The following is a 62,355-nucleotide window of genomic DNA, read 5'->3' on the forward strand; positions in this document are numbered from 1 at the left end:
CTGGCTCTAGGATGGGTGCGTATGAGGCTGGGAGGGGGAAAAATCACAGTATACTCACTACAAAAAAACTACATAGATATATACACTAGATGTCGCCTTGTATACGGCAGTACATTGAAACGAATGCGTCAACTGAGCCGCCATCTTGGTACGGGGAACCCCCTCCTCTTAATGCATTAGCGTCAATGTAGGCAAAGAAATAAAATCATCATAAATCGTCATGAATGCGATTTTCTAGTTTTTTTTAGTCGTTCCAAAAGGCCAGATATGTATTTATCATTAAGTCCAGAGAAAATTTAAGGTTTTGATATTAAGATAATCTACTTTTTCACAATATAATGCATAGTGCTAATAGGTCTAAGTTTATCAGTTACATTCTTCCACTTGAGTAAACTTCAAATGAACAATCACTACTTACCTTATAGCCTACTGCATGCAACACTGCTACAATGGTGTGACTATACATGTTAATTTAAACATTTAAATTGTATTGGTTTATTAAATATGATACACAAAGCAATTTGCAGGTGGAAGCAAATCACACATTTGAGAGGGACATAATGTGAAAGTTAGATAGTTGAGGTGCCAAAGACTGTTCAATCTCTTATTTATTCCTGTCCTGCAATACTTTTGCCACATTAAATAAGTAAAGTCACATAAACCAAAAAACCCACAAAGTTGGCTGAATTGCCAACCTAACTGTTCAGTGTCCCTGCAACAACACGACCTTACAGAGTTTCTTCCTGACACTTTTGCTCTGCAGTTGCAGAGTATGAACATTTGAGACGTGGTGTTTTCTCAATTTATGAAAGGCACAGACAACCAGTGACATTAAGCTAAAGTGATGGTTGTCTATGCCATCTTGAGTCTCAACAACATGATCACGAAGACCAAATATGTCCTCAGAGCCTTCTTCTGCTTTCACGACTCTGTTTAATAGAGACACTGGGCACTGACAGGATGCTGAGTTGATGTTAGAGGCCCGTCGGATGCAGTGCTCAGCCAAGCGAATCACTTTAACGGTACCAAAAACACAAATATCATATCAATACAATAAAAACAAAACAAATATAAACAGCAAGCCATATTTTAATTTTTTTACTAACATAAAATAAAAAAATCCACACCCTTTTCAGACATAACTCTGCTCCCCTCACAGACTGCTCTCCCTGCTCCCCTCAGGAAGACGTCTCCGCAGCATCCGATCCCGCACCAGTCGACTAAGGGATAGCTTTTTCCCTCAGGCCATCAGACTAATTAACAGCCATAACTAACACAGCATACAGCATACTCCCACAATATTCAACAGTTCAACACCGGACTATACACACATACACACACGCACACACGCACACTGCATTCGTACTGCATCAATACACACGGGACTACACACACACTGCATTTAATTTAAAATAACAATCTATCTGACAATAAGCTATCGGTACCACAGGACATTTCTGTATCTGTACAGTCCGTTGCACCTTAACATGTTACATATATATTACATGTATATAATACTTATATATATTATTTATATTTATACTTATACATACATATATGTATGGTTATATATATGTCTAGTAGTACACTGTGTGTACTGACTATGTATGAGCACATTGCATCCTTTCCACATTTTCCACATTTGCACATTCCAATGGTACTTACATTCCATGCATTTGAGGTAAAGGAGCACCGTACAAAGATGGCGGCGGTTTTGACGCATTTTTAGGACCCCAAGGCGACATCTAGTGTATATATCTATGAAAAAAATAGACTACACCACTGCACGCAAGGTCGCTCGCTCCCCCTCCCTCTCTGCCGTGCGCGCTACAAGGTTTTGGGCCCAGTCTCTGTCACGCATGCGTGCTCTTGCTCGCTCTAGGTGACTCCTGGAACATCCAGGACACTTGGGATGTCTGCGTTTACAGCTGTTGAGACTTTTCTAAAAAATAAATAAATAAATAAATAAATAAATAAAAATATTTAATAAAGTCCAATATGTTTAGTATGTTCTATGCTCTAAAATATGTTCTAATAGATTAACATAATTGGAATGTTTTCTGGGAGCGTCCTAGGCTATTCCGTGCTGATGGCCTGCACCCCAGCAGAGTTGGAGCGGAGATCCTCTCGGACCACATCTCCAGGGCGCTGAACACCTTCTGACTGGTAAACTACTCTTTAAATTTAAATCTTAATAGCCATCCTTCACCTCAGCACATTGACACAGAAAATGCACACATAGCTCACCCTATAGAAACTGTGTCTGTTCCCCGAGCAGTGAGATCCAAAAGTAAATACACGAGAAGTCCTCGAAATAATCTTACTGTAATTAGACCAGAAAAATGCCAAAGAAACAAACAAAAACAGTTCTTAAAGTTTGGACTTCTGAACATTAGATCTCTTGCACCCAAAGCACTTATTGTAAATGAAATGATCTTAGATAATAGCCTTACTGCACTCTGCCTCACCGAAACGTGGATTAAACCAAATGAATACATCAGTCTAAACAAGTCTACACCATCAGGATATATCTATAAGCACGAACCTCGTCTGACTGGTCGTGGAGGTGGTGTCACCACTATCCTTAGTGATTACCTCACTGTTACCCAGAGAACACAGCATAGATTTAGTTCTTTTGAAGTGCTCGTCCTTAATGTTACACTATCGCACGTGCACACGAAGAAATCCCTTATGTCTCTTGCTCTAGCGACCCTGTACAGACCCCCAGGGCCCTACACAGTTTTTCTTAGAGAATTCACAGATTTTCTCTCAGACCTATTAGTTAACTTTGACAAAGCATTAATTGTAGGAGACTTTAACATTCATGTTGACGACACAAACGACGCTTTAGGACTCACATTTATGGACTTACTAAACTCACTTGGGCTCAAACAAAACATCACTAGTGCAACTCATCGACGTAACCACACACTAGATTTAATAATATCACACAGAATAGAAGTCACTGATATAGATATCATACCCCAAAGTGATGACATCACAGACCATTTCCTTATAATGTACACACTACCTATAGAACAGACTAACTGTGTCTCACCACGTTATCGACTCGGTAGAACCATTATTTCGACCACCAAAGACAGATTCACAAATAACCTGCCTGATCTGTCTGGACTTCTTAATGTACCCTCAAACTCAAACGACCTAGATGCAATGACTAACAGCATAGACGCTATACTCACTAGCACATTAGACACTGTTGCCCCAGTCAGATTACAGAAGGTTAGAGATAAAACACTTGCACCATGGTATAATAGTCACACTCACACCCTCAAGAGAGAAACCCGTAACCTCGAACGGAAATGGAGAAAAACTAAATTAGAGGTGTTTAGAATTGCGTATAAGGACAGTATGTCCAGCTATAGACCGGCTCTAAAAGCTGCTAGGGCTGAGCACCTGAGCAAACTCATAGAAAATAACCAGAACAATCCCAGGTTTTTATTTAGCACAGTGGCTAGTTTAACAAAAAATCAGAAATCTGAACACACTATTCCATCACATTTCAGTAGTGAGGACTTTATGAGATTCTTCACTGATAAAATCGAAAGTATCAGGAATAAAATAGGTGACGCCCAACATATGAGAGCAACCAGTGACACAATCTCACCTAAGGCTTTACACAGCTTTACAAGTACAGGACAGGAAGAGTTAGATAAACTTATTACTACAGCTAAATCAACAACATGTTCACTAGACCCCATCCCAACTAAATTACTGAAAGAAGTGTTACATAAAGCTGGTGAGCCTCTTCTTAATATCATTAACTCCTCGTTATCTTTAGGTTACGTCCCGAAGTCTTTTAAGTTGGCAGTTATTAGGCCACTCATCAAAAAACCTAACTTAGACCCTAATGAACTATCAAATTACAGACCTATCTCACACCTCCCGTTTATGTCTAAAATACTTGAAAAGGTTGTGTCTGTTCAACTGAGCTCCTTCTTACAGGAGAGCAACATCCTTGAAGAGTTTCAGTCAGGTTTCAGGCCCCATCATAGCACAGAAACTGCACTTGTTAAAGTTACAAACGACTTGTTCTTAGCTTCGGACCAAGACTGTATGTCACTATTAGTTCTACTTGACCTTAGTGCTGCATTCGACACTATAGATCACAACATTCTTCTAGATCGCTTACAATATTACACAGGTATTCATGGTCAGGCTTTAAGCTGGTTTAGATCCTACCTGTCTGACCGATACCATTTTGTAGAATTAAATGGTGAATCCTCCAGTTTACTACCAGTTAATTATGGGGTCCCTCAAGGATCAGTTCTAGGACCTCTGCTTTTCTCTATATACATGCTTCCATTAGGGAACATTATTAGAAGACATGGGATTAGTTTCCATTGTTATGCTGATGACACACAGTTATATATCTCATCAAAACCAGATGAAATAGCCACAGTGTCCAAATTAACTCAGTGCCTTAGAGAGATAAAAGACTGGATGAGCTGCAACTTTCTATTGTTAAACTCCGATAAGACTGAAATACTACTCATAGGTCCAAAAACCAGTGCACATAAACTCTCACAACTTAACTCCCATTTAGAGGGATGTACTATTACAAGTAGCTCGACAGTGAAAGACCTCGGTGTTATACTAGACAGTAACTTGTCTTTTAAAAATCATATCGCCCATACTACCAAAACAGCCTTCTTCCACCTTAGAAACATTGCCAAGCTGAGAAACATCCTGTCTGTATCTGATGCTGAGAAGCTAGTTCATGCGTTCATGACCTCTAGACTGGACTATTGCAATGCATTACTAGGTGGTTGTCCTGCATCTTTAATAAATAGGTTACAGTTAGTCCAAAATGCAGCTGCCAGAGTTCTCACTAGGACAAGAAAGTATGACCATATAACCCCAATTTTATCATCTCTACACTGGCTACCTGTTAGGTATAGAATTGACTACAAACTGCTGCTACTTACGTACAAGGCTCTTAATGGTTTAGCTCCCATGTATCTAACTAGTCTTCTAACACGTTACAATCCTTCACGCTCTCTGAGATCACAAAACTCAGGGCTTTTGGTAGTTCCCAGAATATCTAAGTCTACTAAAGGTGGTAGAGTGTTTTCTTATCTAGCTCCCAAACTTTGGAATAGTCTTCCTGATAGTGTTCGGGGCTCAGACACACTTTCCCAGTTTAAATGTAGATTAAAAACTCATCTCTTCAGTCAGGCGTACACATAATACATCCCATAATATCATGCACCAGTACATCAGTCCATTTTTATGAACGGCAGATATGTTAATCCCTTTCCACTGCTTTTCTCTTTGTACCCATCCCGAGGCATCCAGACACTGTACCAGCTCCCATCGTCCTCTGTGGGACGAAGCCTTTGGACATCCACTGAGCCGAGGCCGACTCTAAGAATCCTGAGACATCTCCAGTTAGACTCTGTGGTACTCAGAAGATCAGAAGTCCTTGAAACCTCACACCAATACAACATTTGTTTGACTGTATATTACAATCACACCCCCAGTGTCACCCATATGAGGATGGGTTCCCCCTTGAGTCCGGTTCCTCTCAAGGTTTCTTCCTTTACCAATTTAAGGGAGTTTTTCCTTGCCACTGCTGCCTGAGTCATCTCAGACTTGCTCATAGGGGAATAAATACATACACACTGTGAACTATATACATCTAATAATAATCTAGAATTTTTATTCTGTTAATTCTTATTTCTTTTATTATTCGTTATTTCCTTTATCATTAATTATGTTTACCTTCTGCTCTATGTTTATGTTCTGTAAAGCTGCTTTGAGACAATGTCTATTGTTAAAAGCGCTATACAAATAAACTTGAATTGAATTGAATTGAATAATAGACAGTTACGGTCCATTTGTATTCATATGAACACCTGTACATATGATCATATTTGCACATTTATAATCATGTGGAAACAGCACAATGTATGAAATCTTGCAGATACAGATGAAGACCCAGTTGTTGTTGAGATCAGAATCTAGGAAAAGTGTGATCTCTATGACTTTAACTGCATCTCGGTTGTTGATGGCGTGAGATTGTCTTGCATCATTATGTTTTTGTGCACCATTCTGTGAAAACTGTTGTTTGTGTAATCCCCGTGTCTGAAAAACTCAACCAGTCTATCTGACTTCAAAAAAACATGTCACGGTTAAAGTCAGAGAGATTACACTGAACAGACACTGAACCAAATGTATCAGCCTAAACAGCATATTGGATAGTGGCTTCACAGTTTTACTTGTTATGCTGTAATCTCACATATGCAAATAGCAAGAAGCATGGTAGACAAGTTATTCAAATAAGATTCACATCATACTATGCATCATATTTTTATTAATTTTATGAACATTACTGCTTCTGAGATGTTCATTATTTTTTTTATATTAAATACCCGCAACAAGCCAACCTTTGAGTGTTCAACCTACCAGCTGGAGATATTCACACTCCTGTATGGGTGTGACCCTACCTTGTGGTTTACACAGGAAGCATTGCATACCAGTGTACCATTTTTACTCTTAGTTTGAGCAATGCTTATGATGGAGCTGATGTTTGTGAGCACATGATATTACTCTGAAATAACTGAAGAAGAATTACAAACAATGTACAGAATCCTAAAGGCAAATGGGGTTTTCTTGTATGTATAATTACATTTGGAGAACTAATATGGTTAAATGTATAAAATGTTACTGGAAACAAAATGCTTTATTTCAATGAACAACATTTATTCTTACAGACACATTTTTTATGATACTATGATGATGGGATAAAAAGTAAACAATATGCAATGTTATCCAAAAACACATTTGTTGACATAAAATAGTGAGCTTTAAAAGAAAATTAACTAAAGCGAATAGACAAATTTAGCTAGAATGCTTTAGTACAAGCTACAATTTAAATCTCAGAGGCCCTTAAAAGTGCATGTCAATCAAATAATATTAATGGAATTGACATGATTAATACCTTAAATACCATAAAATACCTTAAAAATTACCTTAAAATGATAATACTGGAAAATAAATGTCATATAATTAGTTCCATAACTTATATAGGCAGACTGGAGAATGAGCTGAAAAATATGCAAATGCTACAAAAAGACATTAAACCCACTGTTTAAATATTAGCTGTAAAAGCATTGTAAAAAAAATAAAAAAATCCACCAACAATGAGGAAGGATAGCTCACTCTACAAATGTGGAATTTCATTAGAAATATCACGAGTATGCTTGCTTCCTCTTCATACTTTAAGAAAGTAAATACCGAACAAAAACACAAGAAGTTAAACCACTTTCATATACAAACATATACAAACTATGAGTTCGAATTGACCCGACTAATAGATAGTTTAGCATCTGCTTTACCAATAGAACCAGTACGAGCTGAATGAAAACTTTCTCTGCGGCCTTCACTCATTTCACTCATATCCACTATGCTGAGGTTTTGCAGCTTCAACATCTGTCTCATCTTTCGACGGAAATCCTTCGAGGCTAAATAATAGATGAATGGATCCAGGCAGCTGTTGATGCAGCTAAGTGACAGGGACAGCTTATAGTACATGTAGAGAGATTTCTTATAGTACAGCTTTGTGACTGTGTGGGCTAAGAGTAGTATGTTGTTGGGTGCAAAACAGACAATAAATACAAACATTACAATAAAAGCAAGGCGCACAGCACGCCCTTTCTGGTTGCTATTGGAATTTTTGATAAGAACACAGATGATCCTTATGTAGCTGTACACAGTTATGATGAAGGGACAGAGGAACAGAACAAAAAACATGGCAAACAGGAAGGCTGTCCAGTGTGCGAGTGATGGAAGCATGTCCTTCTTTAGGATGTCAAAGCAGGTGGTGATGTTGAGCTCAGGCACGTAGAATGTCAAATCCGTCTTCTCCAGTGGGCTGAGAACTGTTAGGACTATGGCCCACATAATGATGCATGCAATAATTGCATACCTTGTTTTCACATTTGCCCGTTTGAAGCGCATCGGCTTCACAATACCCATGTAGCGTTCAACGCTTATAGCAGTCATTGTCAAAATGGAACAATACATGTTAACAAAGAAGGTGACTGTTAGTACGTTGCACATGCTTGAGCCCAGAGTCCAGTTGTAGCCTTGCAATTGGTACATGATTTGGAAAGGGAGTGCTAAGCCAAGTGCCAGGTCAGTAATGGTGAGATTGATCATAAAGATGATAGAAGGGGTCTTTGGGTAGGTGCGGAACAACAGCAGCCACATGGAAAGGCCATTCCCACAGACGTTCACCAGGGTCACAATGACATAGATGGCTGACATAATGTCGCTAGCCCATTTGGTTTGAAGTATAGACAGGGTGTTATTGTCTATCTTGCCACTTTGATTCATGTTTGAGGTTTAGTTTTACCCCTGCACAGAGAGACAAAAGAGTGATGTGACTTTTTACCTCATTGCAAACTACTTGAGAACATCCTCCATATAGTCTCTGAAAATGTATTTTTATGCTGCCAGGCATTGCCAATATATAACTAATGTAGTTCATCAGTTAGCTAAATAATACACATCTCATGCCTGCATTTGTTTTATTGTATAAAGCCTTATAAAGTGTAATCTTTTATCACAAAAAAATCAGTGTTTTACAGCTTCCTTCATGCACATAGTTCACACTTCCAGCAGCTGCAGCAAGTAGCAGTGCTGAGAAGTATAAATACAGGATGTGCAGAAGTCTTTGGTTGAAATTCTCACGATATGAGGTTATGCTTAATCTCACAAAGCAACTTGCTCATGCATACAGATAATGTGGAAAAAGGTACTTGGGTGCTTATCTGTCAGTCTATGCATCAATATCTGATTATTATATTACTCATGTTTTTTATTGAATGAGAAATGTTCTTGAATTTGCTTCTGCACTGATTTTTTGTTGTTTTTTGCACTGATTTTTTTCACAGTATTGTTTGAGGTTTCATGTTTGTTGGTTGTCAATCTGCTCATAAAGCATATGACTGGTCTATATCCTCTAGCACCTTACTGTGATATATGATATAATTATCATTCAAATATTCTTTTGCCTTGGATGATTTAATTGATTGTTAGTTATTTCCAAATACAGACAAGAGATGTTATGGGTTTCTATGGAGGTATGAGTCTACATACAATCCATACACTGTGACATAGAGTGGAGTCCAAACATCTGAGACCACAGTGAAAAATCTGTGTTGTCTTGAAACAAACAGAAAGTTATAGAATTTAGAAAATTTCAAAACAAACAAACAAACAAACAAAAAAGGTAATGTGCAAAATCACTATTCAATATTCAAAATGTTTCCAGGTCACTATTTAAATGTAAATATATTTATATTTTAAAACAATAGTACAATTAGAGAGTTAGTTTACAATAGTGCTCTGAGATCTTTGTACCCCATTGTATATATTTGTACAGTTGAAAAAATTATAAGTAAAATGTATATATTATAAGAAAAATCTAATTTAGATATAATATATAAATACTAAATGTTTTATATATTTAATATTACCGTAATAGTATTTAGACTTGCTTTTTGTGTTTACAGTGGTTCTGAGGGAAGACCAAAATGACTTTGTGTTTTGTTTAAAAAGATAAAGGCCTCCGCATCTCCGAGATCACATTTCTTTCAAGTATGAAAGGAGAACCACAAAACAAAAAGAAGCTAGGGCATTGTTTTCCATGCAGTTGTTATGGTTTACAAAGCATGCTATCATCTCCAGCACAATTCGCATATCAAACCCCCTTTTACTCATTCTATGCTTCAGTATAACCTAAAAAAATCACAAAAGACATTACACACTTGACGCCATAGCAAATTCTTTACGATTTTTCATTAATCCTTGTCAAATAAACATTTAAACTTTGCAAGGTGTCTTCTTGTTTGTGGTTAAAAGTGGTAACCATTGCACTTACCCAACTAAGCACATGTAGACTTCCACGTGTGTTATAAGCCGTTAGTGTGCTAAATGACTGTTACATTCAGGAAACAACTTGTTCTAAGATCTGTGTCTGTTAGAGGAGAGGGGAAGTGCGTCAATTCAGACTTCTCACATTCACACAGAAACAAAGATTTCTGCATGAAATGCTCACCAGTACAGCAAAGCCCAAACAGTTTATTTTACTGGAACTATTTTATAATCCATGCATCATATGGGGCAACGTAGATGGCACATGCAAAGAAGAATCTTTTATTTTTATTTTATTTGATTTTTTGTCTTTTAACACAAAGTCCTCAAGAAAATTAAATTCACTTTCATTTTATTGCAGCACTTGATGACAAATTATGATGCTGATGTAAAGATTCTTTTAAAAGTATATAAAGCGTGAGTGAGGATGTGGGAAAGGAAGACATGCCAAATGCACACACCAGACTTTTCACCATCAACACTTGGCTTTGAGACATCATCTGCTCATCTGTTATTTCTACTTCTATCTTATTTTCTTTTTCAAGTTTGACTTTGTAAAACTTGTTTCTGCATTGCATGTGTATCTTACAATGTGGTAAGAAATAGAGAAAAAAAACGGTGGCATTTTTTACATGTACAGCATAAATTACTGCATGTGATTTATCTAGTGTTAGAATTAAATCTTCAGTAGTGTGTTGGGTTTGCCTCCATGTCCTCGACCCACTGTATAACCATTGACTAGAAACTTTCATAGTGGCTGGATGTTTGTTCTCACTATAGAGGAACTTCCTTTGAAGACTTGTCAGTGTGTCATGTCAGTTTTGTAGCACCAATCTGTCTATATATTTATCAGAAATGTTAGTCCAGTATTCACCAGCAGGTTTTGAAAATATTTCTGTGTTTCTAGCCATGAAAGAATGAAAGAATCCACGCTGTGGCTGGAATTAAGTTAGATCATTCTTGGTAGTAGCTGTTACATTTTTTTTTTTTTTGCAAACATCTTTAACATAATGAAACTTCAAGACAATGACTTTGATTAGTCTATAGGAAAGCTATGCTAGTGGATGTAACATTGTCTGTACTACAGTACATAGCTGATGTGTTGGGCATCAGACTGATGAATATTCTTTGTTTATGATCAGAATACTATCTTTAACATTCACAGCATTTCTTGACAAGTAGTCTTATCCAATAATCCTACTCCACGTAGGTCCTCTCCATAAAGTTGAAAGAGTGCTATGTATCTGTAAGATTTATCTGTATAAGTCGAGACCAGTTGTCAAATCAATAGGAGGTAAAATGTGACATACATAATCATGAAAGTACCTGCTCAAACAAAGTACACAGCATGGAAACCCTTGTTTGTAAAGCAGTGTGTAATAGGTGAACACTGAAGAAAAAACAGCTTCATCGCATGGTTATGCTAAAATGTTCCTCTGTACAGTTTTCATTTATTATGCCATTTTAAAATACATGCATGATTTTACAGTATTGGACTGTTGGATCAGATCAAATTTCTTTACTTCATCAAAACTAAAATATTTATGTGAAGCAGAAGTGACAGCAGATACTTGTTTATATCTATCATGAGAGTTTATGCAGAATATGGTTCCTGTAATGAAAATTCAACCATCTGTTATCCCCAGGTGATCTGTTATGGCCTGTATTGACATAAATAGCAGCAGTAGTGTGGTGCTAAACTACTATACTTAAGTTCAATAAATATGTCTAGTGGCAAATCTATTAGATTACTCATGATGTTGTGGTCAGTTATGGTGCTGCTGTGTATTAGCTGTTTTTGGATTTACTGTGGACTTAATGTACTATGGTGAGTAAAGGGAATTTCCAATTCGTAATCAAAACTAGTTTCACACACTGTTGTGTTAACTGTTAAGCATGTGCTTTGGTAAATCAGTTAACGTTTTTAATTGTTCCCAACTGTGTTTCACAGTATGCAGTTGGTTGAGAGTTGACTCAGGCCTGATGCAAGATCAGACAGGAAGTAATATGCACCACCCAACACTATTGCAAATTCATAATGTGCTATTTTTAATAACTGGCATCTTTCTGACCTTAAATACTAATAAAATAGATGTATTATTATACCTCTATATAGGAAAAAGGTTTAATGTTTGATGTTTGGGTGAGCTCTGTATTCCAAAAGTAAAAACATGCTAACTGACAGTTGGTTTATTGTTGTAAATGCTTCATGACTGTTCATGAATTTTCTGTGTCACAGTTCATGTTATTAGAATATCGTTCTAAACAAATAGATTTCCTGTTCTCCAATGTGGCATTTTATTGTAGACAAGCAATATTAATTAAGCCACCAAAATGCATTGTAATATAAATATGTATGTGAAAAAGGCTCATTTTCATGGTCCTTTTGAATGAGTGCAAAAGAAAGCATGTCACAGAAGCTTGGATAACACAACTGCCATCAATTATACAACCACATTAAAAACTATGATTGATGTTTTGATGACATTTTACATAGATTTAAGTCAAATTTAAGTTAGTCATTCTACATAGCTTTTAATGAAAGCCAACATGTGTACATCGTGTCTGGCTGGTGAAATGACGCTTATTCATTACAATAAATATTATTAGCTAAGCTCAATTTAGCAGTACCACAAAAGGACAAAAAGCCATATAAAAGATCAGGAATGATTATGTTAGAATTATTATCTAAAATGAAGAGGTACATGCTGAATTATTACATTTATTAATTGCTTTATACATCCAGGATAAAAGAAGTAATGTGCATATGCACATTTTTTATTGGTTTCTCTTATGAACCTACTCTGCAGTCGCACAACAGTAACATATATTTGATATATTAAAAATATGCATTTCACAACATTTGCTTATGATTTTTACAGTAAAATCTGTACACTATCTGTACTACACTATCCATAAACTCTCTCGTGTAACAGAATCTATAGGATTCACTACAAAAGGCATATAGAAATCTGATCTCTATAAATGAACAGGCGTTTGATTATTAGAGTGGGGATCAACAAAAAACAACTGATAAGTGCCTGTGTTGTGAAAATGTAAAAAAATGTGAATCCAATGAGGCAGTGTTCAATGACATGAAACTCAAACATACAGAGGAATCTATAAACATTAAAATAATCTGTGATTTTAACATACTGCTGACACAGTGCATGGAAATATGGTCAGAGCACTTTGAGACTGAAGAGGTTTATTGTCAAGACATGCTACAATGCCTCTTCCCTTGGGCTGAAGAATGATGATTCTGTCACCCATCTGCACTCTTCTCAGACCCTGTTCCTATGGTCAGCTCATAGCAGGGTTCGGTGCTTGGCTCCGGAGAGAGCTGGCTGAAGTCAAAGCCTTTATTCCCAGATCCCATGTGCTTACGGTTCCGGGCTCCTGGCTGGTACAGCTGCATGGCTGGTCGGTCCTGTTCCCAAGACAATATTGAGACACAGAAAACAAGAGCCAGGGACTGACATTTTATTTCTCTGTGACTGCAGTAAGCCCTTCATAAAGCCCTAGTTTACCAGAATAGAAATACTCTCTGGCTCTGATCAGTGTCCTACAAATGTATTTAAACTTTAGAATAGCACACTATATATGTTTTGACAGCAAAAGCTCTATAATATTCTTAGCTATATAATCAATTGAACTGAATCTCTAGAGATTAAAAATGGTCGGTTTTTGGTCTTGGACTTGATTCAAAATCGGATTGCTAGTTGTCAAACACTTTATCACTAACATGTTGTGGCATTTACTGTCAACAACGAGGCCTAGCATGGTATGGTGTGGGGCCTCCCAGCGTACATCAGAGTGGTATCCCCTCCCCTTGGGTAGAAAGGCTCAAAAGCTAGCTGTACCTTGGCTGGCAGAGCCCCTCCTATCTGGTCTGGCCCCTCAGACTGGGAGGTCCTTTTCTCCTGATGCACTAATACAGACTGAGAGACATGTTGCCTTCCATCAATCATCAACCCAAAATTTTAGCCAAAAGCTAAATTCACAGCTAACTGCCTTCAACAGCACATCAGCATTCACAACACAAGCCTGAGCTGCAATACAAAGCCCAGGAGGGAGGAGGATTTGTATTGCAAACCCACTGACATTATGAAACTTCAAGACAATGACTGTGATGAGTCTATATAGAAGGAAAGCTATGCTAGTGGATGAAACATTGTCTGTACTACATAGCTGATGTGTTGGGCAAACAGACTGATGAATATTCTTTGTTTATGATCAGAATGCTAATGCATGTGCAAGAAATGTGATATATTTTAAGTAATGTAAGGTGATGTCCTTAAAGATTGAACTAATGAGGTTTCTTACATTTTTTGATAAACTCTGAGTAGAGTCATTTACACTGTTAGCAATAGAGCCTGTAGTTTGTACAGTGTACATAGAGTCCCCGATGTCCTGTTAGCTCTTGCTCACCTTATTACGAATACGTTCCTTTCTGCTCCCCATGTCATCCCGGTCATCCTTGCATGTCTTATCCCCCATCTCAGGGCAGTACGAGTAGCCATGGTGGTGGCCATCTTTCTTTGCCCGGTCATGACAGTAGCCTTTGCCCCATTTGGTTTCCTCCTTGCGGCGCATGAACTTGTCAAACTCATAGTGATGCCTTTGTCGCTTACGGTCATCCTCTCGGCCCCTCTGATCTTTATCTTTCTGTCTGCGACTATGGCCATCTCGCTGATCCTTATCACTCTCCAGCTGAACTCTACTGCAGAATAGAAACCCACAAAAGCAGTTTAAAGGTAATCACGTTTGCATGGCTATTCAAATATAGAACATAAACATTTCGCACTTGTCTTTAGGTTCCTTTGCCTTGGTGTGGCCTACAGGTTTCTCCCACTTATTCCTCTCCGTCTCACCACTGTCTCCTTTATCTTTCAGTCTCTCTGATTCCACTTCATCATCCCTGTCACATTTCTTCAAAAGCTACAAGAACAATTTTTAATGAGCCTTGATGAAATAACTTTGCAGGCAACAAAGATCTAAATTCAGAATCTGAAAGAGGAAGTGGTTAGACCTTGATTTTGATATCCTTTTCAGATAGTTTCTTCTGCTTCTCTGCTTCTTTGCGTTTTCGCCTCTCTTCTTCTCTACGTTTCCTTTTCTCCTCTTCTCTTTGACGTTTCTTCTCCAGTTCTCGACGCCTCCTCTCCTCCCTTTTTTCCTCTCGGATTCTCTGTATTTACAAAATACAGCATAAAGCATGAAAGTGTCCATACACAGTACAAATACATTGATTAAACTCAGAATATTTCCTATATGCCAACCTGCTTCTCCAACTTCTTGTTCTTAATGTATTCCAGAAGTGGTGTTGTTCTTTTAGCTGAAATCAAGTCAAATGCAAAAATTAATTATTTTGCAATGAATCATTTTGTAAGGGTCTAAGAATCTTTCCACTGAACAGATTGACTAGAAGGTGAACTTCATCTTGCACTGTAGCTCATATAGAATGTCTATCACCAGTTTAGCTATGTGTGCTGTCAAAAAAAGTGCATATTTACCTATGAGCTCTCTTGTTTTAGCCTCAATTTCTCCCAGTAATGTTTCTGGATTGGCCATTGACTTCTCCTCATCACAAGAGTAGTTCTCCAGAAATCGTTTGTATTCTGGATCTAACAGGAAAAACAAACATGTGGATATCTACATATAAAATAAAATAAAATAAAATAAAAAAAAACATCAGTCAAAGTATTTTTTATCAAAAAAACCTTCTTCAATGCTTCCTGCTTTGGCATCTTTCTTCTTGAGCTTCTTCTTGGAAACTTTCTGAAAAGGTGCGAATTCTACAATGGCTGGATACTCTTGACCTAAATGAAACAGAGACAAAGACATTTTTCATATCATCATTTCAGTCACTAAAGTGAAGGAAGGAGTTTGTAGAGAGCACTAATCAGAAACATAACAGAAACAATGCAATAGATCTGTTACACTTAACATCAATAATTGGCAGTTACGTTGTATAATATTGTCTTACCTTTATTATCAATAAAAACATAACCATCAAAACGATCTCTGAATAGAACAATGTCCTCTGGGTTTTTAAAGTTGATGTATGCTCTGGAGAAAAGATGTGGATATAGGCTGCAGAATAAAACCCAAACAGGTTTGTTAAAGACATATTCTGTTCATATTCTGCCAAAATTATATATATATATATATATATATATATATATATATATATATATATATATATATATATATATATATATATATATATATAAATCTAAATACCTTTGATCAGCAGGAAAGAATTCAAAATAGTCATAAGAAGGCAGTGGACTGAGATGCTCCTCAAGCTGGTCTTTTGACAGGCTGGGTGGAAGACGTCGAATAACAACCTAGAAAAAGGAGCTGTGTGTCCGTTTTACAGCAGACTTCCAAGTATAGATAAATTATGTCAGCAATGGTTACTGCATAAAGATTTACAACTTTAATAACTTTACATTCATTATTATCATCATTCTCACATTCCTTTGTGATTAGTTAATGAATAATATTCTAATTTAAAATGCCTAACTGAATATAGACTATATTCACTATTGGGAAAATACCTTCAAATTTATCTACTAAGACAATCATTTGGCAGCAGCGCTGAAGCAGGACTTCAGTCTATATAGTTTTCATAGAATAGTGCAAAAAAAGGTGTGAGGGTGAAAAATCTGGCAGGAAGGATATAATAGCTCACATAATCACTCTGTACTATGGTGAGCAGAAATGCAACTCAGCAAGCACAAAACATCAAACCTTGAGGTGAATAGGCTACAACACACCACATAAGGTTCAACTCCTGTCATCCAGGATTAAGAATCTGAGGCTATCATGGGTACAGACACATCCAAACTGGTCAGTTAAAGATTAGGGAAAAAAATCTGGTCCAGTACCAATGGGTTTTGTTGAGTCTGTGCTTTAGAATCTTGTTCTTGGCTGACAGAACCTGATGTGATCTTCTGCTGTTGAACAATTGGTGTTTTGTGTACATGCTTTATTGCCTACCATGGTTGTAAAGAATGATCATTTCACTTTATTGTAAGGTGAGGCATTAGGGGGTTAATAAACACTGGGCATTTGATTTTGCACTTGTGTAACAGCTTTGGGTTAGAAGCTTGCAAAATATCAAAGGTCACGTGTTGATTTGATTGCATAACGTTTCCTTAACCACATATATTTCCCGTACTGGCATGTGTGTGCTTAGCATACTATACAGTAGCCTACATGACGTATTTGCAGAACAGCCTTGCTCAGTTGCCTTGAAATGCGAGGTAGCTTTATGAAATAAAGCCCAATCAAATAACCTAAATGTTTTTATTTTTTTGGCAATTTAAACAATGCTATGCTATGTTTTTTCACGTCAGGTAGACTGTGTACTTTGAGGAACACGATTCCTGCGACGCTCCTGGTGCGCTGTCTGTGGTGCTGAATCCTTCATCACGAACCGGACGGCGCAGAGTTAACACACGTAACATGAGCGTCGTGTGTTGACCTACCTTGGTGAAGATTTCCTTTTTCTCCTCTTTGTGCTTCAAATTGACCGTGGCACTGTCCTGGTCCCTCTGAGCGTCCCGCAGCTGTATCTCTACGACTCCTCTGTCTCTGCTTCCCGTTGTAGGCTCCTTTTCAGCCCTCATCTCTCCATTTCACGTCTTCGCTTTGGGAAATAGCAATCGATCGCGAGAATTCAGGGTCCAAACACCGCGAGAATTGAAGAGTCGAGCTGTGGCGCTTGATCATATTTCTCTTTTTTACCTCCTAAATTCATCTTGCTCGTTATTCTATAATGAATGAATGGTTATTAGAATATCCATAAATATCTCGATGCTAGTTAAAGTGTAGTCCAAAGGTGAAAAAACTCGTGATAAACAGCTGAAGTGCTAATAGAATTGATCAGTGACTGAAAGCGTCTCCTAGACAACATTACCCAAGTTAATTAAGGTTCACTGACGCACGACGGTATTTAACGCTTTCCAGCAGCTATTTCTCTGCCCTCGGGGTCGCTCGAGTCGCTGGTCCTGGGTGCGAAAGGAATGGCACTGATAGTACTCATAGTGCTCCACGCGTCCGGGCTCTCAGGCTGCTGATTCGGCAAACGTCCGTAACAGTCACGACTGGGTACTGCAACAAACACCATGACTTGATTGGGGAACCACACATAATTCACAAACCACACAATACTGCTTTAAATAGTACAGTACTAACACCAGTATAGTTAAATCCAGTAGGTAATGTTTCCCAAGCCTTACCAGTAAGGAAAGTGTCTCTGCAGTTTGCACCCGTGTCCAGGCGCAGTCTGGTGCAGGGTCTCTCCGGCGTAGACACAGAACTTTTAGCACTCGGTAAGAACGTGGAGCAGGTGTCCAGATCCCCACACACATGCTCATGAGAATATGTAATGTTGGATTTAGAAGGCGTGCAGCCCATCTCCGGTACTCCTAAAGGACAACTCTCATGTTCCAGATATCAGAGTAGGGTCGCACTCTGCTTTAAAACAGCTGTTATTTACAGCGGCCACTGAGCTGAAGAGTAATGACGTTAAATTTCGGGGGAGAGGCTTCGTATTTACTGAATGAATGAATGGTCGTGGCAAGAAATATGAAAAACTCTCACTATTGCTAATAGAAGTGGGGGATTTTAAAAGAAATTGCAGAAGCCAATTGCAAAAAAATTTAATTTGACATTTTGGTTAATTGACTAACATTTTGCTTAGTATGAATTAGTAATATTTAAAGATTTCAGAAGTCTAAAAGATCATGGCTAAGCATATATATGAAGATCCAATAAGTAGCAGATGCTTGTGTTAAACAACAAACTATCAAACTCCAATAACCACTAGATCCTGATCAGGGAGACATTGTCCACTGGAGAATTCACATAGGATGGGACACCAGATAATCGCACATATACACACACACAGGTAAATGATTGTAGTCAATCTGACTACCCAAATGTTTTTGGGCAGTGTTAGGAAACCCACAGGAACACGGAGTTATTTCACAAAAACTGTAAACAGGCTGCAACCTGAGCTTAGGCCCAACACCAGGACCTCGGAGCTGTGAGGTGGCAACAAAATGCCAGCAGAAAATTATTTTGTCACAATTTAATCGTTCTGTTAATTGGCTTTAGTTCAAGATGATTTTTGTAATAAAGCATAGACAAAAACACAAATGACAATGTCTAAAAATATTGAGACAGGGTTTATTGTAGGAAGTGATTTTTATCCCTTAGAAACCCCTTTGCATTCAGCTCAGCATATTTATTCGTAATAAAAATCCACATGGGTGCAAAATACAAAGTCACCATAGATGTTGTTGGTTTATATGAGGTCTTCCTCAGAGCAGCTCAGTCATTTGAAAATACTCGCCATTCTTTCCAGAACCCATCAACACTTAGGTTTAGCACAGTCATCACGTGCTAGCATCAGACATGGACGTTTCTAGTATCATGTCACTCTCATGCAAGTCACATTCTAAGAGGAAGCGCTGGAAGGCTTCTGCAGGCGGCGCCTCCATAGACATGGCACTGCTCTCCTCCAGAGGCTGCGCTTGAGTCTCACTCTCTTCAGCTGAAGTACTGAGTATCTTCTTTAAGGCTGTTGTGCTTGGGATCATCTTTACTTTGTCCTTGATTTCTGTTCCTGTGGCAGATACAAAGTTAGTTCTGAGCACATTGGTACACAATAGAAGCAACAAATTTTGTCTTGTGTAATGAAAAGCATATTAACTTACCTATATATGCATCAGAGTCACCAATATACATTTCAATACAGTGGCCAAGCATTGTCACAGAAAATGTGTCATCCCTTTTAAGACCAAGTGCCTGCAAATGAATAATAATTAGTATATACTAATGCTCACTGAAAATATGAAACTTTTTACCCTGTAATGACATGAACATTTGCATCTAAAGGGGCAGCTGAATCACCTACAGTATGAAAATAGTCAATGGCACTTTCAAAGTCCCCCATAAGGCTGTGAACATAGCCGATAGCCGAGTAGGTAGATGCATGCTGGGGCACAAGGACTAGAGCCTGACGGTGGTATTCCAAAGCTTGCTCATACTTCCTAGAAAAACAAATATATTACTACTACTAGCAATTATAAATAATCAATAAAAAAGAATGAATAAACAGCAGCAATAAAAAGAAAAAGTATGGAATAGATTGTACACAACAGGCAAATAACTACAAAACGCTATTTTAGTTCTGTTCCTCTTTTACTGTGCTCTGAACAACAATCTTTGTCTGTCTAGCATTTTGCTGAAAACCTCAGAACAGCTTAATAAACACCAAAATAAACACTTGGGGAAAATGTGAAGAGCATGGGCTCCAAGTATGAATTGCAAGTGGGAATGAATAATTCATTGAGCACTGTAAGGACAATATAGACTGTTTATGCAGTACAATACTCTATTTATGCAGAGAGACAGGAGGAGGACTACAGAAGCAAGGAATAAAAAAGCAGAAGAGCGATTCAGTGTGTCCATTGCTTCTAAAAGCTCTTCATTACACACTAGCGCTCTGGATTATTTTGGAAGCCTGCCCTTTTTGACTAATTTCCTAGTTAAAGCATCTCTGTGTGTGGTGCTTAAAGATAATGGAGGCTACTGAGAGGAGATATTTTGCAAAATAAGATCAGCAACACTTGAAGGGTTTATAAATACATTTCAATTAGCAGTAATAAAGTAATTATGCATTACTGAGACAATAAAGTGGAAAAAAAGGAGAGATTAGATATTAAAACTGTTGGTTAGGGAGAACAGAGCCAAATACTGATATCACAGTCATGCCATTTAACTTACTTTAGCTTTCGGCACACATGACCTAGATTGTTTAACAATGGTTCCCATTTGTCCACAGTGACCTAGAGGGAAAAAGAAATATATTTACTTAATGACAAATATACATTATATATATATATATATATATATATATATATATATATATATATATATATATAATGTGTATATATATATATATATAAACTTTAAAACAGATGTTTATCCACTGAGCAACATCTGCCCAAAAAAGTCATCACAGAATGTGTCTGGGCAAATACCTCACTGCCAATAGCCTTTATCTTCTCCAGTGCATCTATAAACAACTTCTCTGCTGTCTTCCAGCTGAAACAATACAACTGGTAAATAAGCAAAGTCACAGCCATACAACAGAAATGAACAACATGCAACTTAGTGAATTTAATGCGCCTGTAACAAAACCCACTTACTCTCCATTCTGGAAGGCCACCACAGCAATTTCGTGGATGACGAACGGGTCCTCTGGAGCGATGCTCAGAGCCTGGCTAAAAAAGCGTTCAGCTAACTTTGGGTTATTGGTGAGGCCGTACTCCAGACCAATATACAGCATGGGTAAGTGACACCTTGCAGGAGAACAGTCAGTATAAATGGTGATTTTTGCTAATAAAAGGTAATTGTTCTGTACACTTAAAACACACGTCTGAGCAACAAAAGTTACCTACCCTTTCATTAGCTGGGCGGCTGTGAAGTAAGCAGCCATGGCCTGGTCATGCTCACTTTCCACAGCAAACGAATGACCATATGCTATCCATGCTGGCCCATATGTGCGCTCCAGGGTGGTGGCCTTACTACAAGCAAAACAAAACAAAAAAAACACCATCACACTGACTAATGGCTCATCAGCACTCTCACACAAGCTAGAACACACAGTAGAGTTATAGTGTAGTGACCATCCTTGCTCCACATGAGCACCTGTACAGCATGCTGGGACTCACATGTCTCACAGTGCTGATAATCTGGTTACATCAATGCTGCTACATTCAACACAAGACAGACCTGTATCTAAAACTCTTCAGAAATGTATCAGGAGTAGGCGATTCAGTGACTGTTTGGTGTCTTGGTTTCTATTTTCAATATCTGGAAAATAGTTACACTTGTTTAATAAAGTATTTTAATAAATGTTATCACTTAAGCAGTTGTCACCTTTTTCTTAGAAGTGTCATAATACGTTCAGTCCAGGTTATAGGTGTTATTCAACAAAACAGATCTTTTTATTAATGAAGACTTCATTTATGGCAAGGACTCAAACATGCTAAAGTTACTCCCCATAGTTTGGCACCCTCTGTCTTACCTAAGGTATCGCCGTGCATGTTCATTTTTATGCCCAACCATCAGATAATAACACCCAACAGCAAACCAGGAGACCTAGACAACAATGAGAGTAAATTAGGAAACAGAAAACAAAAAACAACAGTATACTGTGTGCATGAATAACATTCAAAGACAACACTCACTGGGTTATTGGGGTATAAATCCACCAGCTTATGAGAGAGATAAAATAACTCTACAGAGATAAAGGGAAAATATACTTAGGAGATAACTTAGGAACCAAATGATTTTCATGCAGAAAGGTGAAACAAGCCAATTCAAGGTCAAACCGTTTGCTTTGCTCAGCTCCACTAGGGTTCCAATGTGCACCGGTAAACAATTAGCATGAAATGGGTCCTTGACCATTACCCTGGATTAAAAACACACAAGAACTCAGTGTAGATTTATTCATTTTTAAAACAAATAAACTGCATATTTGGTCAAGTGTAGGTTTTTGTTTTCTTTTTTGATTGATGAAGTGGTTGAGTAAATGAATAAACATTCTATAATAATTTTTGTCTTGGTCATGTTCAGTCACTGCAGGTACTCTAGTAGTCCCAACACTAATATTGTGCCTGTTCAATTAAAAGGTTTACTATGCACAATTTTTTCGGTAAATTTTTTTTTTTAATATCTGATACCAATTCAGCATTTAAGCTGCGGTTAAGACGTTGATGGAAATCAAGTACTGAATCTCTGCAGTAACCAGGTGGGAAGTGCTTTTGGTGAGGTCATCATGAGAATCCAAATTATCCAAAATAGACATAATGTTTATTGGATGCAAAGAAGAAAAAAATCTCCTGTTTACTTGATGTCAGATTTGTATCTGACATTTCCAGAAGATAAATAGTCATTTCTTAATAACTTGAGGATATGTGACTTATGTGACAAGAGATTTGTTGCACAACAACAATTATTCAGCGTCCCTTTATAAAAACCTGGAGTAAATGAAGCTCAAACAAAATATGCTTCAGCAATTTAAATAACATATTGATGAGCCATAAAACAGCCCTTATGAAAAGGACTAACTGATCATAAATAAAGCTTACTTACGTAGACGTGAGGGTGTAGCACATCTTAAAGTCACAGTTGTAATAATGTCGCTCTGCAAGAGAGACGACTACATCCAAGTTGTCCTGAAGACCTTTCACTATGTCAGGAACCACTATTTCACTAGGCTTGTTATACTGCCAGAGTGAAGCAGAGAAATATGGGAATCAGTATTAATGAACTGGATTTTTTTTCCGATTCAAACTGATGAAATAGTATGTAAATAGTCTCTGTAATAAAATGAAAAATCGTTTCACCTTCTTTAACTTATTTTCATAAAGAAAGTGTAGCAGCTCCTCTTCCTCCTCAGTACATTGTTGGCTAAAAGGAAGAGAATCCAAAAAATCCCTTTCTGCAAAGACAGGACAGGACAGAAAGCTAAAGGATTTCATACCACTGAAATGTTTCTCTTGATGAGTGAGATAAAGACCGGAGGATTATTAGATGGCAGCAAGCTTGAATATAAAATGTGATTAGTGAGAGTCTGCATCACCCTCTTGAGCAGTCAGCATATGATGGGATGTTAAAAGGTCAAAGGCTTCAAAGCAGTAGACGTCTAGTTTCAAGGCCTCTTTGTAGCTGGATGTGGCTAGAGGTCTGTTATCCATAGCATCATAGATCTTCCCCCGTAGGAGGCAGATGGAACTGCTGATCTGAGAGAGAAAACCACAGGAAGTCAGAGCCAATGAAGCTTCTTTAAATATTAATTATTTTAGCTTTGTAGTTACTGGGTCTACCATGGACACAGGGTACTGCAAGCAATAAAAACATTCATTTCCAAACTGAATACAAAAAAAAAAAAATAGTATTAGTATATTAGATATTAGTATATAGCTTCAAAAACACATTATTTACCATTTACAGAAGCTGTCTCAGACATCACTGCTTTAAAACATTTAGTAAGGTTTCTACCATGGGAAAGTATTCAGGGTAGAGGGTTCTTGGTAACATGCTGCCTTTTTTAATCTTATTACATTTAAATATAAATCATAGGAAGTGCTCACAGATGCTGGTGACATTTCCCATTCTTTGGTGGTTTCTCTGGTGCCACTCTCCTCCTTTAGTCCCTTATCAAGTAACTTTTTACTTGCTGGTTCTTCTATGTCTAGTATGTCAAGAGCCTGCTGATATTCTTTGGCAGCATACTGTAAGGAGGAAAAAGATAAATATGACTAATATAAGATTGACAATGAGCAATGTACACTGAGCAATGACTTGCCATCAGATACTGATACTTGCTTTACCTTGTATGTAAACACTAATGAACTGAAATTGTGCAATATGTACAATCAGTGGCCACAAGTTTGTTGGACACAGGTCCATAATCAGGATAGGATATCACAGTCATAAGAGGAGGTCATAAAAGGATGGTATTACACGGTCAGCCCAGGGCAGAGCACGCTAAAATATATTCAGAATATATCTCTCAACCACGTGCATTTTTGAACATCTCATTCCAGATTCAGTCCACCTTCATGAATATAAACACACTCCACTCTTCTGGGAAGACTTCCCACTAGATGTTGAAGGGTGACTGGAGATTTGTGCACATAAGAGAGTGACTCATCCCAATGGTGTTGGGTAGGGTTGAGGACATGACTTTTTGCAGAACACTCAAGTTCTTCCACTACAATCTTGGCATATCATGTCTTAATGGAGCTCGTTCTGTGGACAGGTGGATCGTCATGCTGGAACAGGCTTAGGTCTCTTTGTTCAAGTGAAGGGAAACTGTAAAGCTATAGCGTACATCTTATACAGCTGTGTGCTTCCAACTTTGTTGCAGCACTTGACAGGCCCACATATTGGGGTGATGTTCAAGTGTCCACAGACTTTTGGCCATATAAGTGTCAGTCTAAATGTCTGGTCATACTCACATGGCACCTTGCAGCAAGATACTGGCAGGCTCCGTATAACTACAAAACAAAAACATGAAAAAGTCTTATACGGTATTATACGGTAAAATAAGCAAAATTCCATCAAACAGGCTTAGTCTTTTTGACAGACGGATTTAACAAGCTGTGACAAAAATCAACACCACAAAGAGTGTGTGACAGCTCTTACCTTGTCAAGTTTGCGAGACCTTAGAGCATGAGAGGCTCTGTGGTACTGGGCTGTAAGATAAAGGCACTGTGCTAGCCAGTAAATGTCTTGAGGATCTTCTGTTAAGCATAAACAAAAAGAAAAGAAAGAAAAGAAAATTTGAACTAATCTGTAGATTTGCTATGGCTATAGGTTCATGGAGCAGATTGGTTAATGAAACTTAACACAATATTACCCCAAATAAAAGTCGACAGGACACTTACCATGTGATAAAGAAGCTACTTTGTCAGCCCAAAACAGAGCACTTTGATATTGTTGCTGCAAAATAATGAAGATATTTAAACTTTAATGTAGTGGAATACTGGCTAACTCTGTGACTCTGGTTTCTAATAGCAATGCATTTTTTTTTTAAATCTATGTTAGTTATCGTTTTCAGCAATGTTATAAAACTGACGCAGAAATAAACTAGTGTTATCGAGGTGCTAAATAAACTTTATTCGATTTGGATTATCGCTTTGGCAACTAGCTAGCCACATAAATGCTAGCTGTTTTCAGAGGGGGTGTTTATTTACTTCTAAACTAACTTATAATAAACCTGGTGCACAGATACCTTTGTCTGTTTGTTGCGCTCACTTACGACATCCTTCTAACATCTGACACCTATTAAACGCGGTATCTTCACAAGTCAGTTAGCTAGTCGCTTAACTAGTCGGCTAAAACAGGGACATCTTTAGCATCTGTGCTTCTTTTACCTGGTCGATGTAGTGCCGCACACGCTTCCGGATTCTGTCTAGATTCATGACTATTGACGGTCTTCTTAAGGACAACAAAGTGACATTCTAGTTGTTTACGTTGTTGTAAATGAAACGAACCAATCTCTTAGCAGTTAGCCAAGATTAGCTCCTCAAATAAGACTAAAACCCGCGGTTAGCATAAACGTGGTGTAACACCGACAAACTCCCCAGAAACATCGATACTTCAGGACAAGTTCCTATCTGTAAATATATACTGAATCAGTACAGAAACTGTTTTTAAGTTCTGGTCTATTGTTTTTCACTGATAAAAATCGTCCCATTATTTTGTAAATATTTCGTTAGAGGTAACCTTTAGACTTATAGACTAGACAAATTATGCCTATCTGAGTATTATGGAAATTATGTGATTTGGAAATTGTCTCCTTCAGCTGTTTTTACTCAGTGTGATTATTCAGTACACTGAGTCAGGAGCCAGCAGTTAAAGTTATAAACTGAATAAATGGAAATCATATTGATGCCAATCATGAAGTACCACTGTGATGTTGACAGGTTACTGCTACAATTGAATTGGTTCCACCTAGTGGTGAAGTTGTGTTCTGATTTGTTTTCTGAGATAAATATTACTTTTATTCTTGCTCTATTATTTTTCTTCTATTGTTTCATTTATAAATATTTTTATTATTATAAATGTACACTGTATGTCTAAATGTATGTGGAGACTGTTGCTGCCAAAAATAAAGAGAATGTATAAGACTTTTTTTTTCTAAGAGTTTCCATAAGTTGATGTGAAAGAACTTGAGCTCCTCAATTCCAGTAAACACCTTTGGGAAGAACTGGAACACTGACTGCGTGCCAAGCCTCCTCACATGACATCAGTGCTTGGCCTCACTAATGGGCTTGTGAATGAATAAGCAAATATCAATAACAGGCATGTTCCAATATCTAGTGGAAAGTCTTCCAAGCAAAGTGAAGAATATTTTTAACCATAAAATTGGACAGAGCAAAAAAGAGTACATACGGATGTGATAGTCCACATACTTTAAGTCATATAGTGCACATAGTCACATAAATCCGTTTGTATTTCAGACACTAGAAGATATGGCAAGTATTTCACTCAGCGAAGAACACTGGTCTAGTCAGACATAAGTATGTTTCTAAAGATTTATGTGCTGGTAAAACCATTCCTTTCCTTTATGGTCAGGGCAGTGGTGGATCTGGGTACACATCATGCGAGTCAGGACACCATGAAAACATCTACTCACACATAACTAATTTAGTGTAGCCAATCCACCTTCAACATGTTTCGGGAGGTGGGAAGAAGCCAGAGTACCCTAGAGGAAGCCACAGTGGGCATGGAAAAAATCAAAATCTCCACACAAGCTCAGGACTGTGGAGTTATAAGGTGGTAACTGATGCAGCGATCACCTAAAAACACCACATTACCCTTGATCTTCTATACTTTAATACTAAGAAACCTGCAAACAGGAATAATGTCCATACTGTTGTTTTCTACTTAAAATGACATACTGGACATAAAGTAAGAAGGCTTTCCCTTGTGAAAACAGAAAGCACCTTCTGAATTGTCTAAAAGAAAAGCAATCCAGATATACATAGAGGCAATAATTTATTTTATAACATAATCCTAGCATCTGGTAAACAAAACTGAGAAACACTGAATGGCATTCTTGTCACAACAGATTCTGCAAGACAGCAGACATTAGTGTAATATGCGACTGAAAATGAAATCAGATGTGATATTGATGCATTGAAGAGTTAATTAGTTCATTTACATAATTTATCCTCCACACAATTATTAATGTTTCTTTTATACTTTATAAAATATTGTTTATTTATAATATTTTTTGCTGTACATACCGCTATAGTATTTTACAACGGCAACAAGTGTGCTGGTGGCATGAGCTGCATGTTGCTCTATTCAAGGGGCTCTGGTTTAAAAAGTTCATCTGATCTATTCATCTTGTCGAGTCCTGCAGGAGGAGCGCATGCTGGAAAAGGGGCTCTTGAACCACATTTTGGCTCATACTCTTCTAGTTTTCTATGATTTGTCTATGTGACTGGGGAGGTAAAATGCAAATGTGTAATTGTCTGCAATGAGGATGAGGTACTGGATTTGCAGAGATCCTCCAGAATCCCTCAGGGTCTCTGGACAGGATAGGATTAGTTTGCCAGTGGCAGCAGCTGACATTTTGCATGTAACAGCTCTAAAAAAAAAAATCTTGAGTATCCCATCTTCACCTGCTTGTTTTTTTCTTTCTTCTTTGTATTGCTTGAAGGTTTGAGTTCCTTCTACCCCATTTTCTCTTCATCAAGCCCATCAGTTTCAAGTGTTTCTCCATGTTTTCCTTTTTGTATGTGTTTCATACAAGTCTTTTAAAAAGTAAGCTGAAGTCAGTGAGGCAACACAGGCCCATGGTGTCAAACTGCCACCATCAAGAGATCTATACACTTTTGCGCTTTGATCCAGTCACGATCGGCCGAGCAAATTCCACAAAGTCGTCTATTAGGACTGGCCATGCTCCTAAAATAAAGATGTTAGTCAACCATGTGACAAGTTCACAATGTTCAAGACATTACTCCCAGCTTTCTTTAAATTCCTTTCAGAACTTAACCTAAAAAAAACAACATAGCATGTCCACAATTAGATCTGACCATAGTTACCTTAATATGGAAACTGTAATAATTCTCATGTTGTCTAGACTAACTTTTACTTGCTCAGTGTTTGGAATACAACATACCCCACTTTAAAATGGAACTTCCCCTCATATTTTTTTTTACTAATAAAAGCAGTCATAAAAGCCACCGTAGTAAATATTTTGCCACAGTTAGATAATAGATAGATAGATGCCACAGAATGAACTACATCATGGTTTATGTGGTATAAATGGGTAAATTAAACAACATACTCCAAACATCATTCATCATTTTCACATATTAATTAATGTCATCGAATGTTAATGTCAATGTGAATTTATGCTTATTCTGTTTTGAAAAGGGAGAGAATTCTCTAAGACTAAACAACCATGCTCACCTTCCTCATCATAGTTTGACATGTCATCTGCAATCATGTTGCCAAAATCCAGGAGCAAGTTCCAGGTATCCCTAGGAATAGATCTCTTATGGTGTTCCTGTTTAGAGGGGAAACACTCTGGTTATATGTCCTGCAGATTTCCTCAGCCGTGAAACTGCTCATTCTATAATTATTTTAAACAGCTGAATTGCTTGCAATAACACTAAAATTCCACTACGTTTGGCACAATCTATACTCTAAGAAAACTTACCAATAAAAATTTATTCCAAAGGTCAAGAAACTTGAAACGGCCTGTCAGAACTAAATTCCAGTAAGCGACTGCCATCTCCAAATCTAAAATCCAAATCAAACAGAAAATAACTTGTACTTATCTTGGTCATATGTATGAATAGAAGTTAGATTTTTTATTCTGTGTACTATCTCTACATTACCTAATCCTTTCTGCCCAGGATTCTTTGCAAAATTAAATGTAAACTGGTAGAAGTCCTTGAACTTTCCACTGTCTTTTAGTTCTTGTTCCAATCGAGGAAGCAGAGTTCGGAGTTTCTCTGGACTATCACATCTACAGGCAACAAGAAAGAAGCCATGTTTGTCTCAAATCCAACTACAAGCATCTTCAGTAATCAGAAATGTAAATGCTTTATGACATTTTAGCCCAATCTATCTAGTTTGTGAATTTTCATAACACAAACTAATGTAGTAACTGAACCGGATGGTGTCTAAGAGTGAAATTTCAGTTTAAATAGATGAAGCAATAATTATGCTGACTATAGTGTTTACAGGGTCAGCAAACCATTTGATTGGGGTGAAACACACCCTAGATCAGTCATGCCATCAAGGAACTCCTTTTTGCTGAACTCGCATTGTGTTGCAGCTCGGAACTTCCATGCTACTACCAGAACACTTATGCTGGCAGGATCCAGGTTGAGGTCATCGCAAAACTGTTGGATTCCATCAATCCCAATCTTATTCTCATCCTGAGGATCTGAGAGGAACAATATTGTACATTTAGGCTTACAGAAACATAGAACACGAACCTGTATTAAGCAACATCATGCACTAACATTGCCACATAGCAGTCACACTTGCGGGAGGTAAACATATAGGCCTCTAATCACAAGATATGAAACAAGAACTTGCCTTTGTATCTGTTGTAAAGCTGCTCCAACTTCTTTCGGTCTACTGAGGTTTTCATGGATTCCTTAAAGTACAGATCCGGGTTTTGGAAGTAGTTGTCAGTTGCCACCTCGAGCTTCCAGTCATTCTGAGTGAGACAGTACACAGCTGTCTTTTCCCCTGCTTGCGTGAAGGACATGAACTGTCGTACTTTGTCCTTCTGCGAAGATTTCAGCTTATGCTGAACAGGAACAGAGGAGAAGCTCTCAGACACACACGTCAAGACACGGAGCAGGACAGTCAACAGTGTGTACAAACAGAGACAAGCAAGAAACAAAAATACCCACATGAAGAAACTCAGAAACCCAGGACATTAAGGAGACGTACAAAAGTCATACACGAGCACCGGTGTTAATAAGACACAAAAGGGTTATCAACTTAAAACAAGACAGTAGGCAAGCATAAAAACTTGTTTAGCTTCCAATCAGGAGACATGAACTGAAGTGTGACAGGCCACTTTCTAAAGCAGCATGCAGTGGTAATATGAGCTGACAGACTCCTGGGGCACCACCAACAAACAACAAACCCTATTCTGCAGCCCTATATCACAGATTATATATTATACAGATTATAGATTTAACTGCACAAGACTGGGGGACAAAAACACAACCTGGAGTTGTGTGTGTAAGCATGCAGTAATAAAGTAAAAGAGAGTTATAAGAGTTAAAGGCGTTATTCAGCTGTGGTCTGTTTGACGACTGCGGAAACAACAGCGCACACATTGACGGAGTAACGCTCACTTTTCCCCTTCAAAATAACTGCTCCTATGATCGGTTTTACATCTCTACAGAAACCCAACAGCTTGTCTGTCTGTCTGTCGCTGAACATCCTGTAAAACGAGTGTAGTTAGCTAGTGTACACTACACGCCATAAAGGGAAAGGTTCGCACAGGGCGACAGCGGACTCCAAGATCAACAACTGACCTTCCTGCTCACAACATATCTGCACTAATATCAGGAGGAGGCTGATGAAAACTCGTCGAAGTGGCGCTACAGCTACATGCCTCGGACACCCTCTGTTTCCGCAGACGGCGGCGGCAAATACGAGCGTTATTTTTTTTTTTTTTTGTTGCCATTTCTAAATCACCTACCATTTTTAACACCCGCTGTTTGACCAAATTGTTAGTCCCCATATACGGCTGCGCGTGAACATCAGGGAGAATGCGCCGGAGGAGCACCGCGCATGCGCATTGAAACTCCCGTCTGCTGGGAATTGTAGTTTTCCTTTAAGCGTAAGCACCTCTAATGCGGTAGCAAGAAAAACAAACATTACATCAGTTATTATTAAGTTGACTATCACAAGGTAGCTGAGTAAGTGTCGTAGATCGTGTAAATGTGGAAAACTCGAACCGTGTGCTTCGTCTGTGTGTATATGCCCTGCATGTGTTTATTTATTAGTCCTGTTTAAACCATTCGTGGCTTAGCTGGTTTTTCTGTGTATTTAGCTCACGTTTTATCCATATCAATTTATTTTGGTAAATATACCAAACAGAAATAGTAAATTTATTTGTATTTGTTATTATTCACTCTTAATAAAATAAAACTCAGAAATTATTCTGGCACTTTTGAGCAAGGCATACAGTAAACCCTGTAAAAGGTTATACAGTAAACCCTGTAAAAATACAGTAAACCCTGTAAAAGGTTATACAGTAAACTCTGGTTATGTGGCTGAGTGATGATTAGCTGAACAAATTGTTATCTTTGTTTCACAGACGGTGATATGACTGACTGACTGACTGTCCTGTTATTTTCTTAACCAAAAGGAATTACAGGCCACACAGTTATATATAAACCTTGTATATGACTCCTCTCTTCTTAAAGTCTTCTTAAATAATAAAAGTTATTTTAAACTAACCCCATATCACACACCATACCATTCCAGTCAGTGTTGTTTACTGTGCGTTTGTTTTACACTACAGTGTCTGTGGCTGTTATAATGTGTGCTGTTATTAGTTTAGTTTATATTCAGTGGACCTACTGATACTGTGTGTATTTATTGTCTTATCTTCTTGTTTATTTGTCTGTAACTTCCTAATTTGCACTGCATATATCTGCTGCTTATTTTGTACCTCACTGTTGCCACTTTTATGTGATATATACCATCATGACATGTGATGTTTCTTTTCACTTTTGACAAATAAAACTGTTTTTATATCTCAATCACGTTGGCAATGGTGCTGCATCACTATATACATTTGATACCCATCTTAACTATAAATGACTGACTCGGGTTTGGTATTGAATTTGAGCCTTTCTCCTTTAAACAGAGTTTGAATACTTTTTCTATTTTATTCATTTAACTTCTTATTTTTCTGCTGTTGGTTTGTTGAATTTGAGGATACCAAACCTCCTTCAGCCACGTGGGTGGAGCATGTCACAGTCATCCAATAAGGGAGTCATACAATCGGAAATGTTTGGTATGGACCAATCATTTCGCGCGGGAGGCGTGGCCACGACGGAAACGATTCCGCAGCGTCACACGTGTTGTTGTCCAATCAGCTGTGGTGTGTGGTGGACACCGCCAAGCTCAGTTTTCGCTCGGACCGGAGAGGGAGTAGTTTGTACACCAGTTACGCTTTGGTTCATTCAGCGCTACTGGTTCCACACAGAGGACAAAGCGTGAATGCAGTCAACTGTAAGCTACTTTACACCGGGTTCAATTTAATTCACATTTACTTCTGGGAACGAACCGCATGTACGTTCGCTTAGGTACAGAGCGTGTTATCGTTCATCAACACTAGCTTGTAGCTAAGCGGCTAGCTGCATTTGTCAGTTAGCTCAGTGTTGGCTAGTTTGCTGTCGTCTGCTTCAGAGACAAGAACAACCACCACAGTCGTTTACATCACCGTCTAGCAGTCCTTACTTTCATAAAAGCGTGTAAATCGCAGTGTTTATCGTTTTATTGCGATAAAAAACCCAAACGAGACATAGCTAGCTGCTCCACTGTGCTCCTTGTTGTTTTTACAGGTGTAAGAAGAAAAAAATAAATAAAATGACCTGACCAGATATCATGATGTCCAGCTAATTCCTTCTGTCCTGCGTTCACGCTGTTAATCAACAATAGAGATGTAAAATATCCGCCCGGGTCTCTGCAAGGATTTACACGGTCATATTTGGTGTCTAATTGAAACATAAATGAGGAGAATCAGAGGTTGATCATCATCAGGCCTGTGACACATGAACGGGCGAGAAATACCAGTTGGCTTAGCATGTAAAAATGGCTGACCGAGCAAAAAAAACACGAGACTGAGACGTTTTGTGCTGCTCTGCTTTCTTCTTCCAGCTTCCCAGTGCGAATATGAGCTGCTCTTTCGTTAAAGACCCGTAGTTATTCTGTACAGTTTTAGTTTCGTCGACCTTCAAACCTTTAGAGTTTTTGACTGATCTGAGGTAAGTAACGATACGGATTTAAGGCGAGTACAATGCGCTTCTTTAACTTTCTCTACAAATACAAATACGAGGGTTTAAATAGTTTCTCTCCTCTACATTTCCTCCTAATATATATGTACACATTAGTGTTGATTGTCGATAAGCAGCTGCTGTCTCGTTCGCATCCATTTTGTTGATGCAACTTAGCTGTAGCTGCTGGAGAAATAAAGAGGTCAGAGACAAGAGAAGTGTTTCATCGGTGTGGCGTGAAAACTTTTGCCTGATCTATTTCTGAAGCAAGGAAGGTTTTTAGTGTAATTGTTAACTTTTATATGAGTAGTAATTAGGTTATTGTTTCCTGTTTTGAGGGGCTTTTAGACCTCCTCTTCCTCTATTCTTAAAGCTAAGCTAGCTAGTGAGCTATGCCAACAAAACCCCAGGACCCAAGAAGGTAGGGTGCTCAAGACAGCGTTCAGTCGTTAAGTTCACAGGAAAGTTTGCCTTGTTTACTTTCTAATGACCGATCTGTCTGTTGAGCTTTGCTTTAGTCAGTGGGGATGTGGTTTGGTGCGGATGACCGATAGCAAACGCATTTTGTGGTGCATTTAAATGAGGCTTTCGCTGCAAAACAACGTGTTCTAAGAGCAGCTAGCTGGCCGGCTAACTGCTAGCGTGCTCCACATTGTACCTCCTGTCTGGCCCTGGTTGTTGACGGGTTTTCTCACATTTAGACAGGTTCTATTAGGATGCATTATTAATATAGTTATTAGCTCGCATCTTTTGCAACTCGTCAGCATGTTCACAGACGTAAACTACAGAAAAGTGTCAAAAAACTAGAGCTACGAGTAATAAAGTACTTTATTTGTTTGCAAAACAAATGATCACGAACAAGCAGAACTTGGACATATCGATTGGTTGGAATAACTTTGAGCTAACTGTGTACACGCAGAACCATGTAACATCATTCGTGCATGTACCGTTTTACGCAGACAGCCCTGGTGCTTTGGATTAATCCGTGCAGAGAAAACAAACCGAGTGTCACATATTGCAGAACGGATTTTAGCGTATTTGTGATCTGGATAGACCTCAGTTGTGTCTGTGCACAAGTTATTGTCACACATCAGGAAAGCAAACCGCGGCCTACTGTAATGCAGCCCCCTCGTTTTGTGACCAGCTAAAAGTTGCAAGGCCAAATAGGTTTCATACTGTGTGCACCAAACCCAGCTCATATAATACCATTTCCATAACAGTTCTGGTCTCATGTGATTTAACTAAGTTGTCTTTACTGATCATGTATTTTTGTGCCAAAAGCACTGTTTCTTTCGCAGGTGTACATTTGTGTGACCATTCGGCTCAGCTTCTCTAGTTAGACCCAGCCTTTGCTCCTCTTCCTCAAGGATCATGGCCAAAGATGTGAGTATTTTACAGTCTGCCTTTGGTTGCATGTGTAAAACAGCAGTGCAACGGTGTTTCTCATCAGTCTCTTCCTTCCTCCAACAGGCTGGTCTGATTGAAGCCAATGGGGAGCTGAAGGTTTTCATTGACCAGAATCTGAGTCCAGGCAAAGGTAAGGGACACGGCAGCCTCATTTGCTATACATGCTTTTTTATATAGTGGCATTTATACTTGTATAGAAAGTGCTTTGTTGTCTGAGCATTGTTTTTCGGTCTTCCATGCTTGAACGGTGGTGAGTAAAACCCTGCTTTTTTTATTTTATTTTTTATTTATTATAAAGGAGTTTTGTCTTTAGTGACTGTACATCCACAGTCAGTTGCGCTAGGAAAACAACTTTTGCCAAAAACACTGGGCCCTTCGAATGTCAACATTGCTCCTCAGATGGTAAGTACAGGATTGGACAATAGTTAATTGCAAAAATACATGGTCACATTGCACACATCTTATTTCCTGATTTTAAAGGTGGCTGTGTGGCAGTATTATTAATTACAAAGAGATGCACTAGATACAAATGCCATTCCCTGCAAGCTTTTGCTTTATGCAAGCTGTCATGACTGCAGGTTTTATGTTGTTCACCTGCAAGATTGTGGGTAAGTTTTAGGTCCGATACATTCTGATGCCAAAGCCACGCCAATGTATTATTTAAGAGCCATAACGACCCTGGTAACAATGATCAGTATAGGATTGGAATCCCAGTGTGTTTAAGTTCTTCAAAGCTGTACAGCTTTCTGAATATCATTTTATCAAATTGGAATAAGCTGTCTGTTTGACACCATTCTTTTGTCAGGCAGCCATTTTGAAATTGCTCTGTATGCTGTCCAGGTCATTGGGACACCTCAGAGGCCAAGTGGGTCCAACATGCTCCTAATGAACAGTCCTCACACACCCAGCTCTCAATTCATCACTCAGAGCCAACCTCCCGATGCCTCTCCATGGTCCTCAGGGTGAGCTGGCATCAAAATTGCAGCTTATTTGCATTTATTTAATTAAAAATTTAAACATGATTGATGGGCTTTAGCTGCATATTTTATGTATCCATGTAAAGAACGGTTATTTGTCATCAAGTAAAACCGACTACTGTAATACTCGTGGAAGTACTGTTGAACAAGTAATTCCGTACTATGCTGTTTTAATTTCTATGTTCACGGAATTTACTTTGTTCTTGCTGTGTTCACAGGAAAAGAAGTAAGAAGGGGGAAAAAAATGGGAAAGGTCTAAGGCATTTTTCTATGAAGGTGTGTGAAAAGGTACAGAAAAAAGGTGTTACCACGTATAATGAAGTAGCAGATGAGCTGGTGGCCGAATTCAGCTCTGGTGACAACCACATCTCCCCAAATGATGCGGTGAGAATTTTAATATCACTTCATGCAGACCAACCTATCATAATTAGTCTGCTTTTTTTCACTCACCTTGCAAAAACTAATCAGTAAGTGGACTGGCTACTCTGTAATGCCTCTAGGTATAAATAAGTATGTGAATGTATGCATGATGCTTTGCATCCCATCTGGGGCCTATTTGCATTGGCTTGACTGCCACCATTACAGAGAATACTTAATTATATTTTTCTCATTGACACTTCATACAATTCTGTGCGTAGGTCTAAACGACAGGTTTTCCTGTACTGAAATGTTTCTGTTTAGCATGTGTCTCAATCACAAGTTAACTACTAGCATTTTAAACTCTGCTTCACCCCCAAAATGTAAAGATCCCATTCCAACTGTGGCGCAGTTATTTTCAGTTGATGGCTGACAAGACACTGAATTTATTAGGTTTATTTCTGTTAATCAGTGGCACATAATTATCCGAGAACTTTATGCAAAGTATGCATTCACTGTCTGAGATTATGATACTTAGCCAGCAGTAACCACCTGATCTATCAACATCAGGATTCTACTACATTATATAAAAATATGAATTTTATGTTGTATTCTTTTTTCTTTCTCTCCAGCAAGTGTATGATCAGAAGAATATTCGGCGGCGTGTATACGACGCTCTTAATGTGCTGATGGCCATGAACATAATCTCAAAGGAGAAGAAGGAGATCAAGTGGATTGGGCTTCCCACCAACTCGGCCCAGGAATGCCAGAATCTGGAGGTGGGTGATTCTGCTACGTAGGTGGTTGTTTCTTTGGGACTTGGTCTTCAAACCCTCCCAGCATGTTCTTCAGACCGCAACTACCAGTGTTTGATTTCTGGAGTGATTGATTACACTGTTTACCCCATAAGCATGCTCCCCAAGTCTAACCCGTGGACAGTGTTAGAATTGCATGAATCTTTCTTTGCTGCCTCTATATGATCAAAAGTTTGTTGCACCTGAACACCACAGACCATTTGTGGATCTGTTGCCACAAAGTCGGAAGCACACATTTGTATAGAATGCCTTTGTATGATGACCATTTACCATTTCCTTTCACTGCAAGTAAGGGTCTCAAATCTGTTCCAGTATGACATTGCCCCTGTATACAAACATATAGTCCATGAACACATGGTTGACCAAGGTTGGAGTGGAAGAATTTGTGTGACCTACACAGAGTCCTGACCTCAACCCCACTGAACCCCTTTGGAATGAACTGGAACTTCAGAATGAGCAGAAATCCCAACAGCTGCACTCAAATGTCATGGAAAGCCTTTTCAGAAGAGTATAAGCTTTATAGAAGCAAAGGATGAATAAACTTGGAAAGGGATGTTCTAAAAGCACATGGATGTGAAGGCCAGGTGCCCACAAAATTGTGGGCATGCAGTGTATGTAATGGAAAAATGTGAAAACCTGGCAAAATAGAACATTTTGTCAATGTAAAATTTTGACATTAATAATTGTTAGTCTGACAATATTTAATGTAGGCAGAGGAGACGCATGGTCTATAGGGCAGGGTACTGAATGAAGACACTAATGATGAGCAATATAAAGACTGAATGCAGAAAGATACATGATGAAAATAAAACAATACTAGACATTTTTTAAAATTTTTGTTCTTTTTAACATCAAAATTCAAGCAGACAAGTCTGAACAGACTAAGCTTTAATGTAGAACCCACTGGCTTTTTTTTTTTCTTTAATAGTCTTTAACAGGACAAAAAAGCCTTAGAACAAGAGTTTTTCACCAACCAATTCATAACATACTGAATGCCTGTTAAGGAGGGTGTTGTACTGCAGTTGATCTGGTCATGCTTTTTTTTCTTGTAGGTGGAGAGGCAAAGACGTTTAGAGAGAATCAAGCAAAAACAGTCACAACTCCAAGAACTCATTTTACAGGTAACTTGTGAACTCTGGAAGTTGGTCTCATGTGTAGATAATTGTGATTTGTTTTTAAACTAATGCATTTTACTTTCTAATGTTTATTTAGCAAATTGCATTTAAGAACCTTGTGCAGCGTAACCGTCAAACAGAGCAGCAAACAAACAGACCACCACCAGAAAACTCAGTCATTCACCTACCCTTTATCATCATAAACACCAGCAAGAAAACTGTCATTGACTGCAGCATCTCCAATGACAAGTAAGCACTAATGTTCTTTTTCTACCCGAGTTAAAACTTTGTGGAAGTATTTATTTATTCACGTTAAATAATTAATTACTACAAGTTTAGTTCTATTAGTCAGACATGTTTATTGTTGGTTTAATGGATTCACTGCCTCCTCTGTTCCTAAGGTCTTGTATTTCTCTCTCCTGTGCTGTCATGCAGGTTTGAGTACCTCTTCAACTTTGACAGCACGTTTGAGATCCATGATGACATCGAGGTGTTGAAGCGCATGGGCATGGCATGTGGCCTGGAGGTTGGCAAGTGCTCTGCTGAAGACCTAAAAATTGCCAGGAGCCTGGTGCCTAAAGCACTGGAGCCTTATGTCACAGGTCAGAGGCCCATACGTAGTATGTATTGAGCTTCACAAGAACTTTGTCTTGGCATTAATTTGTTTTATTTGAGAATGTTACATTCCCATGTACATCATTTATACTGCCATTTGTTGTTTGCCACTTTTTTTGTTTGATGTATGATAACTACTTGTAAACAATTACATTTACTGGCCACTTTATTAGGATTTAGTACAGATTCCACTTTGTAGAATCAAAACAGACTCTGCTCTTCCTGATGCTCTTCTCTACAAGGTGTTGGAAAGACTCCTTTGAGATTCTGGTCCATGTTGGTGCGACCACATTCTGTTATTGTTGTCGATTTAACTTTTGCACATTCAAGCATGTGAATCTCCATTCTATCGCATCCCAAATGTGTGCTGTAACACCCTGGGCTCATGACTGAGGAATCCTTTGAATTTGGTTGACTCACTGTCACATTCATGGAACAAGTTTGAGATGACGTGCTTATCATGCTGGAAGCCACTATAAGGTGAATAAATTATGGCCATTAAAGGATGCACATGGTCTGCAGCAATCTTCAGATAGACTATGACTTTCAACAATGCTTGATTGGTATTAAAAGGTTAAGAGTGTCCCAAAAAGTCTTTCTCCACACCATTACACCAGCACCACTGTTTAAACAGGGAAGGTTAGGTCTATTTATTGGAGCTGTTAACAATTCTAACCCAACCATCTACATTATACAGCAGGAATTGAGATTTATCAAGCAGGTGGCATATTTACAATCTTCAGTTGTTCAGTTTCACAAAGTCCACTATAGCCGTAGATGAATGTTCTTGGGTGACTGCACTGGAACCTGATCTGGTCTTCTGCTGTTGTAGCCATAGATATGTAGACGTATGGAACATTCTGAGATGGTTTCCTGCTCACCTCAGTTGTAAGGATTGTGTATTCCTGTTAGATTTAAATAGCAGTGTCATTCTTTTCAGATCTGTCTGTGTAAGCAGTGTAGACTGATGTTCATTAAAATCCCAAAGGTTTCTGAAATACTCAAGCCCGTTTGAAACCCATAGCTATGCCATGATCAAAGTCACTGAGATTAGGTTTTTGCCCATTCCAGCATTTGATATTAAAATTTTGTGTATTTTCATGCATTATGCTGCTGCCACATGACTGGCTGTCTGGATAATCAATGGTGTACATGTGTTTTTAATCGTGTAGTTTATAAGTATCTGAGCTTTGAACAGATTCATTCGTCACGGTCACAAAATAGATTTTTTGGTGATGCATTTTTGGTCAATTAAAATGTTTCCCGTTTGGAATTTAATTGTACTATGTACATACAAAAAAGTGACAAGTCCAACATGAGAATTGATATGGATTTTTTATAATTGAAAGAAATTGACTTCTTTGTTTCAGTGGACTGCAGATGCAAGTTATATAGCAATGATTTTAGCATTTAGTGCAGTGCAAAAGTGGTCATGCATAGTTTTATAGAAGTGTATTCAGACATTGTATGCTTGTTTTTTCTCCCTAGAAGGTGAATGATGGCAAGTTCTACTGTTCAATCCATGTGCTACAATTTGTGGCAAATGTTCACTTGTATAATATTCACGTTTATTTTACTATGATTCTATTTTAGTGCTTATATGAACAACTTTGCATACCTTGCAGCTGCTAACTGATCAAGTATAGAGAAATATATTATAAAAGATATTATACTTTGTAGAAAACTGTTAAGTAATTGTAACATTTTGTTTAAATATTCAGTATGTAAGCCAAGCAGTGGAGTGACGTTGAGTATCTCAAACAATTTTCCCCTTTTGTAATGCAGAAATGGCACAAGGCCCAATCAGTAATGTCTACATGACAGGGACATCTGCCAATGGGGGTCGCTATCATATCAGCAGGTGAGTCAGTTGTCCGCTTTATGGAATTGGTGATCTAAGTTGACAGCAGCTTAGTCATCCCACCAGGTGCTTGTGAGTGTGAATTGGCCAACTGTTAAAAGACTGATCCATGAGTTCTTACTTGATGGCCAATGCTTTTATCTGCTACTCTTCTTCTTAGTGAAAGTGGAGCAGATGGAACAATGGCCTCCAGCTCTAATGACTCACACTACAGTGGTTCTAGGGTCGAAACTCCAGTTTCTTACATGGACGACGACGATGATGACGATGACTATGATGAAAATGACGAAGATGACTAACACTCTCAGGCCATATATCTTCCAACAGCTACATTGATGGGGTTTATTGTATACATTCAAGCTCCCACTCCCTGCCTGCTATTAGCACACCTTTAATTTTTCCTTTCTCTTTATCTTGAAGGGCATTGAGAAGCATGGGCTTTAAAGGGGTGTGTTGATTTCATCCAGCCCTTTCTGCTGTATGGCTTAGGCTGTTAAATCACAACACTGTACTCGTGCAGGCACTAGGTCCTGATAGCTCTGGTTCTCAAAAAAAAAAGATGGGACTTTGAGGTTGCAGCACTATGCCATCCAGCATATGCTGGAATTAGCATGATTTACAAAAGAAACCCCTCTCAGCCAGAAACCATCCTGCTGTTGGAGAATGTCTAGTGTGACTTCTGTATAACATAGTTAGGCTATCTGCATTTGAACAATTGTGTTTTTTTTTTTGTTGGTTTTTTTTTGTTTTGTTTTGTTTTGTTTTTTAATAAATGTGCTGGCTTCTAAAGATTCAGATGGCTGCCACCTCCTAGATTGTAGGTGCAAAGAATCGGCACAGCCAGCTTACCATTTCGCCCCATTGGGGCAAATCTTTGGATGTATGGACACTTTTTTGTAAGATTGGAGGAATTAATGGCTTTTTTTGTAGATTGTGTGTGTATGAGAGTGAGAGTGTGTTTGGCTTCCTGTTATTCTGTGGGCAGCTGTTGTAGGGAGCTCAGCAATTTTTTTTTTCTTTGTTGGAGTTTTAGAGGTGCACTGCTCCTGTTGTTCCCTCTTTTGTGTTTTACAACTGACAGTCATCAGGAAATCAAAGAAACTTTATTATCCAGTGAAATTTATAGGAAATTGAACTTCCGAAGATTCGTTTCACATTTCCCCTCCAGGTCAGTAACACTACGGAGTATGTATGATTATTATCCCAGTATGAGGTATATATATATTTTTTCGACTCCCCTGGAAAATGTAAAAAAATAAAATAAAAAATGTTGTACTGATTCCACAAAAATAACTTTTCTGTAATCTAATATAAATTTGGAAATTAAAATATAATGTTTTAAAAACATTGAACTCAATGTGTTTATTGGTGACATTAATGTAATATTACTAATTACAATAAACCTTTTATATATATTTTTCTATGTGTGTATTGGTCCTGCTAACTATTGGTGGTAGCTAGTAGCATTGATATATGAACTGATTGCATGGTCAGAGGATATAATAATCAGGAAGGCCTCCCTGTTATCAGTCTTTGTCATGTCTAAGATGCTTTGGAGGCCCACATCCTGTCATGCTGTAAATCCCCAGCCTCTCCCCCTGAGGGTTTCTTACATTGGTTGGTTCACTGTATTACCCCAGCCTTGTTCTGCAGTCTTAATTTACACTCATAATCCCTGTTACATGCAGTTTCTGCCTGAAGGTGGCACTATGAGCCTCTACACCATGTGTTCACCAAGAGAGAATGTCACATTTTGGTTTTGGGTCTTAACACTTTTCCCACTTCATGGTCCAACAGCACTATGTTATGTAACACAAATTGGGTTTAATTTAATCTAATGACGTCCTGGTGGAACAATGTTCAATATGGTCACCTTTTTAAATGCACATAAATCAAAGCAATAGTCACTGATACAATGCCATAAGAATCATGGCAGAGGGACAGTAGCATCACAAGTGGCTGGGTTTTGGCATACTAGCAGCGCAGACCCAAGCTCTCTTTCTGTTAACACATAGGGAATGAATGAAACCTACATTTTGTAAGGACATTGTATGAACCTCAGACACTCATTAAAAAAAGGGGGAAAAGAACTGAAGCTGGACGTTTTGGTGTCTAATTGTCTTAGAAGTATTCTGCAGTTGGAAAAGGGTACGACTGACTTTCATTGGTTTTCCGTTGTTCCATTTGTTTAAGTTATACAATAAAGATTGTAATTACAGCCTAAGTGTCTTGTAATGTATGTGTATATACATACTGGCAACCATGTGTGCACTTTGTTGCCATGTCATTTAGGTGTTATACCATATTCACAAATTTATCATTATTTTGTCATTAAGTACAAAAGTTTGTTTGGTAATGTTAAAGGGACTCAAAGCTTGAAGGCCTCTTGTTTACAGGCTTTACTAAAAACCAAAGTCCACCTGAGTTCACCAACATTTGTGGCTAAAGATACCTATTTTTTGAAAGCAGTTTAGGTTTTTTTTTTTTTTTTGCAAGATTATTGTATCTTTGGGAAATAAGATAATTATATCCAACTGTAAGCATTGGTAAAATATACATTAATTTATTGATTTAAAATTATTATTTCCTTACCATTGCATAAAGTTTTATCAACAGTGCATTTTTATTGTTTTTTTTTATTAAGAATACAGAACATTTTCTATAATTTCAAACCGTCTTATGCACAGAAGTATTAATTTATCATTAATAATTACAAGGATCTTTAGTAATAGAATTGAGATATATAATGTTTGATTTCAAGAATATCTTGCCACAGATTCTCAGTTGATTTTCAACTTTCACATTTTAAAATTGCAAGTGTAAAGAAAGCTTTTCCTTTTAATCTACTTTTTGTATTTCAGTTGCTGCATTTGGCTCCGTGACCTCCTATAGTCAATCTAGTACTGTGGCCTGGTAGATTCGCACCATCTCATCTGGAAGCTCCACTAGCAGTGTGGTATCGAAAGCCTTCTTGAAACGATCAATAAAATCCAGGTCTGAAGAGAGGCGGATCTGTTCAAAATCAGACAAGCTTCTGATGAGCAAAATAATTAAGTAACAGGTTGGTGGTATGATGCTGAAGAACACCACTCAGATGAAGGAACCTGGGCTTCCTGCTTGTGTAATTTTTTTTTTTACATTTGTATATTTGATCATATATCATTCGGTATTTAGAATTAGTGTTGTGAGTCGTACAAATTTCTTTCTTTTATATTATCTGGTACATACCTTGTTGGCCCAGAGCAGCGTTGTTCCCCGTTTGCAGAAGTGCTTCATGGTGAGTAGCAGCTCATCCAGACAGTTGTGATGATAGACAACATCTGCACATAGTATGTAGTCATAGTTATAGATAGTACTGGGAAAATTAAGGTCCAGGTCTTTCCCCCAGGTCAGCTGGGCCACCTGAGGTGTGTAACTGCAGCGCCCCCGTGTGTTGTGTGAGAGATTGAAGCTCAGGTTTTCCACAATGTCAGGCAGATCTGTGGCTGTCACCCATGCACCTAAAAACAACACAGCTCAGAAAAGCTCTAACGAGAAGTTTGTTCTATTTTATGAGTAAAAGTAAAAAAAAAAAAATAATAATTCACGGTACTACTTTCTGTGTCTATTTTATTTGAGATCTCTTTATCTATGCTTCTAATTCTGCCTAATATATTTTCTTTGGTGGATTTTTTTTACCTCACTTACCCATTAAACACGCCACAATGGACACCAGTCCCGTTCCTGCTCCTAGCTCCAGCACTGCCTTATCAAGCAGACAGACATGCTTATGATTTGCTTCCAGGTAGCTGGAGAGAGCCACTGCCTAAACACACATCGTAACCAATTCTCATCATATTAAGAAACACTAAACTCTTCAGTCTCTCACATTAGGCCTGTGTTTGTTTGGTGTCAGCTCTCACCCCAGGCCAGATGAGGGCACCGTATGAGTCAAAAGATTCACGGATGCTGATCTTGTGGCCAACAAAGTAAAACCTTTCTATTCGCAGTGAGTGGCGGATGCTTGGCTCCCAGGATTCGTGTGTCTCAAGTATCTCTCCAGCCATTACTTTGGTATTAAAATCCTCTGGGACAAAAGTGGTATATCAACACACATAAGCATCACAACATAAAATAAACCCAAAAGCTTTCATTAAATCAAAGAAAATGATTGTAAATGATTTCCACTTGCTCTCTTGTGTGAAGTTTGGCTGAGGTTTGATGTGATCTGGGTGCTTAAAGTGTCTGTTCTTTTGCACACTTGCACAGGTTTGTCTTTCACCTGTTGCCATTATAGAGTTCACTTCAGGTATCACCTTCACCCAAGGACACGCTGAAAAAAACGTTAGTAATGCACACATTATTCATGTTTGTCTTTTTGCAGCTTATGTGCAGAGCATCCATTTTCCATCATCTATTAACAATACAGGATCAAATATATAGATAGCAATTTAAACATTTTAAAATATTATTATAATATAACTAATATATTCTGTTAACAAAACAGCCTCCATTCTCACTATTACACCCAGAATCCCTGTTACATGTTATAGCACTGTGAAAACTCCGTAGAAAACTATCTATTAATTAAATTGTCATCACTTACTTTTTAGTTGTTTCTGTCAGCTCCCACAGTCTAGTTAAAATGGTTGGTCTTCTCTTCTGTTGCCAACATCTGGGCATTGCTGTTTATAAAGCTGCAGTATCTCTCGTGTTTCACCCATGGAATCACTGAGCTAATTTTAAGAGGCTCTACATATTCAAAAAAAAGAAGAGGTAAACAGAGCAGTCCACAGCTACAGCTCCCCTGGGTAGAGCCCTAATTTTGGTTCACTGATCCTTCTTTTTGTACAAAAAAAACATATCTGGTTGTACTTACACAGTTAATAACAGTCAGGGATTTACATTTTGGTTAGCTATTTGTAGTTATTTTTTAATGGGGCTTCTGTAAAGCCTCATTCCTTCGTATGCACACACAAGCTAATAAAAAGATGTTCTGCTCTTTACTACAACCATGACCATTACTTTGAGTAATGCTGAAATAAGATAGTTAATGAAAAACTCTTTCACTTCAGGGAAGTGCTTCTGACACCTGTATACTGCAGCTATGTTTCCAACTCCATTCTTAATAGCTCTTAAAATTCGCATGTCATTTCTTCTGCAATATGGTTACAGATTATGCAATGTAAATAATTGAAAAATAAAGATGAAAATAGGCTTTATTGTGCTTTATGCATACTTTATATAATGTCGAACAGACTGACAGGTCAGGTTTACCTCCTAACAGCATCAGCCAACAATAAACAAAACTGAGCTGTTGGACAATCGGTTGGAAAATGATCGGTCCTGGGTGCTCAACAACTAATCTGAGCTCTGTACAAGGCCAGAGTAATGACCCAGTATGGATACAAATGCAGTCAGTTAGGACAGAGCAATGGGCAGCTGTCTGAGCTGCTTTAATCTGTGTTTGGTTTGTGTGTTGATCCAGATTAATTCCTCACTCTCCAGCTCTAGTTATGTATAGGTCCTAGGTTTTATATTGTGTGTACACACCTCACACTGCAACATGACATCTGAACACAAAAGAAAAAAATATTAGGTACCATTGTTTGCTCATACTCTGACATTTTTATTGCATTTTCTCTTTTAATCTATTTCTTATAATAATTTATGTATACACTGTATTTACTTCTTATCACAAAAGATTGACAAATAAATATGGTATTTGACTGATATCCAGCTGAGTTAACAATCTTCCTTTCCTGGTTCAACATCCAAAATCAGGTTTTGTATTTAAGTACAGCTTTGGGTTAGAATTTTTACAATTATTTATTTTTTTAGCTCATGACAAAGCATTTACTTCTCTTGGGTCATTTTATTATACTTTAAGTCCTGTGTTGCTAATAGTTTATTAATTGGAAAGTTGATTATTATTATTAGAATGATAATTATAATATATACATATACCGGATTATAAATGCTGGTATGGGAGTTGCACATTAACTCAAACTTAATATTGTTTCCTGGATAAAAATGGCAAGAATAATTTTGTCTTAGCATGTAGTTTATTGAGCAATAGTCATTGGGTTCTAAGGTCAAATAAAGATGCGAAATTAATGTTTATTCAAGTCTGTATTTCTTTATGTGAGAAAAAAATAGGAGATATTGTGAATACATGATTGTATATACATCATTTGCAGACTGTGTTTGAGAAAAAAAAATTCAAAGTCTTCATGTATTAATTTCTTGTTGACATTGCTGTATATTTTAATATACATAACTTCATAAACAGCTGCTGCAGTATTTTGTTGTGGCTTCATTTATACTCGTGTTTGAGTGTAATATTAATTTGATAGCAGGTGGCGATAAGCCTCTTGTAATATTTTGATAGGACTGCGGTTACTTAAAAGCCTTGGCTTCAAAGAATCCACCAACTAAATCAACACACACACACACACACACACACACACAAAACAAATTAAAACAACTCCCCACAGCATATCAGCTTCATCTATGATACTGATAATAGAACGGGATGTGTTTTAGTGAACAGTGGTGATCCATGGTCTAATTCATGATAATTAATATAGAAGACTGCTGGTCTCAGATACAAATGCTCTGTGTGGACCAGTTGGCTGTCTAATTATCCTGCAGATGGCATATAGAAACAGGACGTCTGAACAGAGTGAGGGGATGGAAAATAAAAATCCCAGGTGTTGAATTGTACTGGCATAGAACCCTCCTGGACACATTAACCAAAGCTTTGGCATTTACCACTGTGGGCACAAGAGTTATTTATCTCCTTTCAGCAGGCCTGTAAAGTAGATACAGGGATTTGTGTAATGCCTCATCTTTCCCAGTTGACTTCTATAATTACGTAATGTAGAAAGCACCTACACCACACAACTCTCAACTGATTCCATGACTGATAAACAAAACCTACAGTATGCATTAGGTAGGTAGGTAACTGACCACAAAATATGTCTTATTTTTTATATTTCTAAACCTGAGTTGTCGATCCCGCCATTACTCAATCTTTACTTTTACCAAAGTATAATACTTTTATATTTTGTCTCTAAAAATGATGATAATTGTCACGAGTGACACGGTGAGACAACAGGCGAGTGAGGATCCAAATGCAGTTTTTAGAGTTTTAATCGGCCAATACACGAAACAGAAAAACAGTCAGGCAGGCAACACAAGGCAGAACACAGAACGAACAGGCAATGGGAACATCGAACAGAAACACACTACATACCAACACCAACAACATTGAAGTGAACAGACAGAGTATATATGGTGAACGGAAACCAATCACAAAACAGAGACAGACAAGGACTAAGACAAAACACCTGGGGAAGAGATTGAATGTAATTAGTGTCCATGGTAACAGATAGGTGGGCGGGGTCAACAATTAACATCAGGGAGAGACGGCAGACAGAAACAAGGGGAAAACACAGACAGACACATTACAGAGCCCCCCCCCCCCTACGAGCGGCTTCCAGACGCTCCCAAGTCCACAAAACCCAGTTCAGGCGGGTGGAGCGAAGGCGCAACCAGGGTGGGAGGGCGGGTCGGGTTCGTGTAGTGGTGGCGCCCGCCGAGCCGGAGGCCGGGGCGGCGCCGGCAGAGCCGGAGGCCGGGGCGGCGCCGGCAGAGCAGGAGGCCAGGGCGGCGCCGGCAGAGCAGGAGGCCAGGGCGGCGCCGGCAGAGCAGGAGGCCAGGGCGGCGCCGGCAGAGCAGGAGGCCAGAGCAGGACCGGGGACCAGGGTGGTGCTGGAGGTGGAGCCGGAGGCCAGAGCAGAACCAGAGACCAGGGTGGTGCTGGAGGCAGAGCCAGAGACCAGAGCAGGACCGGAGACCAGGGTGGTGCTGGAGGCGGAGCCGGAGGCCAGAGCAGAACCAGAGACCAGGGTGGTGCTGGAGGCGGAGCCAGAGACCAGAGCAGGACCGGGGACCAGGGTGGTGCTGGAGGCGGAGCCAGAGACCGGAACGGAGTTGGCAGCCAGGGTGGTGCTTTGGGCCTATGAACAGGGACAGGAGGTAGAAGGGCTGGCAAGTCCAGCGAAGCAAAACACAGGGAAACAGAAACATGCATAGGTTCAGGCCAGGCAGAGAGTTCAGGTAGTTTGGGTGTCATGATGTCGACCGCGTCCTCTGACTCAGTCATTTCGGTCGACCCGGCCGATTCGGCTGGTTCCGTCAGATCGGCCGGTTCCGTCGACCCGGTCGGTTCGGCAGGTTCCGTCGACCTGGTCGGTTCCGCGGGTTCCGTCGACCTGGTCGGTTCGGCAGGTTCCGCCGACCCTGCAGGTTCCGTCGACCCGGTCGGTTCGGCAGGTTCTGTCGACCCTGCAGGTTCCGTCGACCCGGTCGGTTCAGCAGGTTCCGTCGACCCGGTCGGTTCGGCAGGTTCCATCGACCCGGTCGGTTCCGTCGACCCGGTCGGTTCGGCAAGTTCCATCGACCCGGCAGGTTCCGTCGACCCGGTCAGTTCCGTCGACCCGGTCGGTTCGGCAGGTTCCGTCGACCCGGTCGGTTCGGCAGGTTCCGTCGACCCGGTCGGGGTATCCGCCAGTTTGGAGACCAGCCGGTTAGCACGGACCTCAGCCGAGCTCGCCGGTACGGTAGCCATGGGAACTGGCTCAATCACGAATGTGCACGGGACTGGTCTGGGCGGAGGCACTGTGGAGCATTCGGGCGTCCGTGGCTGATTCCACTCTGTGGCCCACGGATCCCGATGCTTGCTGCCCCCCCCAAAAAATACTTACGGCCGGCTTCCGTCTCTACGGTGCTCACGCTCAGCGTGGACCCGTCCAGGAGCAACGCCAAGTTGACGAACTCCGAGAATGTCTTTATTTCTCTGGTAGACGGCATCAAATACCGCAGGATCTCCCTTAGTCCATGCTTAAAAATGTCTTTGAGCGCCTTCTCATCGAAGTTGACCTCGCTGCACAGGTCCAAGAATACCTCCGTGTACTCCTCAACTGGGGCGTCCTCCTGACGTAGGCAAAACAGGAGTTCTGCTGGATCCATTGGTGGTTGGTCGTTCTGTCACGAGTGACACGGTGAGACAACAGGCGAGTGAGGATCCAAATGCAGTTTTTAGAGTTTTAATCGGCCAATACACGAAACAGAAAAACAGTCAGGCAGGCAACACAAGGCAGAACACAGAACGAACAGGCAATGGGAACATCGAACAGAAACACACTACATACCAACACCAACAACGACCAACAACATTGAAGTGAACAGACAGAGTATATATGGTGAACGGAAACCAATCACAAAACAGAGACAGACAAGGACTAAGACAAAACACCTGGGGAAGAGATTGAATGTAATTAGTGTCCATGGTAACAGATAGGTGGGCGGGGTCAACAATTAACATCAGGGAGAGACGGCAGACAGAAACAAGGGGAAAACACAGACAGACACATTACAATAATAAAGAAAAAATGAAGCATAATTAGAAAGAAGAAATTGATTTAAACATTCAAAAATCTGAATACATATATGCATATTCATTTAAAGATACTACATTATTCTAAATCTAGTATAGATTTTAAAAGAAATAAGATTTGCAATGAAGGACAAATTAAGCACTTTTAATAAGATTTGGAAATACATTACAGTATTTGTTAGTATTTGTGTATGTTGCAAGAAGTATCATTGACTCAGTACATTGCTTGGTATATTCTTATGGTTTATTTTATTTGAAGGTATTAAGAATGTTGCCCGTGCGTGTATAACCATCTTAATAACCCTTTTTAAATTGACGTAGTGGGCATAATTATTGTACATGTATTCTCAGGAAGACAAAAACTAAAATAAAATGGATAAAAACAGACAAAATAAAGTTTGTATAAAATTAATATAATGTCAATAACCTGTTATGTATATAGAAAAATTTTTTTGTTTATATATGAAGTAAATGATAATTAGTTGTGTGAGATTATTATTTATTCATTCATTCATTTTCTACCGCTTATTCGAACATCTCAGGCGTCATCGAGCATCAAGGCAGGATACACCCTGGACGGAGTGCCAACCCATCGCAGGGCACACACACACTCTCATTCACTCATGCAATCACACACTACGGACAATTTTCCAGAGCTGGCAATCAACCTACCATGCATGTCTTTGGACCGGGGGAGGAAACCGGAGTACCCGGAGGAAACCCCCGAGGCACGGGGAGAACATTAGGCGAGATTATTAGTAACTAATTATTGCAGTTAAACCCTTCTGAAGTTTGCTGCTTATCTATAAGCTGAATGTAAGATTAATGATGGTGATAGTTAATGCTTTATTCTGAATTTTGTAAAGGCAAAACATTTACAGGGAGACATTGATCTGCTTCAATGTGAATATATTATATACTATTTGTGCATAAAAAGTAAAGAATAATATTGGTGTGCGTTATGGATTGCATGTCATTACCATGATATCAATATAAAGGACAACAAAAACCTTAATATATCATTAAAATACTGGACCTTAATGCACTTTGATAAGACTTGCTGTGTTTTAATTCTCATGTATGCCAATTTTGCAAGTTATATGTATAAACAGAGATATAAAAATAAAAAATATATGTCCTCATGATGTGCATATATCCCAAAATAAAAAAAAAAACATTTTTACGTTCAAATGCAACCTTTGTTGGTTTCCATCAACAGTCCTTGTACATGGTCATTTTATTGACTATACTATGTGATAATATATCGCTTACAGATAAAGTGAATATGATGATGTAAACTAAAATGTGATGATAGGCCTAAATATGAGGTTTAAATATGACACAGACGCAACTGCTCTTATTCACCTTTCTGGCCTTGATGTGCGTGAGTGAGTGAGTGAGTGAGTGAGTGAGTGTGTGTGTGTGTGTGTGTGTGTGTGAGAGAGAGAGAGAGAGAGAGAGAGAGAGAGAGAGAGAGAGAGAGAGAGAGAGAGAGAGAGAGAGAGAGCTTCTGACATTTTAATTTGTTTGTTTGTTTACCTTTTGACTTATTAAACTACTGCAGTTTTTTGCAAAATACACGTTATTGAACTGTTTTAACTGGCGCAAGAAAGTTAACGGTAACTTATCAGTGAAAGGCTAACGTGGTTAACTTGGCAATTCAAACTAATATTACAATTTCTGCTGTGAAATCCCCACATATCTAAAAAGAAATATGAAGCTTACTATCAGTAATAACATTCTGTAAAATGATACCTTAAGAAAAATGAAGGCACGGTCTTACCTTTTTGCTGGTGGCACGTCCTGATTTTGCAGTGCAGGTGCAGAACGTTGTTTATTTTGTATTTTGGCGGACTCTGCAAGATGCTGATATTAATTTGGCCGCACATAGTGATGACGCTGATTGGCTGAGGAAGTATATAATATATTGGTCTCAGGGTGACACGGACTTGGCAAAATCAGGAGATCCGAGAGCACAGCATGCAATTTACTTGATGTTGGATATAATATAGCATTTTATTGACCATCAACCATCTGTAAAGTGAATTCCAAACTCATTATCACATTAACCACAACAATCAGTGGTATGTATGTGACAGAGACATGTTTAATATCTTATTAAGAAAGGTAAAAAATAATGCCAAGGCGTATTAAGTTTTATGATGTTATAAATGTAACACTGTTCAAAATTGAATATCCTCATGGGGAAATATACCAGCAGGAACTGCCACAGCATGTGCTTAGGATTGTCACAAAAGGAGGCTCTAGAGATTATGCCATAGAGACTGTGATAGTGCTGGAAGGCATCAAGGTCTTGAGAGTGTTGACAGTTGTTGCAACAACCTGTGTTTTGCTTCTAGGCCTAATATATGCAGTTAATCTGAGTTACCCCAAAGAACTCAGATACACATATCTTCTAGAAAATCTAGAAGATTTTACTGGGTAAAATAAATAAATAAATAATGTGTTTGAAGAACAAGCTTTATTGTTGACCTGATTAAAAACATTTGGCCATTTTGACCATTCTGTTCAACACGAATGATGAAAGACACAGATCTTGATAAATTTTGTTTCATTTTCTTAAGAGGGCGGCCAAGGAGAATAGAAATGACCCTGTATTATTTTCATGTCTTTAATTACTTCTTCCTGTATTGTTATTGAGAATTATTTATTTTTACATTTTTCATTAAGAGTTCTAAAAAGTTTAAATGTCATTGTTTTGACAAAAATAATGATAATAAAATATATTTACTTAACTTATTTATGCCTTACTCATGGTTCCACACTGTACGTCTGTTTTCATTTGAACAAATATTCTTTTTTTTTCAAAGTAATTTTATTTTTCCTCAGTTAAAAAAACCTTGTTAATCTGCACTTGTCTGTGACAATTTTGTTTTATAAGATTAATAAGTGCATATTTTATTCATGTTTTCTGTCCAAAATAAACAGTGTTTTTGCACAATTGTCTGCATGGTGTATATTGATTTGGTAGAATGTTAACTGTGCTGGAACAATTTAGGTAATTTCTTTCAATAATTTCAAATCAATATTATATATTATGTTAGTTCAACTTGATTACTTGGACTTTTTTAATGTAAATGAGCTACATGCATAATATAGATTTGAGTTTAAAACAAGAAAAAAATATTTATTAAATCATGTGGGTGTTACTTATTTTTTAAGTAATTTGGTTGCTTAAACTCACAACATTGTGTACATTTTACAAAAACTGTTGTTAGATTTATTTAAAACCTATTCGAATTGAATTTACTTAAAAAGTGTGATGCAAAAATGGTCACTACTTAGTTTAAAATCCAACACATCATTTTTTTACACTGTAAACATGACATTCACATAACTTAGTATTTAACAAAATAGCAAATAGAAATAAAATATGAATTAGAAATAAAATATTTTCTCCATGTAAATTATACAGATTTTTTTTAACAACTAAGAGTAGAATAAACAGAACAAATATAATATATTAAAAGATTAATAAGGGCATATTTCATTAAAGTTTTCTGTCCAAAATGAACAATGTTTTTTCACAATTGTCTGTAATTGTCTGGTGTATATTGATTTGGTAGAATGTTAACTGTGCAGGAGCAATTTAGGTAATTTCTTTCAATAATTACAAATTAATGTTATATATTATGTTTATATATTATGTTAGTTCAACTTGATCAACTATGTTAACTGTGTCTAACATTGACCATAAGATGAATTTTTGAACGTTCATTCTTACAACACATGCGTCTCACCCACAGCACTTCGTCCTTGTTCTACTGTACATCATTCAAATCAGCTCGTAGTAGCGCCCCCGGCGCAGCCAATAGGAAGCGCGCTCACATTAAGGCTTAAACAACCCTCGAACTTTACTTATCACCTTATATACTGCGAAAAAAATGAAGGGCACACTTCTATTACACACTGGATCTCGATAAACCAAATATACAAGTAAAAACTAAATACATCACAAAATCATCTGTCTGAAATGTCAAAACTAAATATTCTCAAAAACAAATTGTTCTTCAATATGTTGACCTACAATTTACTACACAGCATGAAATCACTTTATGATTGTCGCAGTCTCTTGCTTCACTCTGATTGGACTGATCCAAGCGCGCACTTATTCAATATTTCTAAATTACGTCAGAAATTCTGCACGTCCGCTTGTTTACATTTAAATTTTAACTCCAGAGGTCCGCGAGTGCTTAAGTGTTTCTGTATCTTACACTGACTTTAAACGCTTCTTAAAATGAGTGGAAACGTCGATTCAACAAAAGGAGCCGATATATCAGGTATTTGTATATAGTCAGATATCAGAAATAATCCGTGTTTCTTTTGTTTTTTAATTTATTTTCCACTCAGCAGCGGAGAAAACTCAGGAGAGCTGCTGCTAGCTTGTTGATGATGACAATTTTTGAGTTCTTAATATTTCTTTCTTTCTTTCTTTCTTTCTTTCTTTCTTTCTTTCTTTCTTTCTTTCTTTCTTTCTTTATTTTACAAATAATTTGTTAATGAAGATGGATGAATGTGTTTGATAGCTGCCCTGCTAACTAGTTAGCACTAGAGATCAACTGTCACAATCTAGTTATCAATTGTCTGGCTGTATAAACATCTATAGTTCTTTCTTTCTTTCTTTCTTTCTTTCTTTCTTTCTTTCTTTCTTTCTTTCTTTCTTTCTTTCTTTATTTATTTATTTTACAAATAATTTGTTAATGAAGATGGATGAATGTGTTAGATAGCTGCCCTGCTAACTAGTTAGCACTAGAGATCAACTGTCACAATCTAGTTATCAATTGTCTGGCTGTATAAACATCTATAGTTCAATAACACTAAGCTCCTATCTGTTGTTTACAAATCATTTAGCTGGGATGGAAGTCCGGATCAACCGAAGAAACTTTCCAATCAACTTGTGGAATTTGGTGAATGATCCTCAGATTTGTTCAATCTGCTGGGATGACAGTGGGGAAGGAATTCTAATCTGTCCAGAGGCCTTCAAAGCTGAAGTGTTGTCTAAAGCCAACAAGGAGAAGATCTTCAGAACTACTAATTTCATCAATTTTGTTCGTCAGCTAAACCTGTATGGCTTCAGGAAAGTTTGCCCAGACTACAAGATCACATTGACAGAAGTGAGCTTCATACAGAACTATTTTAGCCCCAACTTCAAACGGGCCAAACCGGAGCTTCTGGCGAAGCTAAAGAGACTCACACCTTCCAACAGGGCCAAGCTTGCCACTGGGCAAGATGTCTCCAACCACCCAAGTACTTTTCATCCAGTGCTGTATTCACCTGACATCTCTGCTGTTGTCGGTCAGTAGATGTTCAGAACAAGCTATAATTTATTCCTTTATTTATATATTCATTCATCTTTAGTAACTACTTTGCTCTGGTCAGTTTCAAAGTGGGTCAAGAGCCTATCAAAATAAAACTGGGTGCTCTGAATGGGATGCCAGCCCATCACACACATACACACCAATATGCTATTCATAAGCATAACCAATTCATTTCCTGGCATGTAGGGGGAGGATGCAGGAGGTATGAAATCTAAGTACATTAGAGGGAAGGAAATTGGGTATCAAATTTATTTTAAATTCTGATATTTCACCTTGACAGAAGTCCAGAAGATGGACACTAGGAGCTGCATTGTATTGTAATATTGTTTCAGAATAATGTATTAGTAACATCTGGTTAACAAGTTACTCAACACTGAGTCATTTGTCAGCCTTCATTGTTTTGTGTTGGTTTTGTTGCAGAGAATCATTGCTGTATCCCAGGCTCTTTGGATTCCAACATGCCCTGCTCCCAACAAGAAGTTGCCTCCTCCGCTCATTGTGGCTATTATCCTGTGAGAGCTGAGAAACTTTTTTAGTTTACATACTAATCAAAAGGAATTGTCAGTGCAATTATTTTAGCCTGTGTAGCTACAATAAGGTTTGGTAGGAATGTAAACTTTAAACCTTATTGTGTGGTCTAACACAGAACCACTTATTGTCCTGGACTCATGTAGCCACCTCCAGTACACTGGCCAGGATCTAAACTGGGAATTAGATGTCCAGGACAACTTATTTAGCCACCTTCTTTACACTGAAACAATGCACAGAAACGTGGGGCCTGATGCATGAAATGTACTAAATGATTTATTCAACCAAGTTATTTATTTTTTGTAGCTTCTATACACTGATTTGTTAAAGATTTGGAAATAAGTTATGAACAACTTTCTAATATTTAACAAAAGATCTGAAACAAGAATCAGTACAGTAGAATATTGAATATGCACAGTTTTGCCTAAGAACTATAGGCTGATAGTGGTGTAGAACATGCATGAAGCTTTAAACAGTGCCCTAGAGGTTTAACTTACAGAGATTGGTCAGTCATTGCATTGTGCTCTGAGCAGACATCATTTCATCATTTGGATGATATTGAATTTATTTTCCTGCACCCAGAGCAGTAATAGATTGACAGTAGTGAATCATGTAGTTGTAGTTGAGCTCCACACACAGCAGTTCTCCAGTGCTCTGTTGCTCAGTCTAACAGTACGCTGTAAAAAGGGATTCGTTGTCCATAATGATATGATAAGTAACTATTACTTAAAACATTAAATAATAAACACGTGCATAAAACTTGAATGCTTTGTGAACGTGAACTTAAGACTGTGCATATAGTCAAGTTAATAAGGTGAGTGTGGACAAAATATGTTAAAAGTAGGTAAATGTAGCATAAAAAATGTAAGCATTTAAATTAAAAGTATAAGTATTTATTTATACTTAAAGCTTTAAATTGTACTTATAAATCTTATAGATTACAGCATGGTTGTCTAGGTCGGCATCGATCACTACCATGTGTTTATCCGAATTGTCCATGTTCATTTAAGATATTAAACTCCCTTAGTTTACACTTGAATAGGCACCATGTCCCTGATGATATACACACACCTGGGGAGCACATTTCCTTCTCATGTCAACATTGTGCCTCTGTCACATTTCCAACAGACACTGACTTGTTCACACATCTCACACAGCATCTAAATAATCTTAAACTGTTGTGTTTTTAACCATGGTGATTTTCAGAAAAAAAATTTATGGCACATTTGCTGTTCACAAAAGCAGAAAGCAGAAACATCAAACATGCATTTTTAACAACACAAAATGCACTAAACACAATCATGAGTAATGACAACGAGATGACTTACAGGGAATGCCTTATTAACAGAGGATGTCTTTTGATTAATGAATGCCCATAACCTGAACAATCTGTCTTTGAAAAAGTTTCTTTGACATCACTAAAATATAGTATTTTACTGAAGAGGTCACATGCTACTTTCTTGCGATACCTCATGTGACCACAAGATGTCACTTATCTGCATTTTACACCTGGCAATGCCAGAACAGTGTACCTGTCTGAAAAAAACATAAAATCTCAGGCATTATGAGGTGAGTTTATGGAGTGCATAGCATGCAATTTACTTGATGTTTGATATAATATAGCAGTTTATTGACCATCAACCATCTGTAAAGTGAATTCCAAACTCATTATCACCTTAACCACAACAATCAGTGGTGTGTATGTGACAGAGACATGTTTAATATCTTATTAAGAAAGGTAAAAAATAATACCAAGGCTTATTAGGTTTTATTATGTTATAAATGTAACACTGTTCAAAATTGAATATCCTCATGGGGAAATATACCAGCAGGAACTGCCACATGTGCTTAGGATTGTCACAAAAGGAGGCTCCAGAGATTATGCCATAGAGACTGTGATAGTGCTGGAAGGCATCAAGGTCTTGAGAGTGTTGACAGTTGTTGCAACGACCTGTGTTTTGCTTCTAGGCCTAATATATGCAGTTAATCTGAGTTACCCCAAAGAACTCAGATACACATATCTTCTAGAAAATCTAGAAGATTTTACTGAGTAAAATAAATAAATAAATAAATAAATAATGTGTTTGAAGAACAAGCTTTATTGTTGACCTGATTAAAAACATTTGGCCATTTTGACCATTCTGTTCAACACGAATGATGAAAGACACAGGTCTTGATAAATTTTGTTTCATTTTCTTAAGAGAGCTGACAAAGAGAATAGAAATGACCTGTATTATTTTCATGTCTTTAATTACTTCTTCCTGTATTGTTATTAAGAATTATTTATATTTACATTTTTCATTAGGAGTCCTAAACAGTTTAAATGTCATTGTTTTGACAAAAATAATGATAATAAAATATATTTACTTAACTTATTTATGCCTTACTCATGGTTCCACACTGTACGTCTGTTTTCAGCCGTGTTAGAAATTATCTTGCATAGAAATGTAAAGGTTGAACAAATATTAATTTTTTTCAAAGTAATTTTATTTTTCGTCAGTTAAAAAAAACTTATTAGTCTGCACTTGTCTGTGACAATTTTGTTTTATAATATTAATAAGTGCATATTTTATTCATGTTTTCTGTCGAAAATAAACAGTGTTTTTACACAATTGTCTGTATGGTGTATATTGATTTGGTAGAATGTTAACTGTGCAGGAACTTAGGTAATTTCTTTCAATAATTACAAATCAATATTATATATTATGTTAGTTCAACTTGATTAATTAGACTTTTTTATGTAAAAGAGCTACACGCATAATATAGATTTGAATTTAAAACAAGAAAATTCTCCATCCATTTGAAGATTGTTTCAATATAGCACTGTATAACAGTGATTTGCTCAAGATCAACAACACTGCTTCTCAATAAATACATTATTATTATTTAGTGATTATACGGTCAACCAAAAAATATGTGCTTTTGCACTCACCCCTGTATTGTTCCTCTATACTCTGTATTCAAGGACACAACTAACTGGATGAAATCAGACAACACCTTTTTTATTCTACTTTCTTGATCAGGGGTGGCCAACTCGTGGCTCCCGAGCAACATGCGGCTTGTTGCCCGGTCTCATGTGGCTCTTACGTTCATATTGAAGTTTGTATTTGTGTCTTTTTAATGTGCGCGTTCGCTTAGCTTGAGTTCAATACGGTGAAAAAAGTTAATGCAAACTTCAATAAATCAAACATGTATTTCCTAATAAACATTTAACTTTTCCAACAGAAAATTAGGACGCTTTTTTCTTTTACTCTGTGGTGTATATGCACGTGTTTCACGTTCAAAGGTCTAGTCTCTCAGGAGCCTTAGACAGCCTCCCTGACCTAGTCATTATCATTTCACCTGGTGCAGGAAGCACCGGAACTTTCCTGAGGTGTGAACGGTTGCGTCGCAGATGTCTTCCATCCGGGGTCTCTACCTCATAAGGACCTGGTGTAGTTGCATTATTAACAACTGTCCCTTTTGTGCTTGTAGGTTTAATCCATATATGCTGTCCCGGCTGGAGAGGTGGTAGGGTTTGAGTATGGTGTCTGCAATTGAATGTTTGTTCCTGTTGCAGTTTCAGGGCTGTATCCTTTTCTCTGAATCTGTCAAGATCAGGCCACTGTTGTTGTAACACTGGAACTGGTGTTCTGATTCTCCTCCCCAGCAGTAGTGCTGGAGAGCTCCCATGCACCAATGGAGTGGCTCTGTAGGCCAGCAGAGCTTTGTGGAAATCTCCCTCTTTCGCTAAAAGGGACTTCACAGTTCTGACGGCCCGTTCCGCCTCCCCATTTCTTCGGGGGTAACAGGGACTGCTTGTAACATGGGTAAATTCATAGTCCTGTGTAAATTGAGGGAATTCATTACAGGAGAACGGATGAACATTGTCCGTGACCAGCACTTCTGGACATCTGTATCTGCCAAAAACAGCTTTAAATCTGGCAATGGTCTGTTTTGCTGATGTTCTGCCCTGCAGGGAGCAAACTTCAATATAGTGAGAAATAGTCTATCGTGACTAAATAGTTCCCATTCTGCAATTGGAAAAGATCAGCCGTGACTCTCTGCCATGGTCTGCTTGGGAGTTCAGTCTTGAGGAGAGGCTCAGCTGGTATTTGAGCTTCGCATGCACAAATCTCACATCTCTCGACCATTTGCTTTACTGCAGATGTGATACCTGGCCACCAGACTGATTCTCTGGCTCTAGCTAGACATTTGTTGATACCTTGATGCCCCTGGTGCAGTCTCTGCAAGATGTCAGGTCTCATGCATTCAGGGATTATAAGTCTCTCTCCTTTCATGAGCAGTCCTCTTCCTTCTTGCAAGACTGACCGATTGGGCCAGTAGGATAGCAGCTGCTCATGCACATCTTTGTGTCCCGGAGAGCCATTTGCAATGTATCAGCTGAGATGTTTGCAGATGTCATCCGAAGTTTGTGCAGTCTTAATCTGTTCCAGCTTTTTCGGTGTGGCTGGCAAACTGTCTACTACACTGTCCAGATAAGCTTTGCATTCTCTTTCCAAGTCTAGCTCTGCCTCTGTAGCTGTGGCTGGAAGAGGCCCTCTGGACAGGGTGTCAGCTATTATCAGGGTTTTACGTGGGACATGGATGATGCTGAAATTAAATCTGAGTTTAATTCAACACTGGCTATGACTCCCATCTTCTCCATCCGGTCTAGTTCCTCTTTGACTTTGGCCAGGAGAGGAATGGCTACACGATGCGGCGCAGAGAGGGCATAGGGTGTTGCATTGTCTCTCAGCTTAATTTTGTACTCCCCTTAAGGTTACCCAGCCCTTTAAATACATCTGGGTAAGTTTAGCGAAAGTGAGTGGCGCGGTGCTGAGTGTCTGCCATATCTGTCCAGTGTGAATTCTGATTCTGGGATCGCAGTCACAGATGCACCTGTGTCCACTTTAAAACACAATGGGCTGCCGTTTATGGTAAGTATTTCAGTCCATGTGAATGACTGTGGATAGTCAACAGCCCCAAGATAAACCGCTCCATCCTCTTCAATTGAATCCAGCTTTTGAACTGATCTGCACACAGCCACAAAGTGTCCCTTCTTTTGACATTTTCTACAATCAACGTCTTTTGCTGGGCATTCAGTCCATGATTGTTTTGGGGTTTTGCCACACTTCCTGCACTCTTTTGACTGAGGCTGATAATGGCTTCCATGTTGAAAAGATTTTTTTTCTTTGAGCCTGTCCCTTACAAAGTGCATCTATTTGTCCTGGCAAATAAGCTGACCACAGAACAGCTTGTTGCTTTTTTACTTCCTCGTGCTTCCTCACTTGAAATATAGTTGTAGCTAAATCCAAATTTGGGTTGAGCTGCAGTTTCTCAGACAATTTAGCATCACATATGCCAACCACAATCCTATCTCGGATCATGGTGTTTCGGATCACCTATCTACACACAGGTATTTTAACCTTACATAATTACTGACGCCCCTATTCTCCCACGGTCACATGACATACACTTAACATGGCTTCTACATACACTGTAACCGTGACATTCACATAACTTAGTACATAACAAAACAGATCTATGTCACAATATAACACATTAATTTAAACTATAAACTATTGTAAACAGTTGGAATTATTTTGACAGATTAATGCACTGGGCATCTGGACATTTTTTTCATTAGTGTTTTTCTGTCTAGTGTTCTTTGCATTAGAATAAGTTATTTTAGGCTTCTTCCTACAGCTTTGGCCAATACTACAGACTCTTCTGTATGAGAGGACAGGAATGGTTTAGGAATAATGCTAGTGTGACCCTCTGAAGTGAATCTGAGGCTGATCAGACTACATCCCACAGGCCCTCCAGATTTCTTTGTTTATTGCCCCTTGTCTGGCTGTATACTGTAGATAATGTATCTACAAATTTATGTATGTATGTATGTATGTATGTATGTATGTATGTATGTATGTATGTATGTATGTATGTATGTATGTATGTATGTATGTATGTATGTATTTATGTATGTATGTATGTATGTATGTATGTATGTATTTATTTATTTATTTTTGAGAGATGTGAATTGAGACATTTTAGATTCAGCTTCACTTCACTTCACTACAGGTTTGAGTTACATACTGAATATAAAAGAAGGCTCCTTTTACAGTCCAACCTTATTTTAATGACTTTATTGTTCCACTATTTGTTTCAGTCACAGATGTTTTAGTGTTTACATACTTTGAGATTATGGACAGGGTTATAACCCTGATAAAAATGAAAAAGAGAGAGGACAGGGGTTATCTAGTCAGGCTTTGCAGTCCTTCTACCACTGTCCCAATTCATCCATCAGACACACATACATTCCAGTGCATCCCTGTTCCTGACACAGACCAAACAAGCATGGGAAAGTATGTGAAGTTGTATTTTGTGTGAGTTAGGCTAATGGCATATATGCATTGA

The 62,355-nt window shown here is 38.3% G+C and overlaps 7 protein-coding genes and 1 long non-coding RNA gene across 18 annotated transcripts; 3 read left to right on the forward strand and 5 right to left on the reverse strand.

The window, feature by feature from the left end:
* Positions 1-6,705: 6,705 nt before the first annotated feature.
* On the reverse strand, positions 6,706-10,067 carry p2ry8 (P2Y receptor family member 8). 2 transcript variants are annotated; one of them, XM_047815485.1, is made up of 3 exons: positions 9,911-9,983; positions 9,127-9,192; positions 6,706-8,382 (listed from the first exon to the last, which is right to left on the reverse strand). In XM_047815485.1, exon 3 carries the CDS (start codon positions 8,359-8,361, stop codon positions 7,312-7,314), a length of 1,050 nt encoding a protein of 349 aa, XP_047671441.1. In that variant the 5' UTR covers positions 8,362-8,382; positions 9,127-9,192; positions 9,911-9,983; the 3' UTR covers positions 6,706-7,311. The 2 variants fall into 2 exon arrangements, with proteins under 2 accessions (XP_047671441.1, XP_027019914.1); XM_027164113.2 differs by lacking the exon at positions 9,127-9,192 and having other exon boundaries at positions 9,911-10,067.
* A 2,545-nt stretch (positions 10,068-12,612) lies between these two features.
* On the reverse strand, positions 12,613-18,398 carry upf3a (UPF3A regulator of nonsense mediated mRNA decay). Of its 2 annotated transcripts, XM_027164152.2 has the most exons (12): positions 18,156-18,398; positions 17,403-18,027; positions 16,150-16,256; positions 15,893-15,999; positions 15,627-15,725; positions 15,420-15,530; positions 15,186-15,241; positions 14,936-15,094; positions 14,711-14,844; positions 14,335-14,626; positions 13,767-13,844; positions 12,613-13,333 (listed from the first exon to the last, which is right to left on the reverse strand). In XM_027164152.2, the coding sequence occupies exons 2-12, from the start codon at positions 17,541-17,543 to the stop codon at positions 13,169-13,171; spliced, it is 1,449 nt and encodes a 482-aa protein (XP_027019953.1). In that variant the 5' UTR covers positions 17,544-18,027; positions 18,156-18,398; the 3' UTR covers positions 12,613-13,168. The 2 variants fall into 2 exon arrangements, with proteins under 2 accessions (XP_027019953.1, XP_027019954.1); XM_027164153.2 differs by lacking the exon at positions 13,767-13,844 and having other exon boundaries at positions 18,156-18,396.
* A 689-nt stretch (positions 18,399-19,087) lies between these two features.
* cdc16 (cell division cycle 16 homolog (S. cerevisiae)) lies at positions 19,088-26,238 on the reverse strand. Of its 2 annotated transcripts, none has more exons than XM_027164874.2 (18): positions 25,875-26,238; positions 25,386-25,440; positions 25,144-25,241; positions 24,957-24,995; positions 24,087-24,227; positions 23,576-23,735; positions 23,340-23,434; positions 23,086-23,219; positions 22,323-22,402; positions 22,179-22,228; positions 22,016-22,089; positions 21,387-21,512; positions 21,135-21,287; positions 20,967-21,030; positions 20,710-20,771; positions 19,838-19,973; positions 19,638-19,728; positions 19,088-19,546 (listed from the first exon to the last, which is right to left on the reverse strand). In XM_027164874.2, exons 1-18 carry the CDS (start codon positions 25,920-25,922, stop codon positions 19,317-19,319), a joined length of 1,836 nt encoding a protein of 611 aa, XP_027020675.1. In that variant the 5' UTR covers positions 25,923-26,238; the 3' UTR covers positions 19,088-19,316. The 2 variants fall into 2 exon arrangements, with proteins under 2 accessions (XP_027020675.1, XP_027020676.1); XM_027164875.2 differs by lacking the exon at positions 25,875-26,238 and adding an exon at positions 25,733-25,826.
* A 1,250-nt stretch (positions 26,239-27,488) lies between these two features.
* dcun1d2a (DCN1, defective in cullin neddylation 1, domain containing 2a) lies at positions 27,489-31,502 on the reverse strand. 4 transcript variants are annotated; one of them, XM_027164487.2, is made up of 7 exons: positions 31,193-31,502; positions 30,067-30,283; positions 29,743-29,911; positions 29,358-29,488; positions 29,177-29,259; positions 28,927-29,023; positions 27,489-28,416 (listed from the first exon to the last, which is right to left on the reverse strand). In XM_027164487.2, the coding sequence occupies exons 1-7, from the start codon at positions 31,232-31,234 to the stop codon at positions 28,337-28,339; spliced, it is 819 nt and encodes a 272-aa protein (XP_027020288.1). In that variant the 5' UTR covers positions 31,235-31,502; the 3' UTR covers positions 27,489-28,336. The 4 variants fall into 4 exon arrangements, with proteins under 4 accessions (XP_027020288.1, XP_027020291.1, XP_027020289.1 ...); XM_027164490.2 differs by lacking the exon at positions 31,193-31,502 and adding an exon at positions 31,026-31,162; XM_027164488.2 differs by lacking the exon at positions 31,193-31,502 and adding an exon at positions 30,390-30,793.
* LOC125141374 lies at positions 31,195-32,261 on the forward strand. The gene is made up of 2 exons (XR_007140738.1): positions 31,195-31,333; positions 31,814-32,261. It is a non-coding gene; the product is annotated as an uncharacterized LOC125141374 (long non-coding RNA).
* Positions 32,262-32,596: 335 nt separating this feature from the next.
* On the forward strand, positions 32,597-42,865 carry tfdp1a (transcription factor Dp-1, a). 4 transcript variants are annotated; one of them, XM_027164482.2, is made up of 12 exons: positions 32,597-32,736; positions 34,782-34,883; positions 34,971-35,037; positions 35,206-35,309; positions 35,748-35,869; positions 36,103-36,268; positions 36,874-37,020; positions 38,109-38,177; positions 38,269-38,420; positions 38,607-38,773; positions 40,572-40,647; positions 40,808-42,865. In XM_027164482.2, the coding sequence occupies exons 2-12, from the start codon at positions 34,872-34,874 to the stop codon at positions 40,944-40,946; spliced, it is 1,221 nt and encodes a 406-aa protein (XP_027020283.1). In that variant the 5' UTR covers positions 32,597-32,736; positions 34,782-34,871; the 3' UTR covers positions 40,947-42,865. The 4 variants fall into 4 exon arrangements, with proteins under 4 accessions (XP_027020283.1, XP_027020286.1, XP_027020284.1 ...); XM_027164485.2 differs by having other exon boundaries at positions 34,799-34,883; XM_027164483.2 differs by lacking the exon at positions 32,597-32,736 and adding an exon at positions 32,766-33,491.
* A 1-nt stretch (position 42,866) lies between these two features.
* mettl21cb (methyltransferase 21C, AARS1 lysine b) lies at positions 42,867-46,777 on the reverse strand. 2 transcript variants are annotated; one of them, XM_047814537.1, is made up of 5 exons: positions 45,233-46,777; positions 44,550-44,959; positions 44,335-44,452; positions 43,876-44,147; positions 42,867-43,659 (listed from the first exon to the last, which is right to left on the reverse strand). In XM_047814537.1, the coding sequence occupies exons 2-5, from the start codon at positions 44,691-44,693 to the stop codon at positions 43,540-43,542; spliced, it is 654 nt and encodes a 217-aa protein (XP_047670493.1). In that variant the 5' UTR covers positions 44,694-44,959; positions 45,233-46,777; the 3' UTR covers positions 42,867-43,539. The 2 variants fall into 2 exon arrangements, with proteins under 2 accessions (XP_047670493.1, XP_047670494.1); XM_047814538.1 differs by lacking the exon at positions 45,233-46,777 and having other exon boundaries at positions 44,550-45,068.
* Positions 46,778-54,284: 7,507 nt separating this feature from the next.
* Positions 54,285-58,486, forward strand: LOC113654477 (heat shock factor protein 5-like). Its single transcript, XM_027164659.2, has 3 exons — positions 54,285-54,390; positions 54,962-55,405; positions 55,849-58,486. Exons 1-3 carry the CDS (start codon positions 54,348-54,350, stop codon positions 55,962-55,964), a joined length of 603 nt encoding a protein of 200 aa, XP_027020460.2. The 5' UTR covers positions 54,285-54,347; the 3' UTR covers positions 55,965-58,486.
* Positions 58,487-62,355: the final 3,869 nt, after the last annotated feature.

This window comes from Tachysurus fulvidraco, chromosome 6 (genome assembly GCF_022655615.1).
Source record: "Tachysurus fulvidraco isolate hzauxx_2018 chromosome 6, HZAU_PFXX_2.0, whole genome shotgun sequence".
Taxonomy (NCBI): domain Eukaryota; kingdom Metazoa; phylum Chordata; class Actinopteri; order Siluriformes; family Bagridae; genus Tachysurus; species Tachysurus fulvidraco.

Excerpts from the sequence above, each read along its gene's own strand:
- p2ry8 (XM_027164113.2), bottom strand. The coding sequence starts at position 8,361 with ATGAATCAAAGTGGCAAGATAGACAATAACACCCTGTCTATACTTCAA.
- tfdp1a (XM_027164482.2), top strand. Across the intron at positions 35,038-35,205 it reads GAATCTGAGTCCAGGCAAAG|GAGTTTTGTCTTTAGTGACT; the intron begins GTAAGGGACACG and ends TTTATTATAAAG. Across the intron at positions 38,178-38,268 it reads TCCAAGAACTCATTTTACAG|CAAATTGCATTTAAGAACCT; the intron begins GTAACTTGTGAA and ends ATGTTTATTTAG.
- upf3a (XM_027164152.2), bottom strand. The coding sequence starts at position 17,543 with ATGAGGGCTGAAAAGGAGCCTACAACGGGAAGCAGAGACAGAGGAGTC. Across the intron at positions 16,257-17,402 it reads AAAAGGAAATCTTCACCAAG|GTTGTTATTCGACGTCTTCC; the intron begins GTAGGTCAACAC and ends TCCTTTTTCTAG. Across the intron at positions 15,531-15,626 it reads AGCAGGAAGCATTGAAGAAG|ATCCAGAATACAAACGATTT; the intron begins GTTTTTTTGATA and ends TTTTCCTGTTAG.
- mettl21cb (XM_047814537.1), bottom strand. The coding sequence starts at position 44,693 with ATGGCTGGAGAGATACTTGAGACACACGAATCCTGGGAGCCAAGCATC. Across the intron at positions 44,453-44,549 it reads GTGCCCTCATCTGGCCTGGG|GCAGTGGCTCTCTCCAGCTA; the intron begins GTGAGAGCTGAC and ends ATGTGTGTTTAG. Across the intron at positions 43,660-43,875 it reads CGCTGCTCTGGGCCAACAAG|ATCCGCCTCTCTTCAGACCT; the intron begins GTATGTACCAGA and ends GATTTTGAACAG.
- dcun1d2a (XM_027164487.2), bottom strand. The coding sequence starts at position 31,234 with ATGGGGACTAACAATTTGGTCAAACAGCGGGTGTTAAAAATG. Across the intron at positions 29,912-30,066 it reads GCTTTACAACAGATACAAAG|ATCCTCAGGATGAGAATAAG; the intron begins GCAAGTTCTTGT and ends TGTTCCTCTCAG. Across the intron at positions 29,024-29,176 it reads TTTGGAATAAATTTTTATTG|GAACACCATAAGAGATCTAT; the intron begins GTAAGTTTTCTT and ends CCCTCTAAACAG.
- LOC113654477 (XM_027164659.2), top strand. The coding sequence starts at position 54,348 with ATGAGTGGAAACGTCGATTCAACAAAAGGAGCCGATATATCAG. Across the intron at positions 54,391-54,961 it reads AAAAGGAGCCGATATATCAG|CTGGGATGGAAGTCCGGATC; the intron begins GTATTTGTATAT and ends CAAATCATTTAG. Across the intron at positions 55,406-55,848 it reads TGACATCTCTGCTGTTGTCG|AGAATCATTGCTGTATCCCA; the intron begins GTCAGTAGATGT and ends GTTTTGTTGCAG.
- cdc16 (XM_027164874.2), bottom strand. The coding sequence starts at position 25,922 with ATGAATCTAGACAGAATCCGGAAGCGTGTGCGGCACTACATCGACCAG. Across the intron at positions 23,220-23,339 it reads ATGAAAATAAGTTAAAGAAG|TATAACAAGCCTAGTGAAAT; the intron begins GTGAAACGATTT and ends TCACTCTGGCAG. Across the intron at positions 21,031-21,134 it reads GTGGCCTTCCAGAATGGAGA|CTGGAAGACAGCAGAGAAGT; the intron begins GTAAGTGGGTTT and ends GTATTGTTTCAG.